The sequence below is a fragment of the Leucopleurus acutus genome (genome assembly GCF_964270905.1).
Source record: "Leucopleurus acutus genome assembly, chromosome: 4".
Taxonomy (NCBI): domain Eukaryota; kingdom Metazoa; phylum Chordata; class Mammalia; order Artiodactyla; family Delphinidae; genus Leucopleurus; species Leucopleurus acutus.
The window spans coordinates 19,865,010-19,937,098 of record NC_139146.1 but is presented as its reverse complement, the minus strand read 5'-3'; the positions used below and the strand labels follow the sequence as shown (position 1 = coordinate 19,937,098).

General features: G+C 40.6%; 1 protein-coding gene across 1 annotated transcript; it reads right to left on the bottom strand.

The window, feature by feature from the left end:
* Positions 1 to 14,702: 14,702 nt before the first annotated feature.
* On the bottom strand, positions 14,703 to 46,355 carry ANXA5 (annexin A5). The gene is made up of 13 exons (XM_082837922.1): positions 46,266 to 46,355; positions 46,033 to 46,080; positions 32,257 to 32,341; positions 30,860 to 30,954; positions 29,574 to 29,687; positions 27,497 to 27,587; positions 24,620 to 24,699; positions 24,125 to 24,181; positions 19,588 to 19,681; positions 18,586 to 18,681; positions 16,971 to 17,029; positions 16,641 to 16,763; positions 14,703 to 15,232 (listed from the first exon to the last, which is right to left on the bottom strand). Exons 2-13 carry the CDS (start codon positions 46,039 to 46,041, stop codon positions 15,173 to 15,175), a joined length of 963 nt encoding a protein of 320 aa, XP_082694048.1. The 5' UTR covers positions 46,042 to 46,080; positions 46,266 to 46,355; the 3' UTR covers positions 14,703 to 15,172.
* Between the last annotated feature and the right edge of the window lie 25,734 nt (positions 46,356 to 72,089).

Sequence of the window (72,089 nt, the reverse complement as noted above, 5' to 3'; positions counted from 1 at the left end):
ACATTGGAAAATATGGTAAATGGCTATTTCAGAAGGAGAGTGTTGTACACTAAAATGTTAAGAGTGGTTTGTTCTGGTTGTTATTATTTTGAAGGACTTTTTTCTTTGCTTCCCTTTCTTATTTTTCAAAATATGCTACCCTTAAAAGGTTTTTAAAAGCAGAAGACAAATGAAATGTTATTAGTATTATAATGTGCCATTATTCCATGGAATTCTAAAAATGCTAGCATAAACATTTAGCATAAATTCTAAAAATGCTTGCCTGGGACAAGGAGCTTCCCAGCCTGCCCTTTTCCTGCAGGGTTCTCAGTTACACGCCATTAACTGACTCACAGTAAAAGACTTGATAGTAAAGGCAACTCAACTGTAAACCACTTGGTGGCTGTGGGGACCACATCTTAGACAATTGGGGACCACTGATGGCTCTGCACAGAGTAAGGGCACAGTATTTTTGTTGAAAGAAATAATAAAGACCTCAAAAGCCTTACTCAGAATTTTCAGGAGATTGACATTCACCTGGACCCACCTTTATCAAAAATCACTTATGTATTCATTCTTTCCCCCCTAGTCTTTGACCCACCTCAATTAACTAGAACAGGCATCCAGTCCCCTGTAAGTTGCCCAGTTCCTTCGCCTACTTCCACTCTGCCAATGCCTCCTGTATATCTAGAGCTTCTCTATTCTGCCCAAGACTGACTATCAGAGAAGGCTCAGCCCTCTATCTCCAGTAAATGATTGGGGCCTGTCTCACTCACAGGGACTCCTCAAGCTTCTCCAAACGATAAACCTCTTCTCAAGTTCCAGAATGTAACCTCAACAACCTATAGATATAAATAATTACATAAGTACCGTGATGTCCTGTTCTGCTTCCTACCACACATAATTTTAGGATCAGGCTATTATAAAACATACGCATCTTCTAGAGAGACTAATAACATGGCACCCCTATAAAACTATATTTCACCAATATTTATTCAGCACGTTTTAGTGGTAGCAGGATTAATGCCAGCAAGGAATAATTTTTGTGAAGCTGCCATTTGTTTTCTTAATTTCTTCTTGAGGCAACTGCCTATGTCAATAGGAATAAGACTTAGCAGTATTCTGAAAATAATACCCATTTTTTTTTTTATAAAGTGATGAACATTTTGGCATCTTCTATAAGAAGTCAGATTTCAGGACCTCCATGGAAAAGGTACAGCTGGCATAAAGAAATAAGACCCTGAAATAAAATGGCAAGACAGGAAAGAAACCAGATAAGAGGGTTGCAGAGAAAGTAAATATTCAATAACACTTATAATTAACTTCGGGAGAAGAAAAGATCAGAATTCACATTATAAAAACTTGAGACCGTGAGGGAAAGGACAAATTTGAGACATGGTCTCAAAGCATAGAGAAAAATGATAAAGAAATGAAAACCAAGGAAAGGAGAGAAGAGAGATCTAACCAAAGAATTATATTTTTCTCTCAGGAAGCAACTAAAACAATTGGAAAAAATCAAACCTATAATTAAGCAATCCTCTAAATTTTAAAAAGAGTCTTGGGGTCTCAGATTAAAACAGTTCACCTCATTCCAGGGAAAGCCAACTAAAAGAAATTCATCATTAGACACAGCCTGGTAAAATTTTTAAACTAAAACAAGAAAGAAAAAAAAAAATCTTATAAACTTCCGGTCTGATGGAGGTAAAGGGAGAAGGAGAAGTAACACAGATTGGTCTCATTTTTAAAAATTTCTTCTACAGTGCTAAATGAAAAAAAGAAACATCTATAGCTTTTGAACAAGAACAAATTTTACAACCAACCAAGTTGCTTTTCATGCAGAAGACAACAAAATGACATTCACAGATATGCACAGATATTAAAAATATTTCACAAACATCCTTGCTCAAAAAACTCATAGAATATATACTGGCCAAGAATAAGTCAAAATAATAAACACTAATATCAGGAAATCATATATCGTAAGATTGATAAGTCCTTTCTGGAATTAAATTCCAAATTCAGGAATTTAGTTGGATTATCTGTACTCAGGAGGGTTCTGCCCTCTAGGGGTAAAGCTTGATGAGTCTCTCTCTGAGTTCCTCTTCATTCATTTATTCAACAAATAATCTGTAGGCACCTCCTTTGTGCCAGACACTGTGCTGGGCTCTAAGAATATAGCAGTAAATCAGATAGTTGTAATCACTTCCTTAAAAAAACCTGCAGTCTAGTGTTTCACTTCTGTTCCATTCTCAGTAGAAAAGATCATTCTTGGGTCACATTCTTCCTACTACATTAAGCAAGAATCTCTTCTCATATCTGCTGTCCACTTAAAATAAAAATAGGTGTTATCATGTTCCAGCAATGTTAGGATAGTTAAGCTATTTTATACTTGGGACACTGCCAGAAGAATTATTCTACGAAAGATCTTTGGTTTCCCCTCCGCAGAAGCAGAACTGCACAGAGCAAAACAACAGTCATTTTCATTGCCAGGAAATGCAAATAATGATTTCTCCCTCTTTAAAGATCATATTTAATGAACAGAGTCATTTGAACTTTTTAACTGGAAAAAAATGCAGATATTGTTTGTCACAAAACACATTTTCATATTGCCTTACATCCAAGAGTCAGGTTGGTTTTTGTGTTGACTATACCTTAAAATTAACTCTTATAGCAAGTAAGTACATGAAAATGTTCATGGAGTTTATAGAGGGCCTTAACTGACCTGGGTTTCATTACCCTCTCCTTTAGCAACCTTTCCCCCTATCAAACAAGAACTTAGTCCCAAAGCCTGGAATATTGTAATTCAGTGTTCTTTTTCTCTCCCAAGGTTACATTGCAGGTGGTACAGATCTAAACAAATGAAAAACAAATACCAGAATAGTACACAACAGAGCATTCCAATACTTACACAAAATTAATAATGCAGAAAGATAAAGCTTATTTTCAAAAATCTAATTCAATTTCACAAATCCCTCTTCTTTTTAGAATAATTAGACTGCCCAAATATTTTTTGTGCCAAAAATTCAGGTCTATAAATTATGTCTAACATACCCAATGTGAAATATTCTGCTGCCATTAAATAATATTTAATTAAATATTGATATTTATATTAAATATTATATTTACACAGAACCTGAAACAATATGAAACTTCAGGAAACTGATTAGCCTGATTGTGAGAACTGTAATAATCAGGTTTTGATCAGAGAAGCAGATCCACTGAGGAATATATGTAATAGGTATTTATTTGGGGGATTTATCCCTACACAATTGTGGGATCTGATTAAATGATCTATGTGAGTCTGTGTTTCTGTGTCTGGTGCCTGAAGTCCACAGAGCCGACAGTTAGGAAGGGAAGATGGAAACAGAATGCAAGAAGCAAGGACAAACCAGAACCTGCTGTCAGAGTCTAGGAGTTTAAACTACTAACAAGCTCCTAAGTCAGCCTTTTACTATTTACTCACAGTACAACAAGCAGCATGACCATGAGGTTTGTCTGGGGTCCCCTTGTCTCCCAAGTCCCATGGGGGCAATGCAGAGGGTCCCAGATGAATGCTGCACATACGGTGAATTTGCATCCCAGCTGAGACACTCTGAGTTTGGAAAATTCACCAAAATAAGTAAGTGTAGTAAGCAGTAAGCAAACGTGTTCTTATCTGTAAGTAAGATATTATCTCACCCTCAAGGTGGGCTTGCTGTAAACACAGCCCCGAGAAATGTCCAAGTAGGAGGAGACTTGCTCTCTTGGCTCTCCCAACAAGAACGTCAGTGGACACTCCTAGCCCATGGCGGATTGCCTCCCTCGCTCCTGGGAGGCTGAGCTTGAACCCATATGGATGGGCTGGAACCTGCCTCTGTCTCTCACCACCTCCAAGTCTCCAACTTTGATGATGGGTGTGTCCTGCAAGAGACCCAGTGCCCTTCACCTTAAAGCTAAACACACACCTAAGCCCAGGAGTTGGGGGTAGGGGGCGCCTGAAGGAGGATGAGGCAGGAGCTGCAGTTGATACAAGCCCAGCTGCTGTCCCATGCCAACCAGACGAGCCAGTGGATAAACGACAGCACTCACGATCTGTAACAGCGCCTCACTAAGCTTTAGAGAATAAAAAGCAAGCTGACTGCTGTTCCACTTCTGCCTTCTGAATCCTGTGCAAAATCTCTCTCATGACCTATGCTAACCCAGAACCATACCGGAAAGGGAATTCTGGAAAACACAGTTTCAGCTTAGCTAAATTAACCTAATACAATCCACCACAGGCCATGGACGTATGTCCTGCCCGTTACTTTCCTTCCAAAGCTATTAAGCCTCATTGTACATCTTTGGGCAACAAGACTCCTATCACTCTCGTTTCATGAAGGATTGGCTGAGAACCAAAGGGACAATGGAAACCACTAGTCATGTTATTGCAGGGGTTCCCAAGACCACCCCCTGGTTCCATCTTTCTCTAGAACTCACAGGTCTCAGCATATACTCATACTCACAGCTAAGATGTATTACGGTGAAAAGATACAAAGCAAAGTCAGCACAGGAAAAGCTGTATGCAGAGAAGTCTGGAAAAAACCAGGCACAAGCTTCCAAGAGCCCACTCCCAGTGGAGTCCCACAGGATGCACTCAATTATCCCAGCGGTAAGTTGTAACAAACACATGTGAAAAGTTGTGTGCCAGGGAAGCTCATCAGAGACTCACTGCCCGAAGTTTTCCTTGGGGGCTGGTCACGCAGGCATTCTCTGCCTAGCACATACCCAAATTCCAGACTCCCAGAAGGAAAGCAGGGGTTCAGCACAAGCCAAATCCAGTGAGCTGCTTTTATCAGTTGTAGCCATGATGAGAACCTTCTCAAAACCCAAGTTCCCAGATGCCAGCCAAAGGCCAACCATGCAAGCTGATAAGGGCAAAGTAGGAGAGCAGAGGCTGTGATTAGGAGGCTATGAACAGCAATCTGACTGGAGTGGATGATCTATGTAAGGAGAACATGGGATCCAGGACTGGAAAGATGGTTGGGGGCCAAATAGGAAGGGCTCTGAACTACAGAACACGATTCAGGCTTTATAGAGTTGCCACAGGAAGCTACTGAAGGCTTTTGGGCAAGTGGAGACATGATGAAAATGAGACCTAAAAAGTAAACTGGCAAAGATTATAGCAGCGTTCCTTAAGTTTTGTTTTATTATTGTCCCCTAACACACAAACAAGCAGCTTTCACAGGCATTTTTTTCCCCTAATCACCACTCCCTGTGATTTTTTTTTTTTTTTTTTTTTTTTGGCTGTGTTTGGTCTTTGCTGCTGTGCACTGGCTTTCTCTAGTTGTGGTGGGCGGGGGCTACTCTTTGTTGTGGTGGGCAGGGTTCTCATTGCGGTGCCTTCTCTTGTTGCGGAGCACGGGCTCTAGGCGTACAGGCTTCAGTAGTTGTGGCACGTGGGCTCAGTAGTTGTGGCACGCGGGCTCTAGAGCTCAGGCTCAGTAGTTGTGGCGCACGGGCTTAGTTGCTCTGCAGCATGTGGGATCGTCCCTGGCCAGGGCTCAAACCCATGTCCCTTGCATTGGCAGGCAGATTCTTAACCACCGTGCCACCAGGGAAGCCCTCATGAATTTTTAATACCACAGATACATTGCTTATCTGTTTACGTACTGTATGTATATATCTATGCTTTACACACAAAAAGAGTAAATTTTTTTCAGCCCCCAAGAACCAACTTTCACCCTCTTAGGGGTGATATTTCCCCCATTGAGAATATATAGACTGTAAGATGTGTAGGACTGGAGGGTGATATATCAACAGATGGGAGTACAAAGTATTTTTGTATTCCTTGTAGCAACCTAAGCAAGCAAGGAAAGGGAGAAGCTGGCGCCTAATGAGAGAAAACGTGTTAGGTCCGAGCGCTATCTGGCGGCAGAATGAGCTAACAGCAGGAAGGGCAACCAGGAGGACAAGGAAAGGTTCAAAGAGGTGCCACTTGAGGGCAGATGGGGCAGCAGCTTGCGGCTGGATTTCCAGAAGGCAAGAGGCCCAACGAGGCAGACGGAACATAGTACCAGGGCATCCGAAATGGTGACTGGGGCCTGCCAGCCACGATCGCCCTGGAGATGTGCTACACCGTGGCCAACTCACAAGACTGCCAACAGGCGAGAGAAGAGGCTGACACAAGACAAGGTTGCTAGAAAGAGGAATGAAGCAGAAGTGAAGTCCTGGGAGCCTGGGGCAGAAGAAGTGGTGTCTTCAGACAAATCTGGGACCCAGAGATCAGCAGTAGGAATCCCGACCAGCAGGACCATCCTCCGTGAGGGAGGTAGGGAAGTAGTTTAGATATCGTCTTCTTTACATCAACCTGATTGGCGCATTAGGAACAGGGTCAAGGCTTCTGCAAAGGAGATGCACTCCTGGTGCAAAGGGAAGTAGGAGAGCAAGGGCATGGGAAATTGGCAGGACTGGCAGAAGAGGCTCTAACCAGCACGGGCACTTACAAAGTCATTTCAAGACATGCAGTTCTAGGTGGCAGTCTGAGTGGTTATGAACCTTGGACTCTAAGAATGACTATCAAGGCGTTAAAAATCTCACAAAAGAAAGAATGTGGGGTGGGTGGGTGGGGAAGCCATCAGCGCAAGAGAAATGTCATCAAATTTCTGGGAAATGAAAGAAGGGAAGGACAAGTGTTGTCTGATGAAGCCCTAACCAAAAATACACAGAAAAGAGGCTGCACACAATGAGAAAGACAGACTGCCCCACGGCACCCCAGAAAAGATTGTGACTCACAAATATCAGTAGCATGGAGGTGAGAAAGGCATGCAGGGCCTAAAACAGAAGAATTAATTGAAAATCTGTATATGAAACAAGGCACATACACACACAATGCCCTGGAGCTCAGAACCCCTCTCACCACCTCCTTACCCCCACCCCCAGCCACAAAACAAGAAAGGAAGGAAAGAAGGAAAGGACGGAGGGAGGGAGGAAGGAAACAGAGAGGAGAGGAGAGGGGAGAGGAGGGGGGAAGGGAAGGGAGGCAGGGAGGGGAGGGGACGGAAGATCTTTTAAAAAGATTGCAGGGCATGTCTAAGGAGAACCAGGTCGAATAGTGAGTACGGCCACACTCAGAGCCAAGCCACGCACATGCCGAGATTTGGAGGTGCCCAGTATGCAGCAGGTCTAGAGAGAAATCAGTCCAATCAAAGGATGGGGGCTCCAGGAAAGAAATCCCAGGAGGAAAAATGTGGGGAAGGTGCCGTAGAGTTCTCACAATGCTTGGATATTACAGACACTTAAGAAACAATAAAGGCAGATATCATGAGGTTGGAAGATAAAAGTATACCAGGTGGTGTCAGTTTATTTATCTCTTGTAAAAATAAAATACAGTGTGTGTGTGTGTGTGAAAAAAAAGGTATACCAGGAGGGAAATAAAATCATAGAACACACCTAGGTTAGAGATTAGTCAATAATCTGAACTTTTGCATTTCAAATTGTAGAATCAATATACTGACAAAAGACTTAACTGGGATCATAGACCAGAGTGTTTATAGCATTAATCCTGACCATTTACAAAGCAAAATTACAGTTGACAAGAGTTGGAAGATGAAAAGGGGAGAGGAGAGGTGAAGTGTCTCTAATACCCTTACCTTCCAAATGAGGGTTCTAGAGATTCTTTGACAGTTGTGGGAACAAAAAATGAAAATGTAAATATATTGTTTAAAGGTACATAGGTAACCTGGGAGGAACAAAAAAGAGCAACATAAGAACACGGAGAGGAGGGAGAAGAGAAGATGAAAGGAAAGTGGAGTAGATGAGCTTGATCACCACCTACTATGGCACAGAACCAACAGAAAACCTTGAACTGAATAAATGAGGAAAGAGTAGTATAACAAGTATTACATACAAATATATATATTTGATGGATGAAACTTCCTGGAAAAATTTAAATGGAAAATGATAAAAACGTTTAAGGCTTTAAGGCTATTTAAGGCTTTTGACACCCACCCCAGTGGGGAATGGAATAGGCTGGGAAGTGAGAGGATAAGGACTTCTTCTTTTCCTTATACTTCCACATTTTTTGACTTTTTTACCTGGTGCATTTATTGCTTTGATAAAAAATAAAGAAATGTTTCTTTAATAAAAGGAAGTCATTTGTGTAGTAATAAGTTAGTTCTAGAAATAGGGGAGTAGCAGGAATGGAAAGGAGGGGGCAGATGTGATAGACATAATGAAGGAAGAATTATTGGGACTTGATTGATAATTAGTTTAACATGAAAGACACAGAAAGGGAGGATATAAAAATAGTCCCAAAGTTTTGAGACTGAATAATTAGAAGAATTTTAGAGCTACTACCAAAAACAGGGAATTTGGGAGGGCAAACTTGTCTGTGGGAATGTGTGATGAATACAGCTTTAGACATTTGTGTATGAAAAGACAACGGTTTAAAAAAGTGAATTTAAATTTTTAAAATATTCCTTCAAGTATCAAAACCCAGAAGACAAATTCATTCTGCAGAAGGGGATTTTTTCTCTCTATGTGCACCTCTGGCTGTATCTTTAAATGCTGTCAGGTTGAAAAATGAAGAGAAATATACATCATCCATAGAAAATATCCAAAGACTTTACAGGGAAGGCGACATGCTCCATGCTCCACCGCAGGGCTGGGAGCAGGAGAGAAGGTGGGACTTAACTACCAAACATCTCAGGGGGAAAAGACAAACCAGTGCTTCAGAAAACACTGGACATCCCAAACCAGGGAAAACAAGATGATTCTAAGCCACCAAGTGACAGATGAGTAACCAAGTAGGGAAGTAAATTTTAAATTCACTTTTTGTCTGAGTGTTGGGGTGAGGAAGATTGTGTAGGAATACCCTCTGCTGCTGGAAAATCAACAAGCTCAGTTAAGTAGAAGTGCAGTTTTACGTGATGCAAGTAAATGTGTGCCAACAGCACCACCCACTGTCACAAGATAGACTACCACAGACTTGGTGGGAGATTCTTCAAAGCGCATGTGTACATACATATGTTCAAGGCGGGAAAAACATTCTCAGAGGTTTTTGATCATTAAAATTAAGTATACATTCAAAATCCAGGAATAAAATGTTTTTCCCCATTTATGTCAGCTAAATTAACTAAGGGTATATATTATTTGGAAGTTTCACTTATACCTAGGATGTAGAGCATCATTCTTACCCTAATAAAGGGGAAATGCTCCGTATACCACAAAAACATTTTTTGGAAACCATCTGTGGTTGGCAGAAAAATGCCCCCACTCCCACTCAAAAAAAAAAAAAATCCATGTCTTAATCCCGGGAATCTGTGAGTACACGACTTCATATGGCAAAAAGGTATTTGCAGATGTGACTTTGAAATGGAAAGAGCATCTGGACTACCCAGGCAAGACCAGTGTAAACAGCAAAGGCCCTTAAAAAAGGGAAAAAGTCGGAGACAGAGAAGATGTGAGGTCAGAAAGCAGAAATTGCAGTGAATTAATTGTTGGCTTTGAAGAGGCTGGAAGGGCCCAAGAGCTAAGGAATCCAGGCATCCTCTAGAAGCTGGAATAGACAAGGAGCTGGATTCTCCTCTAGAGCCTCCAGAATGGAGCACAGTCCTGCCAACGCCTTTATTGTAGCCCAGTGAGAATGCTTTTGAATTTCCAACCTCTAGAACAGTTAGATAATAATTTGTGTTATTTTAAGCCACTGAGTTTGTGATAAATATGTGATGTCTATATATTAAAAATCAGATAGTGGCACTTCCCTGGCAGTCCAGTGGTTGAGACTCCACGATTCCAATGCAGGGGACACAGGTTCAATCTCCCTGGTTGGGGAACTAAGATCCCTCATGCCACACGGCATGGCTAAAAAAATAAAAATCAGATAGATAGATATTTGAATTTGTAGTTTAAAAGTTTCCAAAAAAAAAAAAAAAAAGCTCATGACAGGCTTCACTGGAAAATGTACCAAACATAAAAGGAAATTTTTCATACCAGTTCTACACAAACTTGCACAAGATAGAATAGAAATACTTCCCAACTCATTTTATGACAGTAGCGTTACTCTGATACCAAAACTAGACAAAAAAATATTTCAATAAAAGAAAACTGCAGACCAGTATCTCTCATGAACATAGAAACAAAAATTCTCAAAGATATATTAGCAAAACAAATCCAGCAACATAGAAAAGTGATAAAGCATTATGACAAAGTGCAGTTCATCCTGGGAATGCAAGACTGTTCAAGATTTGAAAATCAGTTGATGTAATTCACCTTATCAACAGAAAAAGAAGAAAAAACAAGAGTGGTTCAAGATGGCAACATAGGAGGATCTTGAATTCACCCTAAGAGACACACCAAATCTACAGCTACATAGGGAACAATTTCCTCTGTAGGGTTAAAAAAAAAAACACCTAGCTGAGTGACTCCTGCACATCAAACAAATGAGGAAAAACCCCACAGCGAAGCAGGTGGGAGAGGCTGAGACACAGTCTCACCATAAACCCCACCCCAGAGCGACACCCCACAATGCGGACAGAACTCAAAACCCCAAGCTTCTCCCTGAGGAGCTAAGGGTTTGAACCATACACCAGGCACCGCGATTTTTAACACCTACCCCTGACAAACCCTCAAAATATCTGGCTTTTGAAAACCAACAGGGCTTATACCCATGAGACCTACAAGACTACAGCAAAGGGAGAAACAGTTCTTCAAAGCCTGGCACAGATCACCCACCCGGGGCCCAGCACGGAGGCAGCTAACTGAAAAGTGCCCACACTTTCTGCGAAAGAGACTTGTGTGAATATCTTAAGGTGTCAGCCTGAGGGGCAGGCATCTAACTGAACACACCTTTAAAGGCCTCCTGAAATATTCTCCAAAGATAGAGGCCAGCAGGCACCGTATCTCACTCTCCCTGTGCCTCGCTCCAGGCCACTGGTATCTCCAGAAAAGAGCTTACACGCTCATCTGGTGCTCCAGGTGTTGCGGCTGCTGCCCAGATGTGTCCAAATCTAAATCGCCTGCTCTGGCGGCCAACGCAGCTCACATGCACAGGTCCCATGGAACTGTAACAAATGGTGAAAGGGCTCCTAACTGGCTACCCCCAGCGCACAGCAGAGATGCAAAAGACTGAGGCACCCAGTCTCTCTGTGAAAGAGGCCTATTATATCTTCCTGGCTGCATCCTGGGGGGCAGGTTTCTAACTGAACACAACAGCTTAGAGCTAACTGTAATTCTCTCCAGAGACCCTGGAGGGCAGGCACTATCTTCGTGCTCTCCCTCTGCCACGGTCCAGGTTACCGGTATCTCCCATAGGGGAGCTTGGGCACATATCTGGTGCCCCAGTTTTTAGTCTGGTGCCCTGGTTTTTGTGGATGCCGCCCAGGGGACACCCCTTGATCCCTTGGCTCTGGTGGTCAGCGCTGCTTGCCTTCCTGAGGCTGTAACAAATGTGGGGATAGTTCTTGGCAGACTGCCACTCTCAGGGCACTTCACAGAGAGCAGACAAAAACACACCCCCAGTCTTTCTGTGTAAGAGGCCTATCTGCTTATCTTGGAGCTTTGATAAGAGGGCAGGCTTCTGGTTTGGCACAATTATAGAGACCTGTAGAGGTGCTCTCTGGGGAAGGATGCCCGTGGGTGACATCTTTGCACACTCACTCTGCCTCGCTCCAGACTGCCAGTCTCTCCCAGGAAGGAGCTTGTGCACTTGTATGATGCAACAATTTTTGCAGCTACTGATCAGGAGACATCTCGTGGTTACCTGGCTCTGGTGGCCAGCGGGGCTTGCACTCATATGTCCCACAGGACTCTTACAAACAAATAATCCTTGACTGGTTACCCCTACTCAGGGCACAGCACACAGACAGCAGACTGAAAGGAAGAAGTACAACTGTCATTTTTTTGCAGATGACATGATACTAAAGAGAAAACCCTAAAGACTCCACTAAAAAACGGCTAGAATAAATGAATTCAGTAAAGTTACAGGATAAAAAATATATATACATAAACCTGTTACATTTCTATACACCTATAACAAACTATCAGGAAAAGAAATTAAGAAAACAATTCCATTTACTATTGCATCAAGAAGAATAAAATACTTAGGAATAAATTTAACCAAGGAGGTGAAAAACCTCTACACTGAAAACTACAAGACATTGATGAAAGAAATTCAGGACACAATAAATGGAAAGATATTCCATGTTCATAGATTAGAATAATTAATATTGTTAAAATGTCCCTATTACCCAAAGCAATCCTCAGATTCAATGCAATCCCTATCAAAATTTCAATGGTATTTTTCACAGAAATAGAACAAACAATCCTAAAATTTGTATGTAACCACAAAAGACGCCGAATGGCCAAAGCAATCTGGAGAAAGAAAAACAAAGTTGGAGGCAACATGCTTTCTGATTTCAAACTATATTACACAGTTACAGTAACCAAAACAGTCTGGTATTGGCATAAAAACAGACACACAGATCAACGCAACAGAATCGAGACCAGAAATAAACCTAGGGATATATGGTCAATTAATGTCTGACAAAGGAGCCAAGAATATACAATGGGAAAAGAACAGTCTCTCCAATAAACAGTGCTGGGAAATTTACAGCCACATGTAAAAAAATGAAACTGGACCACTAAACTACACCATACACAAAAATTAACTCAGAACGGATTAAAGATTTGAATGTAAGACCTGAAACCACAAAAACTCCTAGAAGAAAACATAGGTGGTCAGCTCCTTGACATCAGTCTTGGTGATGATTTTTTGGACACCAAAAGCAAAAGCAACAATAGCAAATATAAACATGTGGGATTATATCAATCTAAAAGCTTCTGCCTCGCAAAGGAAACCATCACCAAAATTAAAAGGCAACTTACAGAATGGGAGAAAATATTTGCAAATCATATGTCTGATAAGGGGTTAATATCCGAAATATATAAAGAATTCAAATAATAATAACAAAAAATAATCCAATGAAAAAATGGGCAGAGGATCTGAATAGACATTTTTCTATAAAAGACATACGGATGGCCAAAACAGGTACATGATACGGTGCTCAATGTCACTAATCAGGAAAATGTGAATCAAAACCACAATGAGATATCATCTTGCCCGTTAGAATGGCTATTATGAAAAAGACAAGAAATAACAAACGTCGACGAGAATGTGGAGAAAAGGGAACCCTTGTGTACTGTTGGTGGGAATGTAAATTTGTACAGCCCCCATGGAAAACAGCATGGAGGGTCCTCAAAAAATTAAAACTACCATATGATCCAGCAGTTCCACTTCTAGGTACTTATCCAAAGAAAATGAGAACATTAACTCAGAAGGATATATGCACCCCCATGTTCATTATTTACAGTAGTCAAGACATAGAGGCAACCTAAGTATCCATCAATGAATGAACAAAGAAAAAGTGATAGCTACACAAACACACACACACACACACACACACACACACACACACACGCGCGCGCGCGCACGCACACAGAGCAGAATATTCATCCGTAAAAATGAACCTCTTGCCATTTGGGACGACGTGGATGGATCTTGAGGGAATTATGCTCAGTGAAATAAGTCAGAGAGAGACAAATACTGCACGATCTCATTTATACGTACAATCTAAAAAGCAAACAAACAAACACTAATAGAAAAAGAGGTCAGATTTGTGGCTCTCAGAAGCAGGGGTGGGGAGTGGGGAATTGGAAGAAAGTGGACAAAAGGTACAAACTTCCAGTTATGAGATAAGTAAGTCCTGGGGATGTAACGTTCAACGTAACTATACTTACCACTGCTGTCTGGCCTTTTGGAACTTGTTAGGAGAGAACCCTAAGAGCTCTCACCACCAGGAGAAACGTTTTCTTCTTTCTATTTTTTAATCTACATGAGATGATAGATATTAGCTAAACTTACCGTGATAATCATTTTTCAACACACCTAAGTCACGCCGTTATGCTGTACGCCTTAAACCTGTCAGTGTTGTATGTCAATTATATCTCAGCATGCGGGGCTGGGGGCAGTAGAGGCAGTTGATTCTCAACTTGGCTCTGCATTAGAATTGCCTAAGGAGCTTTTGCAAAAAAAAAATAGCATGTCATATATACACACACATAATTTTCAAAGCTCTCACGGTTATTCTGATGACCAGCCAAGCTTGTGAAAAGAACAATATCACTAATTAAGAGTTTCCAGTAGGAGAGTAGTCCATTTATTAAAATGTCTTATTAATAGCAATCACTTGCTTTTAAAAACACATATTTATAAGGGAGTAAGTGAAAAAAGGAAGTTGACACCAATTCAAGAAGCAGTTTGAAAGCAGAAAACTGAAAGGTAAATATTAGAAGAAAGAAGCCACTTCTCTCTTTTTGCCTCTATATTGCCTGCTTTTTTATCTCAAAGAAGGTAGTAGATGAAAACAGGAAAAACAAGTTGATAACAGGAAAGTGAAAAGTAACACTCTGAAATTTTAGGTTAAGTTTTAAAATCAGCTTTTCTAGTAAGCAACTAACATAAGCATTGCTTTAATTGATGCCCACATAAACACACCACCAATAAATCAGAGACCCCCTTCAACTCTTCCCTCATTCCACACTGCACAGACAATTCATTTTGCATGTTGTATTTCAAGCTTTTCACCCAAAAGCCAACTATAAATTCAGTTGTCAACTGACAACACTGTCAACCGACTAGCTTGAAAAAACATATCATTGTTAAGTAGGTAAATTAAATAAGTTTTCTTTAGACATACACCCACACGTAATTCAGGAGGAAGGAAACGTTTATTATTCATTAACTCTTTGAATGCAACCTCCATAATGTTTCAGGTTTAATTTAGTAGCAAACTTGATTAATAACATTTCCAGGAGTTCACAATTTCAAGGCTAAGGTTCTGGTTAAGGTAATGCGGTTATCAATTTAATATAAATGAAGTTTTTAAAAAAGGCTGAAAGCAGTCTGACCTCTTAAAGGAAAATATAAATGATCTAGACTTTAGTCTTAGTAACATAAGTACACTTCAGGACTACGACAGTCAAAGAGAAGGATTTTAAGCGAAGATCAGAAAGGAGCACTACTATTTTCTTCTACAACATATATGTTTTGGTCATAGCATGCTGGCATGAATAAGGCAATGTGCCACACTCTGGCGTGCAAGAAGTGCAGTGAGATGCACTGCAGGAAGGCAGTGGTGACGGTGGCAGGCACGGTGCAGGGTCTCTCTCCAGGCGCACATCAGTCATCTTCTCCACAGAGCAGCAGGAGGGCTTTCTTATAGTCCCCAGATGTGTCCCCCTGAAACCCAAATGTACTCCGTTAACCCCCATGACTCACAGAAGCCAAAGAAAATAAAAAACTAAGACATATCTGGCAACAGGTTTTATTCACATGACGTTTCCCCCATGTGGGTAATCTCTCTGTGAGTGCCTTTCACAACAGGAATGCTTTACAGAGAATTTCCTACTGATGCAACTGATGTTTAACTTCCTAATTTTACCCCTTAAAAGCACAGTTCTACCTAAGACAGTGAAGTATGTTCTTCCCTCTAGTAACGCAGAGAACAGGGAAGCTTTTACAACCATGTTCAAGCCAAGGTTTCTAAACAAACTCTAAGTCTCTCATCACAGCAGTCCCTAACCTTTTTGGCACCAGGGACTGTTTTCATGGAAGACAATTTTTCCAAGGACCGGGGGGCAGGGGATGGTTTCGGGATGATTTGAGGGCATTACATTTACTGTGCACTTTATTTCTATTATTATTACAGCAGCTCCAACTCAGATCATCAGGCATTACATCCCGGGAGTTGGGGACCCCTGTCTTATCACATAGCATATGGCTGGCTATGGGGGGCAATGCTGGGACCGCCTGGCTGTTATGGTTTTGCCTCAAAGACAGAAGGGTAAGGCACATTTTGCCTCTGCTTGTGTCATGCACAGATGTGTGGGATAAGTTAACGTTTCAAGCTATGGGTCACTGGGAGAACTCTCTAGTACCCTTCAGCCCAGCACACGACGCACACACAAATTTCAATGCTTTCTCAACTGAGATGCTGCTTTGCACATAGCCCACATTCCCCTTTATCAAAGAGAAAGACCAAGACAGAGAGACAAAAAAAGACAGAAGGGCAGACAGAGGGAGGGAGGGAGAGAGGAAAAGAAAGAATGAGGAAGTCAAAAGGCTTTAAGCCAAATTTAATTATAGGCCACAGTGTCCCTTGCTCTTAAAAGGATAAAAATGACAGTAATACTTAAGCTCTTTACTTACTCCTGATATGACCTGGTTGGTTCTTTCCTGAACTATGAACCAATACCAGAGATAAGGTGATAACAGACAATAAAGAAAGAAAACACTGATATGAAAGAAAGGAGAAACTAATAAAGACAGCTGGAACTGATAAAAGGCAGGAAGAACCAACATATTATTACCGTGGACAAGACTGGGTTTAGTGAGTCATCTGTCACCACTACTAAATAATGCTTCTAAGCTCACCAGGAGCCTCGGCCTTCACCGAGAGCCAGTCTTTCACTCAGGAGCCACCACCCGTACTTCAGGGGACATGATGCCAAACTTTGTAACTCACAGCTCTAATCACATCCCTAAAACTCTAAACTTAACACAGGAATTAGGTTCCCCCACCCGTGTCTTGCAAGCTATGCACTGGTCTGCTGTGGATTTCTCGACATTTAAAGAAAGGTTCTACTACCTTAATCATGGAATAAAGAGAGGTGGCGAAATTCTTCCTAAACTCCTTCCTAATGTTAAACAGATCGATCTCACTTCTGGAAACCATAACTCTGATGAGGGTATGATCATCTGTCCCAGCTCCCTTTAAAAAAGAACAAAAGAGAGGCGCATGTTTAAAAATGTCAATTATAGCATCAAACGCCCCTGAGTTGGGGTGAGTCAATAAAGTAAAACAATTTAGTAGAATTGAACTACCTGTTTTAAGGAGGAAAAAAGCCTCAAAGTCTATCATCTAAAACATACTAGAGAGATAAATTAATTAGATAGAAGACTCAAGGCATGCACTTACCTTCATAGCATAGTAGAGGGTTTCTGCAAGGTAGGCAGGTATACTGCGAATGGATTTCACTGCAAAAATAAGTAATATAATGGTCACATGCTATTCTGATGTGAAAAGGATAAAGTAATTAAAATCAAAGCTGCCTGACGCTTATAGCTCTACTTAAATACAGTATGAAAGTAACACAGGCTCAAGAGCTGCTCATTTGCAAGCTGCTCTGATCTGACTACAGAGAATCTCCATAGATACAGGCTTGAGTTTTCCTTAGAGTTCTGAGTTCTACACAGAAAGGCACGTAGGACAGGGGCTGCAAGTTTTTCAGTGCCCCTTTCTTCTATAAGCACCTTTTTGCTGTAACAGTTTTGGCAGCCTGGGCTGTTATGCCACAACCTTCTTCATCCCCAGTAAATTATACAAACCTCCTGGGAGTTTTCATTCCAATATATTCAAGCAAATAATGTAAGATTACTACCCCATCTAATCTGACAAACCTTAGACTATCTGTCTGTAATCTTAATATAGGTATTCTATGGATATAACGTCCATGATTCACACAGAGCAGCACGAGACTCACCCATTTTGGTAGAAACATCCAGATAAACTGGTAACAGAAAAGAGTATCTTCCCCGAACACGCACATATCTATTGTATGTTAGGGCTCCTCAGAACTCAGTCTGCTTAGCTTCAGAAACTATAAAAAAACTATAAAAATTCCCTAATATACAAAAATAACAAATCCTTGATTGGGGGCAGTGTGTTCTTCTCCAATGCTTAAGAAAACAGCCACCAGTAACTAAATCTGTCATAACTTTTATGTGTATTCTATTATGAAGGGGTCATCTAAAAGATTTCTGTTAAAATTCATTAACTGTGGACTCAAATGAAAGGTTACTGTTAGTGCTGGTACATGCACACATGTAGCTTATTCTCCAGAAGACAGAGAGCACAGAAGCTTCAGCTCAACACCAGATACTCAGAACAAACAGCAGACAGAGATTCACTCCAAACCCATATGAAAACTGGGACCACAGGGAACTCACAAACTAGATTCTCCCTGGAATTTGGTGAGTACGTAATACGACAATAAACTGCACAAACTCGTTTCTCCAATTTTTCCAGGTTATTCTGAATATTTAGCTAAAATAAAATTCTAAACTATTTACTCAGAAAAATAACCACTATCACACATCTTCCATTATGTCAAAGATACTTATTCTAAATCAGATTCCAATTTCTCAGTCTGCTTCAAAACTGTGAGGATGGTATTCTAAAGAAAAATAAAATTCCACAGATATCAGAAGTAACATTTACAAGCCTGAGATTACAATGCCCACATTTCAGGTTCACGATGAAACAGTAATACTTTTAATGCAGCTTCAAAATGAGTTTTAAACAATTCTCTTAATGTTTCCATAAGATTAAATGAAATAACCAGATATTTCACGTATTTCCAACATCAAGACAGATTTTGAATTGGAAATTTAGGAGTTTGCTTCACCCAAATATCATGATAAGCTCTTTTTTAATAAAGAAATAGATGGTTATTTTCAGATACAGCTTCAACTGAATAAAATACTTTACCTCTTAACACCATGAATATTATATACATTATAAAATTACCTACCGACAGCAAGGAGCAGTTGTTCCAAATTACCAGAAGTCTCTCGGTCAATGGTTTCTTCAATTTGAAATCCTGATATAGTCATGTATTTGTCAAACACTAGAAAACAGGACAACAATTTATGAATCACATAAGAATCACTCTTTCCAGAAAGATACTTCCTCTAACCAGGCACTGTCCTACCAAACACAAATCTCCCCTTTCTCCTTGCTGACAGACCTTGATTTTGTTCAGAGCCTCAACGTGCCAAGCCCGAAACAATGGATTCTAAGTGTTCTTTGTTCACTCATTTCCCAGCCCCTCCTTACTGGTTATAACCAATGAGATCTAAAGGGAAATCTGTGGGAGAGGATTCTGAAAAATCTTTCTCTTTCCCAATTAAAAGTAATAGACAGATATGGTGAGTTTATCCCTTTCTTTTCTTCTTGCTGTGAAAATGGTTGGTACGTTTGGAGCAACAGCAGTCATCGTGTGACAATGAGGTACCGAAGATGAGAAAGAGAACCAAAGCGCTAAGGACAGTGGAGAAGGAAAACAGAAAGAGCCTACGTCCTGCCAAATCAGCCAAGGAATCTTACCTACAGAAAGCCCAATATTAAAGCCACTATTAGTAGGGTTTTCTGTCACTTGCCAGTGAACTTATTCCCACTTGACACCACAAGTACTGATGAATACCCAGAAGTGAGCTCTTAGGTACCACTATCTAAGAGGAAGTACTTGTAGTGAGCTACAGCTCAGTGATTTGTCACTATGAGTAACAATCTAGAGGCCTATCTCCCTCATCACCCTGATAGCAAAGAGTGGACTAAGGATCTCTAAGTTTTGTAAAAGCTACAAGAGAAGCAGAGAACTATGAGATTTCTCAAGGTCACCAAAAGGAAGGAATTTAAAAACTGATCCATTCAGCAAGAGCCTGTTATGCAGCAGGTATTCTGGCATACTGACTCCTGTACTTTCAAAATTAATCGAAGTACCATACGTATCATACACATTTTTATCACTCACCCCTTCTCAAATGAGACACGCTTCGTGTTCCAAAGATAGTAATAAACTTTTCTTCATCTGTTCCCCATTTAAGTTCTCCAGCCTGGAACAAAGCCTGTGAAAATTTCAACCTCAATTAATAAATTGTTCTCCCATCTCATGTCCAGGTTCTTAATCACACTTGGGTTTTACTCCCTGAATATGAATTTGCCTGATTCATCATCTTATGTTTTTCAGTTCTGATGTTTCCTACTCTGAAACTCAGCTCGCTAAGTCTGGGGCTACTTGGGAGCTTGCCACTAAACTGTGGCAAAGCAATAAAGCAGAGCGATGGTGCCAGGTTAAATGTCCCCAAAATGTCTACCACGACTTCCAGGAGCAATGATATGGTTGGTGGAAAGTTCTGATTACCTACCTCGCTGCTGATACATCCGTTTACAGACTGGGAAAGTTGAACTAGGAGCTAAGGGGTCTGCGTTTTCTGTTTTGCTTGCTCTGTAGCTGTTCAGTAATACATGATAAAACCCCATATTCTCTCTTTACAACTGAAATTTAACCAATGCTAGCTACAAAAAGTTTTTCCATTTGTAAGAGATCACAACGAATTTTTAAAACATTGTGAGTATAGCACAGTGCCTGACATGCAGCAGGCACTTAACATATACTTGTTGAATAGTTTGAGTGTCTACATTTACCTTTTTACATGGAAAAGAATACATGCTTTCCAATGTCCATATCATTGCTGAAAAAATTATATACAAACATCATCATTAAATCTGAGTCCACTTATTGGGTTGTAGGTTATTTATTAAAACCCAAAGCATCAATCTTTAAAATGTCTATACTACCCTTTTAATCATTTCAAGGTAAGTATACCTATTAAAGTAAGCCAAATGCAATTTGCTGAGACTACTCCTCCGAGCTGCCTTTACGGCCACAAGTGGCAAAACGAATGATACGAGGTGATCAAAGCACGTGTTTGGATGTAGGAATTTTGACCACAGTATGTTTAAGAATATAGACTACGCTACTACAGATCTATTTTGTATTACACTTCCAGAGAATCATCTCTACGCTCAATATTGAAATTAATTTATTTTAATGATAAAAATACACAACATCAATCCTGGTCACGTGAGCATGCTCTTCAAAACTAAAAAGAGTGTTACTACGAAAGTCACGCAAGTAGCTAAACCTTAGAACTATATCAGGGTGCTGTACGCCTCTCTTAAGATAACTTTTTTAATCTAATTACAAAAATTACACATGTTCATTGATAAATTTTATAAAACAGAGAAAAAACATAAATAAGGAAATTTAAATTACCAAGAATATCAACATCCCAAAGATACTGGCTACTACCTCTAGTATGTTTTCCACACACAGATGAGATATACGTATACATTAATGCCTAAAAGTGGTGAAGGGCTCATCCTGTACAATACTGCAAGCGCTGCTGAAGCCTCCTTTCTTACCAATTGTTCTATATTTCCAGGGATGTTCTCTAGTAGCTGTAGCAGTTGTATGGAAAAACCTGGTGAGATGGCTACTTTTAACTATAATCTCTTAATTTTCTTGGAAGAATTACGTTTGGGATCATTACCTAGTCTAAAACTACTATTAACTGAATCATATGCAATAATAATGACGGTATCATCATATACAGCAATATTTAAAAGTCTTTTGTTTTGTCTTGTCTTAATGTAAGGGTTAAATGAGGCTGCCCCAATATCCACGGAGCTCTTCTGGATGAGGGACCCTCACACCTCCTCACCCTCCCCCTTCCCTCAGAGGGGGCTTTACAGTTTAGCCCAAGCAGTTTGATAACCTCTGGTTCAGTGCAAAGTACAGAGGTTTTGGAATCAAAACAGAACTGGTCCTGTCCTATCTGTGAGTCTTAGCTGAGTTACTTAATCTCTTCTTGAGCCTCAGTGTCTTCACCTACACAGTAGGAATAATATTTCTATAGAGTTATTAATGGAGATTATATAACTCACATAATGAATGCACTGAACAGTGGCAGGCAATCAACAGCAGGTACTCAATAAGCACTGACTCCCTTCTCCCTCCTTCCTTTAAGAGTTCAACTTTCTCTCCAGAGAAAGCATAAAACAAGGATTTGGTAGGGGAGAAAGTAAAATCAGTTCAACGCATTAAAAATGTTAAAAAGTTAAGTGAATTAACTACAAAATGTTCAATTCCCAGGTGAATGACTCATTGAGGCTTATCAAATCCCTGAAATAACAGGAATCCTCTTAGTGCCAGGTATCAGTAGGGAAAAAAATTCAAATGCTTATAAAAGGGCCCCTTAGTTGGATGACTCTCAATTAAGAAACCTGAAATTCCCATCAGTGATAACAGCCCAGGTACCCTTGCTACAAGGTATAAATGGGTGTGTTCCTTTTTTATAATGCTGAAAGGGTAATTGTTTTCAACAGGCTGAATTAATTAATAAGATTTTTATGAATCAAAGATCAACAGCCAGCCTGTATTCTGTGTTGTCCCTGGTCACTGAAAAGGTAAAGAAAGCCTGGATACTATTTCAGGGGTATGTTAAAGTAACTTCGTAAGTCAGTTTTCAGATGTACAAAGTTTCCCCTTCAGGGTTCTGAATGGTCATATCCCCTGCAGCAGAGGTTAAGTGATGCCTATATAGCCTCAGTACTCAAAGTGTGGCCCCAGGACCAGCACGGGCATCACCTGAGGGCTTGTTGGAAATGCAGATCCCAGGCCCCACCCAGACCTACTGAGTCAGAATCTGCACTTTAAGGAGATCTCCAAAGGATTTATAGGCACATTAAAGTCTGAGAAGCACTGCTCTACAGTGAGTGCTCCAAGCAGAGAAATCAATGAAAATGAGGTACAAATGTACTGTTCCCGTTCAGTAGCCTCACACTGCAGCAGTGCTCTCGTCACACCACCAGCTGTGCTGGGAAATCTGCCCACCGCCCGCTAATGCAGGCCTCACTGCAGTCGTCTGAGACTATTAAGCTGCTCCTTTCACCGTGACCATGACCGCTGAAAAGCATCCAGAGGTCCCAGTCCTGAGAGCAGGAGTGTGAGAACCAGCACATCTACAGACCCACAGACAGTGCAAGCCTGGAAAGCAACAGACTCGTCTCAGCAATGACCAAAGCCCCTAACAGCTTGGGAGGACGGGTTTGTAAGCAGGCAGGGTTAAGTGAGATCTTTCCTTCCAATCTATACTTACTAAGCCTGTTTTACCGTAGCGGAAAGGAGAGAAAGGAGCTAACAGGTAAGAACGCCAAGACTGTTGTCTAGTGAAAGAGGAAGGGCTTTGGGGTCAGATGGGCCCAGGTGGAAATTCCAGCTCCATTCCCACTCAGTGGGGGCCATGGGCTTGTTTCTCGAACCCCTGAGCTTCAGTTTCCTTATCTAGAAAACAGAAATGATCCCGTCTATGTTAGAGTTATGCACTGGGTCACTCGTCAGCCACTCATAGTTACTAAGTGCTAACCATATGCTAGGGACAAAGAATACAGATTGAACTGACAGCTCAGAGTGCCCTGGGTGGTCAGTCAAGTAAATAGGCAGCTTCCATATTAGGTGGCAAGAACTGTGGCAGGAAGCTTGAGATGCTATAGTCTCCCCTGTAAGGAGCACCTGACACACACCTGGGGGTCAGGCAGGGAGACCTGAAAAGCAGCTAATTTGAGGACTGACCCCTGAAGAGGAATTATTTAAGGGATGTACACTGTTTTTTAGATATAATGCTATTGCACAGTTACTGAAGTATAGTGTAAACATAACTTCTATAGGCACTGGGAAACCAAAGTAATTCATGTAACTTGCTTTACTGTGATAGTCACTTTAGTGTGGTGGTCTAGAACCAAACCCACAATATCTCCAAGGTACGCCTATATTTGAAACATGTGACCAGAGAGACAGGACTACGATATGTGATTCTAGGAACCCAAGTAATTCCTTTATTACCATTTTCCAGTTTTCAGGTCTCATGTTTCAAATTTCCTAACACTTATTTCCTACATTTGACTACTTTATAAACCATACTGAGACAATAATGGAATTTAAAAGCCACTTAAGTATAAAATTTCATTAGGGAGTGACTAAAGAGCAACTGACAAAAGAACAATCCTGTTTAGAAGTCTATCAAAGGAAAGGTGGAGGAATTTTCAAATTCTACAATAACGTGTCATCTATTATGTAATAAAACACCATTTACCACTAAAGTATTTTTTCTTCTTTATCCTTTTCTACGAAGAGACTGCCACATTGGCAGTACCATCCATAACACCTGGTTTTCTTGGAAAATTCTCTATTTTGAGAATGTCCCATAATCTAAAGGAAAATAACATATCCAGGCGGAACTCATTATTTACATGTAATTTATTTTATTTCATTTCAGCCTTGGGATAAAACATTTTGTTGGCCATCTACTTACATGGGTCTTATGATCTGTAAACGACCCGTGAGACTATTTTTAGATGCTATTACAACACATTATGATTTGCCGTTAGCATGGATTCTTTTTTCATTTATGTCATAATAAAGTCATCACAGATTAAGTCTCACTCACCTGAGCATCTTGTTCAACCTGTGCTTCATCAATTCCAGCATCAGGGTCTCTATTAGCCTAGAAGAGATAATATGTCATGTTATTGCATTACATGAGTATTTTTGTTCTAAAGAAAAAACAGTTCCACCTAATGGTTATGCACATAAAGCTTTTTCTCTTAGGAATAATATGCATTAATTAAGATCTTATCAATCCTACAATATTTTTACATGATCACACAAACACTGTCCAAAACCAACCTGACCCTCTTGATTTTAAAATCTATGAATAAAAGAGGACAGTGATATCCAAAAAAAAAACAAAACAAAAAACTATGAGTTAGCTATTACGAGTTCAGGTCAGATGTTCTGAAACACAAACACACACTGGCACCACACAGCCAGAATCAAGCAAGTACCAGAAATAGATAAAAGAATTTTAAGTGACTTGACTTAACTAGATTCAGACCAGTCCGGCTTCAGATTTTTTAAACCTCAAAGAGCCTCCACCCAATACCTGAAGGAGGACCACCAACATCCTCTGGTAGTACCCTGAAGTGTCCCCCACCACATCATCTTCCAGGCTCGAGCCATATTCTGCAACAGAATAATTTCACACTTATTTACAGCTTCTTTCAACTAGAAAAGGATATCTTGCCCCGTTAATCAAATGGAAGAGACATAAAGGAAGAAATATTTGATTAGCATAATAGTTCACGCTTCTCTGAGCACTCTGAAGACTGAAGGCAAATGTTTTAAGTGTGAGTGGCTGGAAGAAAAGAAATTAAAGTCTCCCAAAAGCACTCAGTTCAAACCTAAATCATGACTCGGCCATTTAGAAATGCTCTCAACCAATGTAGTTATTAATCTGTTATTAATCAGATACATGATGGTACTGGAAAGTCTCTAAAATACAATCAATCTTAATTTTAAACTTTGTTTCCCTTTCTTTCAAATGTTTTACATGATTCATCTCGAAAGGTCTTCCACTCTCAAATATTCTGAGTTTTTTTTCCTTTGGGGCATGGCCATTCCTTCTCCTAATAAGATATTTTTCCTCTGCAACAAATAAAGTTAACTCTGAGAGACAGCAGTGATATTTTAAAATATGCCCTTCTCCCCTCCATTTCCAGCTATTCGACAGACATAAAGCCACAGCAAAGGGGAAAACCAGGATGTACAAGAGTCTACAGGCACTTTTCACCGTCTCACAACCAGCTGCCATTGAAGGAAAGGAGGTATTACTCTAAGGCATTTAAACATTTCATCATTATTTGAAAGGAGACAAAGTTTAAAAGTTTGACACTTCTAAAGATACAAAAGAGATACATATCTACTTCAATCAGTTGCTCAAATACAAAACCATGAAGGAATTTTTTATTCCTTCCTCTACTCCAACACCTATATATAATCAACCATCAAATCCATTTATATTTCTCCTCTCTCTGATTTGCCTCATACCTCCCACCAGCCTAGGCTGAGCCATAACTGCCCAGCTTACCTCTCCCAACACAGCTACCTAATCAGCCTCTTAATTCAAACCACCTTCCTGACCTCAATTGTCCCTTTAATACTCTACTATCCATTCAGGAGCTTACAGTGCTTTTGAACCAAGTCCAAACTTCTAATCCAGTCATACAAAACCATCTGTAACAGAGCCTAACTGCACTTACTCAGTTTATCTCCACAATGGACACGTACATTCCCTCCACTACAGTCACATTCTCTTTGTTCCCTCAGTATACTTTTCTCAAACTGGTCTCCATGCCATGGCAGACAGTGGGTGGACCTTGACCAAAAATGCCTTCTTCACCCACTCGAAACCTATCTAGTCTTGAAACCCTGGCTCAGTGTCTGACTGCACTGTGAAGAAGCCTCTCCTGACATCCAAAGCCAAAATGACCTCTCTTCTCTGAATGAATTCTTTCATTAAACATGTTCGATGTTTGAACTTTACTATCCTGTAACTCTTGCAGTTTTTTCGAAGTCATGTCATCCCTAAATAGATTGCAAACTCCTTGAGGACAGGAGCTTTGTTATGTGCATCTTCTGCATCATTCATGACAGCCAGTACGCTGCTGGACACATAGCTAGTGCACAATAGCACGGCTGACTGGATGGACCACACACAGATACTATACCTCTTGTGGCACCCCATCTGTCACCCGGCAGCACAAAGGCTCATTCATCAATGTCAACAACCCCAGAAGGAGATATGTGAATATTATATCAGGTAAAAACTCAAAGTGATCACCTGCAGCTAAGATACATGTATCACCTCTGCCTTAGTGGTTGGGTCCTATCCAACTACAAAAAGAGGAGCAGGAAAGAAAGATTCCAGCGCTTCAAAAGGTAATTGTTGGGCTTCCCTGGTGGCGCAGTGGTTGAGAGTCCGCCTGCTGATGCAGGGGACACGGGTTCGTGCCCCGGTCCGGAAAGATCCCACATGCCGTGGAGCAGGCTGGGCCTGTGAGCCATGGCCACTGGGCCTGCGCGTCCGGAGCCTGCGCTCCGCAACGGGAGAGGCCACAACAGTGAGAGGCCCGGGTACCGCAAAAAAAAAAAAAAAAAAAAAGGTAATTGTTTAGTAGCCATAAATTTCACACCATTCTAACTTGCTGGGTTACAGGGTCATTTCTAAGATTAACCAACTAATGCCAAGATAGGGACCCATTTTCCTAGCTGCAGGCACTAGGCTTGGAGGTCTGCTGACTGAGCTGACAATCTGGACAGTCTGATCCTCCTAAGTCACGCAGAGGGCAGAGGCTTTTACAGAAAATCTGATGAGAAAAGAACTCCCTACTTTTACTTTTTATTACATTTTCTTGGTTCCATTAACAGGATATGCTTCAGATTGAAATATAGGTTTTTTTTCACACACAAAAAATTTTTAAATGCAAAAGAAAAGACACCGAAAAAAAAGTCAAAATGCAGAGTAGTCAAGCACTCCCCTTAGCTAGAATGACATACATTTACTCAGACATTATCGACTCTGATTTGGACAAGGTTTCTTTTCCTTTTTAGTAATTCTTAACTTCTACCAACATAAAACTGGAATTTTTAAGGAAGAAAAACCACTTACATCTTAAATGTAATGTGAAAGAGACAACCTGTATATCCCAACACTGACTGTAAATCCTATATGAAAATAAGTCCCATCCTCAACAGAAGTTTCTTACAAATACTAAAGTAGTTATAGGTATAGAAAAAGGCAGTCTCTTCCCTACTGAAAGAGAAACTAGCTTGAATGGTTGCTTATTTGTTTACTCATTCCTTCACTCATCCAGAAATCACGTATGGCCTGCCCTCCTATAACTCCAAAGAACTCCATTCCCTTTAGAGAAATGACAAAGTGACAGCGGAAGTGAAGAGAGATGTAATTCGAAACAGTTACCTTCTTCATAAACTTGCTTTATGGCTCTCAGTTCTTCAGGTGTCCTTGAAGCAATAATTTCTGTCAGGACTTTTTCATTTGTCCCAGCTCCCTGTTTGGAGATTTATTTTTAAAAGAAAAAAACATGTTAATAAGATTAAAAAGAAAGTGATTTTCCCAGAACAGATGTTACCCCAACTGCATAAATATATATATATTACCCAACGTAACGTTCACTTTCTATATGAGTTCTATTAGTTATAGAAATACGAAATTTCAAATTAGTTTTCTTTCCAAAGACAATTTTATCCTTTTTTGCCTAATGAAAAAAATGTTTATTGTATGAATGTGTCTACATATATGACATATAACAGATTACATAAATTTGTAATTTTATCAGTTTAATTCTAAATAGCTTTAAAGGGAAACATTTTAATGAAACAGGAAATAATAAAAAGGCTGAAATAGTAAAAATGAAAACTTCACATAAATTTACATGGAAGAACACTGATACTTAAACAATATATACCTCAAAACATAAACAACCCTGCCCTCAAATTAAGTTCTCTATGGATCACAGGGAAATTCTGCAACACAGGTAGAAATAAATATAGCATGGCTTGGTTATTAGGAATCAGTTATTGGATCAGCATAAAGGAATTGGGACTTGCTTTCTGGATTTTTAAAGAATAATTGTAGTTGGTTTTCCTTTTTCTGATTATAAGTCATATCTACACTACTAAATTAGAAGATACAAGCAATGACATAGCTGAACTTAATTTTAAAAGATAGCATATTTAAGCCTTAATTTCCTTATATTTCTGTTGCTTTACCAAAAAATCAAACACTGAAAGAACTAGGTTTATGCTCGGGCAGAATTTTAGCCACTGCTAATATTTCAGAAGGCTGCAAAAATGCCCATTTCCAATAACCTAAGATTTATTTATTCCAAAGAATCATTGTAGGAAAATGAAGAAGCACAGAAAGGTTCCTAACTTGACAAACCCTCTCCTCCCTCCACCTGAGCTACATCATCTCCTTGTTGTTAATTTCAGTTTGTCCATTCAAAACCTAACTACTAGTGACCGAGTTATTCCCTGTCCCATAAGTCTAAACAAATGATTCAATGTAATCACATTTATACAACATTGCAAACACCAGGCAAGGGAATATACATTTAGTTACTTGCTACAATGAAATTATATCAAGTTTACCAGCTGCTTCATTTTAGTATTTAGAAGTACAGGAAAGAAGGAAAGGGTATTAGAAAATCTTTCTTATCTCAAAATTCTCTCCAAAGCTTCATCTTTTATGCTTAAACGATTAACAATATTATTGTTCCCTAATCAGGCAACTTTCTAAACTAAAAGATACAATACCTAATCTGTAACATTTTAAAAACATATCTCAGGGCTTCCCTGGTGGCGCAGTGGTTGAGAGTCCGCCTGCCGATGCAGGGGACTCGGGTTCGTGCCCCGGTCCAGGAAGATTCCACATGCCACAGAGCGGCTGGGCCCGTGAGCCATGGCCGCTGAGCCTGCGCATCCGGAGCCTGTGCTCCGCAACAGGAGAGGCCACAACAGTGAGAGGCCCGTGTACCGCCAAAAAAAAAAAAACAAAAAAAAAACACAAACAAAAAAAACATATCTCAAAATTAGAAAACAAGCATGAAAATAAAGTACAAAATGCTGTAAAATACACTAAAATTTTAAAAACCCACTACTACTGAGTTAACTATACAAAAAGACTAAATGACACACTTGTCATTTTCTCTCTCCTTTTCTTATTGCCTCCTACGCAGTTTTGTCCTTCAAGAAACCCTCAGTGAAATAATTCAATTTGTTTTAATATAAAAATACCATAACCTGCTGTATAAAAAAAATTAAATAAAATTAAAAAAAAGAAATAGCTGTTAGAACAGCTAATTGTCATGTATAATGACTATAATAGACTGATGTGATGATTTATATGTTCCAAAAAGAATAAAAAATAAAATAAATAAAATAAAAATAAATAAATAAAAATACCATAAAGTAATTACCAACACAAAATAATATTATACACATGACAGGAATATTCCTCGCACTCATCCTTTCACCTTAAGAGCATGCTTCAGTTCATAGGCATCGTAAAGCCGAGAGGGTTTCATCAGAGCCACAATTAATTTTTCAAATTTTCCAGTCAGTTCTGATTTCAGGTCATCCAGAAGGTCCTAACTCACAGAAAATATAAATTGGTTAACCATGCAGAAATTTTAAGGAGGTTCTTCTTAAATATGAACGATAGCCCTTTGCGATAATGAATTCTTTACATTGCTATCTCCAAGTAGAAGACACATGAGCTAAACAACACCCTGTGGCTTTTAATAATGTACTTTTGACATCTGACCTTAAGCTAAAGCAAAGCCACTCATGTGTCAAGGTACTTGTTTTTAAGATGTTTTTCTTAATGTCAGAGTTTTTAAAAAATGAATGCTTTTTATAAAAAATATTTATCTTAAAATATTTTAAAATAAGCCTAAAATATTTTAAAAATACTCTTCCGAGAAACATGTCTATCTCAAAAAAATAATTTCCCCAAAATATCATAATGCATTTTTACAAAGGACAAAATTTGGCCTATCATACCTAAACAAAACAATGTTTTCTTTTCTCTCCATATCTAGTAATATTCTAATACATACATAATAGATTATGTTCATTACTATGCCCCTGACTACTGCAGGACAGCTGCTATTATGGGGAACTTGCATAATTATAAAGATAAAAGCAGTATTTCTCATCCATTTCAGTTTCAGCACACAGGCAACTAGAATTTGTGTTTAAAATACATGCTTTTTTTTTCTTTGCATTTGTTTCTTGAAATAATGAACAAAAATTTTCAGAATAAAACTACATTTAAGTTTTTCATGTCTGTACTAAATTCATTTAGTGACAAATTTAATTTTTACTTTGAATTGTTAATCAAATAAGAACATTTAAATCAATGAATTAAAAACTCATTTATTAAAATATCACTCCAAAAGGAAGCAAGTGTGACTGTGTCAGAGCAAAACATATTGCAATACAGGTTTACACCTGGAAAATAATACAACAATCCTGAGTGGGAAACACAGAAGGAAAGAAGGGCAGTTATCCCCATTGGGATCTTTCAGCACCTATACAGTGTCAAGTGAGGAAAAACAATCATATGAGGATAAGTTGAGTGAGCATTTTAACCAACAGCTGATAACTAAGAAACAAACTAGAAAAGAAAAAAGGAGGAATAGGAAAGTCAGAATCATAAGATTAATGATATTTACAAAAGAATATTAGTAGATTTCAAACTAGTCTTAAAAGAGAAAGCTGCTCTCACATTCCACCTTGGGATGAAGTACAGTCTTACCCTGCCAAATAGAGTTTTGAAAGCCATAGCGATCTCCTGGCGCTGAGCATTACTGCGGGATGTCAGCAGAGTCAGGATGCTCTCCTCATCGGTGCCTGCAATTATGTTCCAACCATTACATCCAGGCTCCCACATGCCCACTCTCTCAATAACCTTTGTAACCAGCTCCCCAGTCACTTTAATTCCTTCCCTCATAAAATATATTTTATTAAATAATTTATTAAACTATAAAATTTACAATATCAAAATGTTATTGTTTCCAACAATACGTACTACCCCTACACATTGTGAAGGAGACGCAAAAATTCTCCTGACTTTTAAAAAACTGAGTGCACCTAGCTTTTCTTGCAACAAATAATTACTCAAATAACAGCTCTTCACAAGGCTTGATGTGTTGGGTGTTCCAGGGGGTTGAGAAAGGAGAAAAGATATAGACCCTGGTTTCAAGTTATGAACAATTTAGGGTAAAAAATACAAATTTTTTTTTGTGAGGTAAGGCAGAATGTGACAAGGGCCTCAGGAGAGGTCCAGGTGTTAAATGGGGCTCAGAGGAGGTTCTCGTAGCTGAAAGGCAGCGGAAGACAGTTTTGGGAAAAGCTTCATGGAGAAGGTGACACCCACCCAAAACAGTCTTGAAGGATGAAGATTTTGACAGGCAGTGATGTAAGGAAGAAAGACAGGCTTTCAGAATCCAGGAAAAGCTCAACAGTAGGAAAATACAGAGCTTTCCTGAGTAGCAGATCACCTGGCATGGATGGATCAGAGGACACATCAGGCAGTAATGTGCGCTGAGACCGACAAGGTGGGCTGGAATACCAGGGAAGGCCTTACAAGGCCAGAAAGCCTGCACCTGATCCTGCTACAACAGGAAATCTCACAAGATGTTCAGAATGGAGAGTGATGGGGTCAGAGCCAAGTTTGAGGAAGATGAATCCCTTCACATGGACACTGTTACAGAAGGAGCCTGAGGACAGGAGGATTACTTATATGTGGAAGTCCTCAAGAAGAGAGAGGTTTTTAAACTGCAAAAAAGGAAAGCTGAGAAAGTGAAGACAGTGGGATGTAAGAAACTTATAGAACTGGATATCTGATTGGACACTGAGAGCAAAAGGCTGTACAGCTGATCACCTTCAGGAATGTCTGTTTATCTACTCAGTCAGCTACCATATGGGTAAAGCTGAAAAGCTAAAAAACAAAGAGGCTGAATTTAACCCCTGTTTGGTTCTAGAGACTAAATACTAGGCGTGGTCAGTCACTTTTTGTTCCTTTAATGTTTCTCTCTATATATGTTCAGCTCAAAATATTCTAAAGTTAATCTTACTGTAAAACAATGACTTTTTTGTTCAGAAAAACAAATGTCACATTTTTTTTTAGAACAAAAAGAAGGCTGAATTTACCCAGGCCTTTCATGGCCTTCCGAAGAGTTTCTGCATCGGCCCGCTCATCAAATCCAGGGAAGTCAGTCACAGTGCCTCTGAGCGCCTGACACAGGAAAAACAGCAATATTATTCACAGCATGACTACTACGATAAACATAAACAGTAAGCTGCTTGCTCTGTTTCATGTTCAGACTTTACATAAACTTATCATTTGATAAGATATATCAATATAACCCCATTTGAAATGGGAAACAGACCATTACAATGTGGATTAGCAGTGCACCAATTCAGTGCGCGAGCTCTCCTGGCCCACCTGCGATACCATTAGCAGGAAGGCTGGCTTCCAAGGCCCTCTTCCTTCAGGCATTGCCCCAGTGATCAAGCTCCACCAGCACCTCCTGGTTCACGGAGGGCACTTCCTTGCAGGCTTCATTCCCGTTAAGCCTCTCGCCACTTTGATCTGGGAGCATACTGAGCCTGCATTAAAACTTGAGGCCTTTTGTGGCACATATATACAATGGAATATTACTCAGCCGTAAAAAGAAACAAAATTGAGTTATTTGTAGTGAGGTGGATGGACCTAGAGTCTGTCATACAGTGTGAAGTAAGTCAGAAAGAGAAAAACAAATACAGTATGCTAACACATATATATGGAATCTTAAAAAAAAAAAAAAAAAGTGGTCATGAAGAACCAAGGGGCAAGATGGGAATAAAGACACAGACCTACTAGAGAATGGACTTCAGGATACAGAGAGGGGGAAGGGTAAGCTGGGACAAAGTGAGAGAGTGGCATGGACATATATACACTACCAAACATAAAATGGATAGCTAGTGGGAAGCAGCCGCATAGCACAGGGAGATCAGCTCGGTGCTTTGTGACCACCTACAGGGGTGGGATAGGGAGGGTGGGAGGGAGGGAGACGCAAGAGGGAGGAGATATGGGGATATATGTATATGTATAGCTGACTCACTTTGTTATAAAGCAGAAACTAACACACCATTGTAAAGCAATTATGCTCCAATAAAGATGTTAAAAAAAAAAAAACAACTTGAGGCCTTACCCTAGGCACTGAACTCTAAGCAATGCTCTTAATAAATCTAGTCCTGTTTCCTTATACTTATTTAGGGATTTTAAGATAACCTGGCAAAACCTGAAAAGATTTTCAGTAGTTCATGTGCCAGAAGAATACAAATTTCTGAATTTAGAACTTTTAAAGATATATTAGAAGATACTGTTTGTAAGAGTTCTTATTTTATGTTATCATATCTAGTACTTTTAATCATCCAAATATTTTAATACCTCCAAAAACTGTTTGTAATATCAATAGATCTTTAGAATCAGAAAGCTTTATTAATACTGAGCCATAAATTTTTATCTTATGATAAAGGGAGGCTCCCAGGATTTATTTTTACCAATAAATGTTCCTGAAGTACCTCACAACTCCTGTCAAGGTTCCATCCAAAACTGAGAAATAAACAGCTATAAGGGTTGGGGACTGAGAAGACATGTCTGGTTTACGATCACTTCTGTTTTATTATGAATGCATGGAAGCACGATCACCTACAAGGAAAAAAATTTCTCTTCCACCTTAACATCCAACTGCTGCATTTGCCTACAGTATCTTAACACCAACCACATTAAAAAAAAAAAAAAAAAAAAGACAACAGAGAGACATATCCATGGGGAAGAACTTGCATGGGACAAAGCACCAGAGGTCAGCTGAGACCTCTCTTCAGTGGCACTGCATTCCGCCTCCTGAAAAAGTAGCACTCAGGGCTCCAGGAGACAGACTCTCTCCTTGACCAAACTTCAGACAGGCTCCTCAGAGCACACTTTTTGACTAGGACTGGTCTCTAGCCTGCCAAGCCCAGTTGTAGCACGAATCCTGCTAAAGTCAGTTTACAGAGAATCCCGCAAACCTTAATATCTGTTCAAGTTCCTCATCCTCCATCTTTGATGTATAAATCCATGGGCTGCCTTAAGCAAGAATCCTATTAGGCCAGTTCAGCAAGAATCCCTCTACCCTTAATGTCTCCTCTTAGTAACTTTCCATCCACTGACCCCCTTCATCCTGCTCACTGGTTGTAAGTTCCCAGCTGCCTTTGCTATACTTGGACTTGAACCCAATCTCTTCTCTTCCATTGCAATAGGCATGACCTTTACTGCAGTAGTTTTGAAAGTCTTCTTTACCATTTAACAAGTACGAGAATAATTTTTTCTTTAACAATAGTCTCCTCTTGTTCAAGGAAAAAAGAAAGACTCTTCTTTCCTCTGAACAGAGTCAGCCTTGAGAGAACCTACAGGAAAACCTTAGTGTTGTAATTATGTGGCCAAAAGCATACAATCCAAGAAAAGAGGTGTTTTTTCCCAGTTTCATCTCCCAGCCCCAGAGTGTTGACTGGTAGCAGCTTTCATCCCCTCAAGCCACCCCCCCTCCCCCAACGCACAGCCAAACAAAAGATTGTGGCCAAGTAGGAAAAGGAGGGGCAGGGAAGCCTCACTTATCTCATGGGGAGGTCATGAAACTAAGCCAGAGCTCTTCATTCTACTAAGTGGGAAAATGCGATACTGTGATTTATAATAAGAAACATATATATTTGGTCTTTGTCCCCATTTCCTGCACAGACCTCCTAAAACCCTTGGAATTCCCAGATGATAAGTGATAAATTTCATAATGATAAGAGCTTGCTATTCATAGCAAACCCCCTTCAATCACACCTGACTTTGTTAATGAGGTGACTTTTGGGAAGCATCTAAGGATGGGGGTTTGGGGGCTGCTTGCCCGCGGAAACAACCATGTGATTAGAGGGTTGGAACTTTCAGTCCCACACCCACAGCCCCACCTCAGGGAAGAGAGAGGGGCTGGAGATCGAGTTCAATCACCAATGGCCAATGATTTAATCAATCATACCTATGTAATGAAGCCTCCATAAAATCCAAAAGGACACGGTTTGGAGAGCTTCCAGGCTGGTGAACACGTGGCGTTGTAGGGACAGCGGCTCACTCGGAGTGGGCCCCGAAGCTCCCTGCCCCTTCCCACACACCTTGCCCTACGCATCTCTTCCACCTGGCTGATCCTGAGTTGTGTCCTTTTATAATAAACCAGTGATCTAGTAAGTAAAATGTTTCTCTGAGTTCTGTGAGCCAATGATGGGGTCACTGGAAACTCCGATCTATAGCCAGTCAGTCAGAATCAGAGGTGACAATCTGGCCTTGCAACTGGCGTCTGAAATGGGGGTAATGGGGGTGGGAGTATGAAGGGGGTGGTCTTGCAGAACTGAGCCCTCAACCTGTGGGCTGAGCTGATGCTATCTGCAGCAGACAATGGCAGAACTGAGTTGAATAGCAAGACACCCATCTGGTACAGGAGAACTGCTTGTTGGTGTGTGGAAACCACACCCCACATTAGAAGTGGGTTCAGAACCCTTTGAGAAATCCACCCAAAGCCAGGCTAGTCTCCATTTCCACCCTATCTAAAAAGCACAGATGCAATAAGGGCCAATAAACTCCCTGCCATTTGTTCTATAGCTTGACCATATGAAAGTGAATGGTTGAACACCGGCAGCTTCAAATGGCTCAACATAATTAAAAGGAGCAATAGGTTGGGAGAGAAACTGGTAAGATTGGAGGAGATGGCCCTTCAAAAGTGGTATGGGTTAGGAATGTTATTTCTCTCAAGGCAAACTGCAGTTCCTCTCTGTTTAGTAAGACCACTTCAGATTGATGAGGAAGACACCATCAGTATCATCATAAACATGAACAAATACCATGGGTTCTCTCACTGTGAGAACTTGAATGACTTAGCTCACCTGTCTGCTTATCTATTCACTCAACAGCCATTTTCTGAATGCCTTCCACTGCCAAGTATTGTACTAATCACTAGGAAAAAGTCAAGATCTCTTAAGTCAAGAGAAAATGATAGGCATGTAAGTAATCAAGTGCAGTAGAGTATATACACACAGAGGTTTCCTCAGGGTAATATGAGCACATAAAGGAGGGACTGAGACAGGAGGAGTGGAAAGAAAAGAAATCAGAGAAACTTCCCCAAAATGTCTTGAAAGTTGCCTGTAATTTTGCCAGGCTGGCTCAGCAAAGTAGAAAAGGGCAGGCAGCGATTTCAGTACGTATTAAAAACATGGAAGAAGGAAACAATGTGGTGCTTTGGACAAAGGGTTAAGTATTTCAACAGACTAGAGCAAGCAGTAAGATTGGATAGAAAAACAAGGGAAAGGTCACAGTGGGGAGCGAGGACAGCTGGAAGCCAGGCTGAGAAGAGCAGCCTTCACCCCGCTGGCAAAGGAAGCCCTTGGAGGGCGTTTAAGCAAGCAGGCAAGGAACAAGGTCGACTCTGCACAGTAATATCACTAGGGCAGCAGTGGAGACAAAAGGACAGAACTGTGCACGTGTGGAGACAGAAAGACTGTTTTAAAAACTACTAAACATAAGAAGGATAAAAAGGACCTGATCTAAGTCAGGAGCAGTGGAAATGGAAAGGAAAAGGCAGACAGGAACAGGGCCAAGGCAGAAGGAAACCACTGAGGATGATTCATTTTTTGGATAAGGAACAGGGTGGCTGGTTTTGCACTTCTCCACATACTGAAAGAGAAGCAGGCTTGTCAGTTACTGGGGCACATAAGTGGTAACTAGAGCTGTGGGAGGAGGCTTCACGAAAGGCAATATTAATGGAATGGAAAGAAGAGCTGGAGGAGGGAAGGTCACCTACAATCGGAATGGCAGCTAATATCAGCAAAGGGCGGCAATGAGCTCAGAGCTTCACATGGACCATCTCAGTGAAACCCCATTTTCCAGATAAAGAAACACACTGGCTTAGAAAGGTTTGGCGAATCACCCAGGTGACCAGCAAGCAAGCAAGTAGCAGAGCCGGCACTTGAACACAGGCCATGGGACTGTGGGCTCTTAACTGTGGGCTCTACACAGCCTCCCAAAGGCAAAAAGAAAATCCAAAGAAGGTGATGGAATGGAAGACAAAGGAGAAAAATGTTCCAAGGAAAGGAAGAACAGGCAGTGCCCGAACCATAGGGCAATCACGTAAGCGGGAAGATGGAAAAGGGTCCACTGGATTTGGCAACTAAGAGGTCTCTGGTGGCGTTAAAAGCCTGATTGGAGGACACTAAAGAGTGAACTGAGAGGCAGAGCATCTCTGTGAACTCCCATTTTACAAACAGGCTTTTTTTTTTTTAATACGTAAAAAAAACTACACACTTTAAAAGTACTTTTTCCAGCTTATAGGCTCTGAAGAAGTTTCTAGTAGATAGAGAAACAGCGAAAAGGTTAAGAACAGAGGAGACAGGAGGAATTTGCCTTAAAGAGAAGAGACATCTGACCCCGGAGCCTGAAGGAAATGAGGTGAACAATGGAAAGAAGAGAAGTATCCTTGAGTCACAGTTACTGTGAAGAAGACATAACTGCTGATTGTATTTTTGAGAGCTTTCTAAAGATTGGGAAACATTCTTGCTACATTTCCATTTGATCAGTCATTGTGAACGCTAGCAAAGCCATGTAGCGGTAGTAAGGGAGCAGATGTGAATCACAGGACATGACTCACACAGAGAGAACCCTTGTTTGGACATCCTGTCCAAGCTCCATCCCCACCCACTCAAAACCATCTACACTGGGCAAATGGGACTCTACATGACTCACAGAGAGGGCTTCCCCTGCTTCCCATCTTTGCCACTGGCCTCAAGGTGTTCAACAAGTACACCTTCCCCAGATGAATTCCAACCGTAAGTAGCTACTGTTCCCTTCACCCATCCTCAGTTCACCCTCATTTACCTCAATCCTCTGCCACCAGAGCCGTACCAAGGGAATTATTATATATGCTCAGACAGTACATGGCCAAAACATATAATTCGGTCTGTTAACTCTCAACTTCAAAATTATCCATTCTTTTTGGCTCTATAATTTTGTTGGCTTTTTTCACTTGTTTGCTTTAAATGAAAAAGTTCTTTGCCTGCAAAGACTAGTTATGCCAAAATAAAACGAATAAAATTAAACCAAAACACAAGTGAAGAGCTGCTTTTCTAGACACAGAATTTAAATGCACAGGAAAATAATACAGAAATAACACTTCAAATTTAAAGATGAGAAAACATCACCTGGTCTGGAACATTTTAAGAGGAGAACTAAACCCTCTTTAAATTTGTCATCCAGTTCAATAAAATCAACACCTAAACAGCTACCCACCATTCCACATACTACTAACTAAGAGCCAGAAATCATTAAGAAAACACTACAGCTGAGCAGCTGTACAATGGTTTGTTTTTTCTTAATATTAACATGTAAAGCGTTTATTATTGTTATTTTTTTTACATCTTTATTGGAGTATAATTGCTTCACAATGGTGTGTTAGTTTCTGCTTTATAACAAAGTGAATCAGTTATACATATACATATATCCCCATATCTCCTCCCTCTTGCGTCTCCCTCCCTCCCACCCTCCCTGTCACACCCCTGTAGGTGGTCACAAAGCACCAAGCTAATCTCCCTGTGCTATGCGGCTGCTTCCCACTAGCTATCTATTTTATGTTTGGTAGTGTATATATGTCCATGCCACTCTCTCACTTTGTCCCAGCTTACCCTTCCCCCTCTCTGTATCCTGAAATCCTTTCTCTAGTAGGTCTGTGTCTTTATTCCCGTCTTACCCCTAGGTACTTCATGACATTTTTTTCTTAGATTCCATATATATGTGTAAGCATACTGTATTTGTCTTTCTCTTTCTGACTTACTTCACTCTGTATGACAGACTCTAGGTCCATCCACCTCACTACAACTAACTCAATTTCGTTTCTTTTTATGGCTGAGTAATATTCCATTGTATATATGTGCCACATCTTCTTTATCCATTCATCTGATGATGGACACTTAGGTTGCTTCCATCTCCTGGCTATTGTAAATAGAGCTGCAATGAACATTGTGGTACATGACTCTTTTTGAATTATGGTTTTCTCAGGGTATATGCCCAGTACTGGGATTTCTGGGTCATATGGTAGTTCTATTTGTAATTTTTTACGGAACCTCCATACTGTTCTCCATAGTGGCTGTACCAATTCACATTCCCACCAGCAGTGCAAGAGGGTTCCCTTTTCTCCACACCGTCTCCAGCATTTATTGTTTCTAGATTTTTTGATGATGGCCATTGTACAACGGTTTTTACCTACGGTTCTTCTGAGGCTCAGGTTTCGCAAAAAGCCTTTCCCCCCCTCCCCCAAGAAAGGGCTGGGTGGGGAGGCCAAGGGCAGAGCTCTGCCTTCCTTCTCCAGTCAGAGCAGTTCAGGTCTTATCTGACGGACACAATACAGAACAGGCCCATTAATATTTCCTTTGATGATGGGTCCCACTGATCAGCAAAGAAAAAAAAAATTGAAAATCACTGTACTAGGAAAGAAATGAGACGAGCAAGAAAGGAGGAAAAAGCCAGGGAAACACGATTGTGATTTGAGATGCAAAGTAAATTAAACATCAGAAAAACTAGAACCTCCAAGAGGGCCGAGGGGCACAAACACACACCATGAGGCGCCAGAAATAAGATCTCAAGTCCTAATCTTCACTGTTGCTCAATCCCATCAAAAGAGGTGAAAATTACAGTTCAAAGCCTCAAATCCAAACTGGTCTATAACTTTTGCTAACTTTCACATAACTTCCTTTCCCTTTCATCCTCCTTATTTTTGCTTCTTTCCATTTTGTCTAATCATCCAACTACCTCTGACCTCTCAAAGTCAGATGTAAGGAAAGAAAGCATCACTATAAAATAGTTTACATTATGTGCACAGTGGTAGAAAAGTTTTTAGTAACTTAATAAAGGTTTTGTCAACATTATTTAGATTTTTGTTGTGTTTCTTTAATGCTCCTATGGCTACCTCCCTGCTAGTATAAGAACGCCTTCCCTCGGCAAATACTAATAAAGTGGAAAGTTTAACTGTCCGTGAATAATGGTGATACCTTTGAGTCGGTAAAGCGGGCAAATGTATTAACCTCCAAAGAAGGGGCTATTTTACCTAGTTGTTGAATTGGCCATTTTGCACATAGCACGTGAAAAGCTATTTCACTAACCAATTCATTCACATCGATGCTTCAGAAAACAATCAAGTTTACAGATTTCCCATATTAGAGAAGAGTGTGCATCGATTCACAACTTTACTTCCTTTTGCATCTAAACGAGAGACAGAAATCTAATGAACTTGGCTGGTCCTAGACAAAGGGAAGAAATAAGTTAGCTTCAAATCTTTAGTTGTAGGAAGAGATAGATAATACATAATCAAATGGATGACCTATAGAGATGAAAATAGATTTAAAGACCACATACACCCTGCTGTGTACTAGATAGCACCACCTAAATGTTTTATAAAGAACTCAAATTCAACAAATCTACTAACTCTGCTTTTCTCCCACCTCCAACCTGCATTCCTTTCTCAAACCACTCCATCAAGGAAGCCGCTCATCTTTACCTTAACCTGGCCCTTCACCAACTCCCACTCACTCGTGCATCCAATTTGCCCACTCTCTCCTACAGTCCCCTCCTATCTAAAGTCCCAGCTACTGCCTAGTTTAAGCCCTTAAGATTCACCGGGATTACAGCAACAGATGCCCAAGTAAGTAGTCTTCCAATGTCCCGCTCCCCTCTCCCCTCTTCAACTCCCACACCACCATCCCGCCTCTGCAGCCCCCAGAAGCACAGTATCACATTGGCCCCGGGGCTATCTTTGTTATACACAAATCTGACCATGGCATACCCCAACTAATGACTCTCTGGTAGCTCTCCATTACCTACAAAATGGCTCAAATTCTTTAGCTCCGGCTCCCCTTTCCGAGGCAGGGCTCCATCTCCCCAACTGCCTGCAGCTTCACACCAGCAAGACCAGACTGCCTGCAGCTCCTGGCCCTGCCAAACTCCTTTACACCCCCGAGCGTGTAGTTTTGCTCCTGTTGCCTCTACATATCATGCCTTTCCTCCTTTGTCCCATATGACTAACATCGGCTAAGTTACCTCAATTTCCTCTTCTGTGAAACCTAAATAGTAATGTTTATTTCCAAAACTGTATTATGAGCACTAAATAATGCATAAAAAGGACTTGGCAATGCACCTGTTGTATCAATAAATCTTAGCTCCATTTCCCTTTTTATTTCCCATGTCTAATAATACCTGACACATAGTAGGAACTCAAAAGCTTCAAACATTCATGAATGTATGCATGAATGACAAAGTAAAGAGAACAGTTAGGAACTGGAGTCCAAAGAAAATGATACCAACCGGAATATGTATTCCTTTCAATTAATCAATTGCTTACAGATGTACATATTATACAAACCAATAAACTGAAAGATGGGTCCATAAAACACAAAGAAAAGGTCTTAGGAGCACTAATGTGGTAAACAAACAAACAAAATCAACTGATATATTTGTGAAGTTTTAGAATAGTATACAGGTTATACGAATAAAATTTATTTCAGAACTGGACCTCAGACTAACTTGCCAACTGTGTCCAAGGGGCACTAGCTCAAGATAAGAGAATTAAGGTTTACTAAACACCAATGAATTGCTCAGTGGCTTGCAAAGCAGCCAAGCAGCTTGTGATGTAGTTCTTTCTCAGCATCCAAACTGAAGACCATAGTCAAGGAATCAGGAACTGAGAAAGACTAACCCAAAGCAGCACAGGCCGTGGGTAAACAGGTAACCTGATCTAAGAACCCCCAAGGGAATCACTACAGAGAGATTTGGCCTGAAAGTGAATGGCATGAAAAGATGCACTCAACATCCAGTCAACTCCTCTGGAATGAACCTCATCTCAAATTTCCGTAGTTATATTGATCCTGCTTGCTCAGGGCCCTTGTAAATGATCATAGTGCAATGATTTCAAGCCAACCAAAAAAATTTCTCTTCAAATTTTGTACAGTTTAAATATGTATCAGGCTGATAGCTATGATGTTCATGAAGTTTCTAGTCAAAAATTATGTACCCTGCTTTTGCTTCATGACATTCCTGATGCCCTGAATACATTAACTCTTTGTAAACAACACTATAAATTAAACGAAGTTCAGACTGCCCAAAATGTAATTTTTTAAAGTTTCATTATCCTAAAGAAAATTAAAAACATAAAACCCTTAAATTGAATTAAAATGTATTAAATGGATCATTTGTCTATGAAATATAGCCAACTCTTGATTTTTCCAAACCAAAGAACACAGAACTACACAATGTACTTTCAAATACTTAAATAAATTAGAATATCTATGAAATAATTTGGCTGTAGCTAAATACTTAGATTTAAAAAAAAACAAACCTGTGTAAGCAAGTAAAGCTATAGGAGAGAAATAGGTCAGAAGCCTATTTAAGAAATCCAACCCAAAATACTGTAAGTCAGATTAAAGAAATGACCCTAAAACCTAATGAAAAATTCACACTTACATAAACAGAAGTTGATGGTTGAGAGAAAAAAGATGAAGGGATTCAAAAATATTTACTATATATAGATAACTCAGGCAATTTTAACAGCTCTGTGGCTATTCCTTAGTAAATATATTCAACTAGCTTGTACCCAAATTTAACATAGTAGATTTTGTTACTGATCCAATAATCATAATAATTTATTACTCATTTAGCCTTTTATGCTAAAATAACATGGATGCTGTGGTTTCAAACCAGATAAATATAAAACCATTCAAATGAATAGTTTCAAACCTATAAAAAAAAGTACTGTCCAGGGACTGTTTACATGCAGGTATATCTGTAATTTATATTCTTGTATGTCATGGAGAAGATAGAGTTAACCAGTGTGCTCTCTTTGAGAAAAACTCAGAAGCCTCAGGTTAGACTATTTCTCTCCAAATAACCGTTAACTGGTTGAATTCCACATATTTCAATACTAATGGATAAGAATTAGGACCAGAAGAAGGGCAGAGCTCAAGTAGTGGTACCCAACAAATGCCTCCAACTCTGAATGTATTTACCTAACATGATAAGTCACTTTTTATGTTGTTCCCAATATTTGCCCAGTATTGCCAGGCAGGTTAAGAATCTGCCTGCCAATGCAGAGGACACAGTTCGATCCCTGGTCCGGGAAGATCCCACATGCCGCAGAGCAACTAAGTTCGTGCGCCACAACTACTGAGCCTGTGCTCTAGAGCCCGCGAGCCACAACTACTGAGCCCACATGCCACAACTACTGAAGCCCGCATGCCTAGAGCCCACGCACCGCAATGAAGAGTAGCCCCCGCTCGCTGCAACTAAAGAAAGTGCTGCGCAGCAACGAAGACCCAACGCAGCCAAAAAATAAATTTTTTTTTTTTTTTTAAAGATGATCTCATTATCCCTCATGCTCCAAACTTGACCCCTGAACTCATAAGATTACTCAGACTACAACTTATAATTTCAGGAAATGCTGTTAGGGACCATTTGCCTTTTTTTTTTGGCGGTACGCGGGTCTCTCACTGTTGTAGCCTCTCCGGCCGCGGAGCACAGGCACGAACCCGCGTCCCCTGCATCGGCAGGCGGACTCGCAACCACTGCGCCACCAGGGAAGCCCCCCAAAAAATAAATTTTAAAAAATTTTAAAAAAGAGCAGCATTGACATGAAGTACATTCATTACAATATAATGTATAATTTACTTATATATTAATATAAATATTCATAAGAGTGTAAAATATACCTAATAATATTTGTTTACATAAAAAAAGAAACTCCAATGTATCTGTCAAAGATCAATCAAATTTGTAATAAGACAGTTGTGCCCGTGATCTACATATGCGATAATTGATTCCTGGATATCTGCAAAGTGTTATCTGCAGGGTGGTCCCAATGTTAAGTAAGAAGAGAAAACCACTGGTATGGAAGATGTAGCTCATAAACATGAAGAATCACTGTTGTGGGAGGCTATATTTTCACTTTTCATTAAATAAAAGACATTAATATTTAACAACATATTTTAAATTGCCAGAATGTGCACCTCTAAGAGTCAGCCATGATGCCATTACTCTACAGATGGCCAGAGAGTGGAAGCCCATACCGCACGTCAACAAAAGGTACTACCATGGAAACTGTCTGAAACCCAACACTGAAGTACTTCAGCTTACACTGGGGTCCAAAGGAAATTTTAGACAGTAAAAGTGCAATTCCATAATGTAGGCATTCTGCACACCATCAAATGTAAGTATAAAGCCAACAAAACTTCACCTTAATATTAAATATTTAACAAAATGTTTTACTTCCATGGTTTCCAAGGATAACTAATAACAAAGCTAGTGTAAAATTCAACACTATCTTTCTTAATATTACTTGTAACTTTTATGATAACTAAAAACTGTGGCTTGGATAGAAAACAGTCCTGGTTATATTGTAATAGAGGTCATGTACAAAATTCTATATTACAAGCCACCATTCTCCCAGGTTTTGTATATATAAGGGCTTTTACACTATTTTCATCCTTTGAAATTATCAATGTCCACATTTGGGGAAATGTGTTCACTTATGCTATCTTGGGTAGAGTCTACATAATTAAAGGAACTGACTGAAAAACTTCAGAAATCACTGGGTAAATTTACAAAAGAGAAACAGCCAAAAGAGCTAGGATAAAGAGAATTATTCTTTAATGCTTGCGAAATCATCATTTACATCACCACACCAGCATATCAAGATTGGAAAAATAATGCTCAGCAAAGTTAATTCCATATAAAAGTATCCTTTATATGTTGAAGAATCTAAACCGAAGTTTCCACTTGAAGTAATATGAGACCTGGTTTTTTGTAACACTTCTTAAGTGCAAAAGAGGAAGTAAGAATGGAAGTACTGTATAAATTTAATAAAATTACCAACTCCTCTTAATCCTCCCATCTTGTCTTGGAAAGGATCATGAAACCTTATTCAATTTTGATAAGTCAATCTGATTTTTTTTTAAGTGAACTATACATGAAAGAGGGCATTGTTTGAGTTGAACCACTTGTTTAAAAAAAGTTTCTGGACTCTGACAAGCCAGTTAGATCGATGAGATCTTGTAAAATTAGTTTCGGGGTGGAGCTGTCGTAAGCACCGATATTTTATTCACAAAAGATTGTACAACACGGTCAATTTTTAAAGAGTGCTATATAAATTAAATGATTTTCTCTTCCCTACATTTTTGATAAATGTTAAGAACAGCAAAGAAAGCCGTTATTAGGTAATCAAATTTTGAAACAGTCCCAAGGCAGATTCAATTCATAACTCGTTCCGCGAGTTCGTTACTGAGGAAAAGCAGCTCTTCGGTTTAATCTTTTTGTTTGGGGGGGAAAAAAAAATCTGTGCCAACGACGAAATGTTCCTTTTAGTTAAATTGGGTTGAGCGACTGGAAAAAGCTCCACTACAACTCTACTGGAAAAAGCCAACGCCCACTCATAGTATTCAAATACAGGAAACTTGGCGAAATAAATAAATAAAGCCAAGAAAAGAAAAAAAGAAATGCGTTCGCTTCACATGACCACAAGGAGTTGTACTTGCTCTGGTTCTAATTTCAGCCACTCTCTGGATTTTTAGGAAGGCTCCCTTTTACACATTCACTCACGAAGAGGGAGCGCCCCCCAAATCCGGCCACGTCACCGGCGGCTGCGCTGCAGCGCCAGGTGGGAGCAGGTTCGGGCGGGCGCTCCCTAGGAAGGGGAACAAAGGGGAAACAGAAAGTGTAAGAAATTCCCGAAGACAGATTCAGTTTACTCCTAAACTCTTCTGGCTTTCCAACAAATTCTAGAACTCCTGAACAGTTTACAAAGTTGGTAAATCCGAGCGCTGCGCGGGGGCGCACGGTCTTACCTGTGCCATGGCGACTGCCCAGGTCAGGAGAAGGTGACTGATGCAGGACTGCAAGAGAAGAGAGAGATGGCGGGTTCAGCGAGCGGGACTTCGCCGCCGCGGCGTCCAGACAGCCCCCCGGGCGCCGCCGCAGACCCGCCCTCTCCGCAGCTCCTGGGACAGCCCTCCGCCGAGCGTCCGCTCCACCCCGGCGCCCCCGCTGCCCTCGGCGGGCTAGGCGCGCTCTCACTCACCCAGACCTGAACCTCCGGGAGAGCGACGGCGCAGAGACGCGGGCAGAGAACGCTCCAGGCAGCTGCTTTCTGGGGATTCCAAGCAACGGAAACGGCATCGGCCCCGCCCCGCCCCCGCCGGCCCATCCCTGCGCGCCTCCTACACGCCCATGCCCGGGCTTCAGTGCGCCTGCGTGCAGCCCGGCCGGTCCGAGTTCTCGCAGCCTGGGAGGGGCGCGGCTCCCTGAGGGCCCCGGGGACAGCCTGGCCTTCGCGCAGCGGGAGGGCGTGGGGAGTTGTCCAGGACCCCGTGTTTGGGATCGCTGGGGCCTCCCTCCCCTCTGTGGCCGCAGGAACGCGGGCCTCACCCGGTGCTCGGCCTTAACGGTGTAGGGGCGTGAAGACCAGACAGTCTCTGCGGGCAAGGACAGCGCGTCTTTGACCACGGTTTAGAATTCCCAAGTTTATTTTTAAGTTTGTTTAAAAAGAAAAGTGTCAATCGTTGCTTCCTAGATGGCCTTCTCTTAAATGTATATATCTCGATGGTGACTTACTTGGGAAATTTAAAAACCTCCGCCTGGGGTCGGTTCCTATTTTCAGAACCAGCCTAGAACTTTCAAATAACTTAAATTTGAGCCATTCCCTATTATTAGTTAAACGTAAAATACATGAGTATGAGAGAGAGAAAGACAGACGGAGACAGACACTACAGGAGATTGTACTAGGCTGGTGCAGAGAACGCAAAGACAGAAAGACAGTGCCCTCCTCAGACTTACTAGCGTGGCGAGAGGGGCGGCACCGGGCGGGCGCCGGGAAGCAAGAGGACGGAAGCCGGCAACCCTAGACGCAGTAAGATATTCTAGGATGAGAAGCGCAAAGTGCTGTGGAGATTCAAGGTAAGAGATAAGAATCTAGTCTGCTTTGGGGAATAAAGAAGAGCTTTTGTCATAAATTAAATGTAGAACGAATGTGTTCTTTGTATAGATAGAACTTCTCATTTGCTTTCACATATGAGCCACACGCTTAATCAGGCCTTGACAAAGTCACAGCAGAGTGATTGTTTGCTGGAGAGAGAGGCAAAATTGCAAAGCATGTGGAGCTCGCCACACACACACACACACACACACACACACACACACACACACACACACACACACACACTCCCCTTTCATCTTGCCTTTCCTCTTCCCTGGAAGCCTCTTCCCAAGCAGCCAGCATTTCTACGTGGCCTCAGGCTCCCTAGTTTGAGCACATCTCCTCTCTACTTTGAGCACCTCTCCCAGAGCACTGTTGACAGGCAAAAGAGTCTGAAGGCAGCCCTTTCCTCTGCATCTTTTTCTCCTCACTTCTGCTTATCATTTTCTCTCTGACCTTCACCAAGAGTAGCTCCTTCAGTGTGGCCTGGAGCATTCTTTTCCCCTCACACATCCACTTACTTGAAGTCCTTTACTTCATCATCTCTCTCAGTTTCTACTCTCAGAGTAATGGAATGACACCAGAGCTCAGCAATCCTATGTTTAACGATGTTGTTGATTTTATAGGAAAATGATGCCCATCACAGGTTAATGACTTGCTGTGTCCTGCAGGTAAATAGTGATAGAATTAATGAATTATTAGACTCAGTGTTTTGATATACATACCCCAGTTGGTATTTCTTTCACTTCCAGTTACATGGATTTATTCAGTTCCTACTGTGGACCGGGTGCAGTTCTAGGCACTGGGGATAGGGTAATGCAGTAAATGAAACAAAGTCCCTGCCCTCATAAGTCATACATTCTGGGGGAGGGGACAGACAATAAAAAATACCTATTATGTCCAGTATGAAGTCCTCTATAAAAAAAATTAAATGGAGCTGGGGAATCAGGCTGAGGGGAACACTGTTTTGCAAAGGTGGTCTGAAGCTGTGGAGAACGCCTACACAAGAGTCTACTCCCATTAACATTACAGATAGAGCATGAATACAAATACTACAATGGGAGACAAACTGTAAATCATAAACGAGATGCATAAAATGTAATCAAAATGCAATGGGTTTCAGAAGAGAGACAGCTAATATTTTGTCAAGGGATTTAAAAAATTGATGGATGTGTCATTTGAATTAGGCTTCGAGGGAGGATATTTTGTCAGGAAATGAAGAGGAGAAAGGGTGATCTGGTTAAGTGAACAGCAAAACCAAAAGAAGGAAAGTGCCTTTGTGTGTGTGTGAATTGAATTTCTAAAATGGCTGGAGTGCAAAGTGCATAAAAACTACCACCTAAAGACTCTGCTTTGAATGGTATATTTAATTGATGGATTTTGAATGAGTGGTGTTTTTTAACTACTGGGTGTTATAAATGATGGGCACTCAGAAAATCTCCTTTATTATGTCTTAAAAACAGTGTCTGTCATCTAGCCCAAAAGTCCCTACTCAGTGTCCAAAGGGCATCCTCAGACTCTCCACCAGATTCTTCAGTTAACTCTTTCAACCTCCTAATTAAACTTTCTCTTTCTTGAATTTAAAATTAAAGTCTTCTTAGTGCGTTGTCTTTATGTTGCATTAATTTCAAGTATTTTGTGACAATTTTGGTTTGTTTGCTGTGCAATTCTTGTGTACAAATAATGGATTTCAGCTATTTTCTGATGAGATAATCAGGTGTCAGGTTACAGCCATACCTAAAATTTTCTTTTCATTGGGGAAATGTACCAAACCTCAGATAACTAATTTACAAACCCATTTTTGTTTTTGTTTTTTTTTGGCCAAGGCACGCAGCTTGTGGGATCTTAGTTCCCCGACCAGGAATAGAACCCACGTACCCTGCAGTGCAAGCACAGAGTCCTAACCCCTGAACTACCAGGGGAAGTCCCCAAACACATTTTTGAACCTCAATTTATTTGTAAACTGGAGACTTTCCTGATTTCCCTCTTTACCTCAATTATTTGGATCATTCAGGAACTAGCCAATTTATTCTAAACAGGTCTAGCTTCCTTGTGTTGTAATTTCTACATGTCTCAAATCTAATATTTTCATCATATATTCATTGACCTACTGCTTCCCTTAATTATACTGATGCATAAAGAGAAAAAAAATGAGTATTAGGCTTTGTATAAGTAAAACAATTTTCCCTAATTCTACAAGAGTTAGTCTTGTTCTTTAGAATATAAAATTCTCAATTAGTCTTCTTTTTAAATTAATTTCATTGAATAAATATAGTTGTTACAAATTATGATTACTTAAAGAAGAAGAAACGCAGACAAGATAGTGAATTGCAAGAAATTAAGGATTAAATGAGCTAATTTGTAAAAATGCCTAGCAATTATAAGAGGATTGGTTTCATTCCTCCACAGTTCTTCCTCCTTTGAAAAACCCTCACTACCATTCTCGGCTCCTAACCTGATGATTCAGCCCCTACTGTCACATTTAAAACAAATTACTCTCTGATGGTCCCACTGCCCCGTGCAACAGGACCTGTCCTATCACCAGCCAATCCCTCAGGCCTGGCAGGCCCCAACTCTCCAGGGCCAAGCTGATGCTTCCTGGTTCCCTCCTATCCTTCCTCTACTAGAGTCTCCCATCAGTGGCCCCTATCAAGTACAGCAAAATGAGACTCCCACCCTCTATACTCCTCTCCATATGCAGGCTCCCACGGTCCCCATCTGATGTGGCCAAAGACTCCAGAAGCACCATTTGGAATTTAATTCAAGCCGTCTACGTGGCCTCATCTCATCCATCCCTGAACCTCCCAGGGTGAGAAGGTGAGGCCTGATTCTTCTGCAGATTCTGCCCTGTCCATTTTCACCATCACTTCTACCTCCCAGAAGTAATACTGGAACGTAGCCAGCATTCTAGTGCCCCCCCCCCCAAACCTTGCCCTTTAGACTTAAAGTGGTTGTAATGTCCTTTGGAGAAATAGGTCCAGATTTACTTTCAGAAACTCATCCTGAGCCAACAGTGTGAAATTATGAGGAGACTCTTTAATAATCTCCCCTTATTGAGATCCACGTGCTCACCAGAAATTAAAAGCAGAGACTCCTCAGGAGATTTTTATCTTTAGAAGGCCTTCCACTGTTTTTATGCAAAACAATATTTGTGTTTATCCAGTAACATGTAAGTCAGCTTCCCTAGCAGGAGACTGGAATATAGGTCTTGGGTAAATAATTAGGTAAAAAAAGTTTCTGATAGGAATCTTTCAGGAAGGATTTTTAAGCTTGATTAAGATCTTCAGAGCAATTAGTAAAAAGAAACCCCAAACTACTCAGCCTGTTTATAAAAGGACAAGCATCCTGTCTCTCTTGTTCATTGCTGAGTCCCCAACACCTAGCACAGTGCCCTTAGGAACACTTAGTACCTGCTCATAGCAGCGCAGTGAATGTTTTGAATGGATGTGTGAATGGCTGAATGAATCCATTGTGGTGTGGGTTATTAACTGCAAACCATTGATACTCAAAATGACTAGGAAGATATAAAAAAAGTTAAAAGGAAACCTTGTAAGAGAGAATTTTGCCAGTGGAATAGATGTAGTCCCAGACAGGGATTCTGAATTCTGAGGAGGACTCATCCCCGGGTGGGTAAAGTTTTGCTTTATGATCTTAGTAGTGTGTGACCTTGGACAATGATTTGATTTTTCCTAATTTGGGGTGGTGGCTAGGATTAGATGAGCTCACTTGTTTAATGCCTAAAAATAACAGGAAGACTGGTTTCAATTTCTCATCCCTATTTCTCCTTCCAAAAAACTCTCACCACGAAACCCCACCCTCATCTCTTCCATGCTGATGATTCAGTCCCCACCCATCCCGCTTAAAAACCCAAAGTAGGTCCCTCTGCATCCACTGCAGCAGACTTTACCCATCAACAGCCAGCTTCTCAGCACTGGTCCCCTACCCCCAGCCCACTCCCATTTCTGGGGCCAGTTTATGGTACTCTCAGCATTGGTTTCTTTATCTGAAGTTTATCTTCATTCATTCAACAACTTTATTGTGTGTCACACCCTGTCATAGGCACTCAGGATACAGTGATTCAAAAAAAAAAGAAAAGATAGAATCTGTCTAATTACAGTGCTCGGTCTAGCAGATTAAATGAGATGACACAGCAGAATTCTGTTAACCTTAGGGTAGGAGGTAAGAGTAGGAAGTAGGCTTAAACAAGGAAAGCCTTTGCTGCCGGGTGGGTGTGTATGTGCAGCGTGGAGGGCTGGGAGAAGGAGGGCGGGAGGGTGGTGTCCTTCCCAGAAGTCAGCCTAACGGGGATATCAAGGCACGTGATGGATGGAAGTAGTGTTATTTTTTTCCCCTTTATGCAACCTTATTATTTGGATGAGAGGGAATGAGGGTTTGCTCTCTCACACCCTGAACACTGCCATTCTCTACACGGTTCCTCCTCTAAAACCTTACTAATTCCCACCCCCAGAAGTTCCCTCCTTTCCTCCATGTTCTCCTGGCATTCCAGCCACATCTGCTAGTACTCTCAGACTTCACCCACCCCTAGCCTCTCTTCCCACCCAGACTACCACCCATCCTTTCTCCTGCTTCGTTTCCTGTCTATCCTACCTATGGCCTATAGAGTAAGTCATTTCCCCACAGTCTTGTCACTTTCCTCCAGTCTACTCTCTTCACACATCCAAGTAACTGCTACCCCACCATCATCTGCCCCTACATGCAGGCTGCTGAGGACAGTTGGACACAACAAAATCATACCATAGAGTGGCCATGAAACAGATTTGGAGTCATCCGTCTCAACTGGGCCCTTGGCGTTTCTTAGTGACCCTTTAATATGTCCCTGCTCAGCTCTTTTTCCATCCCTCATCATATTTATTTTAATCTTCACTGCTCTCTTAAGATTCTAGCCCTCATCCTTTCTCCCAGCAGATGAGATTAATTCCTACTCAGCCAGTCTCCTTGCCCTGAATTCTCACCCTACACCTACAAACTCATCTTCACCCATGCCCATTCTTACCTCCTTCTTTCTTACTCAGAAGGTGAGAGGACCCTCTTCCTACCCAAGGTTTAAGGTTCATCCTCCAGGATAATGATCTTATTCTCATCTGTATTTAAATCTTTTCCTTTCACTAGCTTCTTCTCAGGCTAAATTAACAAAGCTGTTTAAGTCAGGACTTTCTTAGTTTCAAGTGACAGAAACGCAGCTCAAGCTAGTTTTGGTAAAAAGAGAGCTAAGAGCATGTCATCAGTCATACTTCAAGGTCTTGGGAAGTGAGTGCTAACTTCAACTTTATGGAAGCAGGATCCTTCCTTCCCACATTAATTTCATAGAAGTTAAAAAAGAAAAACAGAAACAGAAATGCCAATAAAGTGAAAGTATGACTGATCACACACTCTTAGCTCTCTCTGTCTCATTTTCCTCTCTCAGAGACCAGCTTTCTTCTTGTGGCAAAAACATGGCTACAAGAAATAATAGTTCAGCATGAAATAGAGTCCTAGGTCCTCCTCCAGGGATACACATAACAATCTTATATGTATATTTGAGTTCTGCAGGAAATAAAGCACCCACCCAGGCGGAGGATGGAATGATGATGTTGACGTTCTCTGACTTCAGTCAAGTAAAGCTTGGGCTCCGTCAACCTTTGCCCCAATTCTACACTGAATTCTCCTCTGCTCAAGCCCCTTCATTAATTTGCATGTACCCTTAGCTTAAAACTTCCCCAATTTTGCTGTCCTGGGAGATATCCCAGGATATCCCAGGACCTTTGGGAAAGATCCCCGGTGTTCTCCTCACTTGCTGCAAGTAATAATAAATCTTTCTTTCTCCTGCTCTTTGGCTGATTGTGTCTTTTGGCTCAATACCCACCAAGAGGCAAATCCAGTTTTCTGGTAACAGCCTCTCCACCCTCTACCCACTGTCAGTAGTACCCCGCCCCCCCCCCGCCCCTGTTGTGAGAAATAAAAATGTCTCCCAACATTGGCAAAAGTCCCCTGCAGGGCAAAATTGTCCCCAGCTGAGAACCACTAACCTATATAAGGGGTTCCTTGCTGAGCCACAGCTCCATGTTCATTCGTTACCGTGTCACCCAGCCTCCAGCAGGCCCAGCCACAACAAAGGACACTTCCAAATCCTCATCTTCAGCTCAGACCTCTCTCCTGCACTCTAGGCTCACATGCTCCCTGCCTGCTTCTCATGTCTCAGCCAGGATGGGCCACAGGTAACTCACAAGCAACATGCCCAAACCGAACTTACCATTTTTCCTTCAAGGCCAGCTTCTTCCACATTCCCTGTCCTGGTTAAAGCCATCACTGTTAAGCAGTCACTGATGCAGAATCCCGGCAATACTTCTGGATCCTTCACTTTCCCTCGCCAGCCCCTCGCACCACCACATCTAAGGCGGTAGATTCTAATAACACCCTTCCTTGTCTTGTTCCGGCTCCCTTCTACCCATTTGCTTTGCAATCATTTTCTACTGGCCTCTTAATTTTCCCTCTCTCTAATTTGTCTTCTAAATGCTCATCTGATTGTTACTTCATGCTTAAAATCAACAGATTTTTTGCAGATCCAAATTGCTTGCGGGAAATATTCAGAATTCTTTAGCAAGATGTTACTGTGGCCTTCCTGAGTTTTTCCTCCAACTTTACTGCACTCTCTACTTTCTTGCTAATGAACCACATAAAAATTCCTATTTTGGGCTTCCCTGGTGGCACAGTGGTTGAGAGTCCACCTGCCGATGCAGGGGACACGGGTTCGTGCCCCAGTCCGGGAAGATCCTACATGCCGCAGAGTGGCTGGGCCCGTGAGCCATGGTCGCTGAGCCTGCGCGTCCGGAGCCTGCGCTCCGCAACGGGAGAGGCCACAGCAGTGAAAGGCCCGCGTACCACAAAAAAAAAAAAAGTTTCTTATTTTGCATTTACCTCCTCTGCCTGCCTCAAACACATTCTTTCTTTCAGTTTCCCTGGTGAGCTGCTGTTCCTCCTTTAAGGCCCATCACTAAGCATCTTCTTCTCAATTTTCTCTTAAGGCTTCTCTCTGGCCACGTGTGCCGACACCTTGACAGCAATCTCACAACAGACCCTGAGCTCATCCACCCGGCTAAGCTCCTCCTGAACTTCAGACCCACACAAATGATGAAATAAAAAGTGTTTACTGTTTTCAGTCACCAAGTTAGTTTTGGGGTACTTTGTGACAGAGCAATAGAAAACCAGTTCAAACAGTTTACCTGCAAAGGTCAGCATGAACAAAATTCCAGACCCAAGTTTCAAGTGTGGGGTGCTCAGTCCTCCTAACTCAAGCCTCCAGGGGGTCTTTAAACAATACCCAGGAACTGTCTTTTATTCCTCCAGTTTCTTTTTGAAACACGGTAAAACTAATTATATTTTTAGTGGATTAACTACTCAATGTTCATACAGTAATATGCAGAGTAACAGGTCAAAATTCTATTATTATTATTTAGTATGGCCTTAAAGACTCAGGATGGGAGTTGAGGAAACATCAAGACTTTTCTTTTTCTTTTTTTCTTGGCCGTGCCTCATGGCTTGCAGGATCTTCGTTCCCCAACCAGGGATTAACCCCGGGCCCTTGGCAGTGAGAGCGTGGAGTCCTAACCACTGGACCGCCAGGGAACTCCCAGAAGCCAGCTGACTCAGGAAACTGGGGAGTAGGGCCGCAAGGATCTTGACATTCAAGCTTCTATTTTTCCAATAATAGAAGAGTCTGTAAGATACAGAGACTCTAAGTCCAGTATGTTAGATAATCAGCTAGGGATGTAATTTTTTTTAAATTGAAGTATAGGTGCTGTACAGTATTATATAAGTTACAGGTGTACAATATAGTGATTCACAATTTTTAAAGGTTATACTCCATTTATAGTTATTATAAAATATTGGCTATATTCCACGTGTTGTACAATATAACTTTGTAGGTTATTTTATTTTTTTTATTTTTTTATTTTTTTGCGGTACGCGGGCCTCTCACTCTTGTGGCCTCTCCCGTTGCGGCCACGGGCTCCGGACGCGCAGGCTTAGCGGCCATGGCTCACGGGCCCAGCCGCTCCGCGGCATGTGGGATCTTCCCGGACCGGGGCACGAACCCACGTCCCCTGCATCGGCAGGCAGACTCTCAACCACTGCGCCACCAGGGAAGCCTGGTTATTTTATTTTATACCTAATAGTTTGTACCTCTTAATCCCCTACCCTTTTGCTCCTCCCACTTTCCTCACTTGTAACTACTAGTTACAAGTAATTTTGATGTAATTTTGATTTTATAAAGAACACTCTCCACTATAAAGAAAAGTTCTACGTCTTTCTACACAGTTAGTTTACGCTAGTGTATAGGAACAGCTGAAATGTCTATCACAATGAGAATAGATAAATGAATTGCGGTATATTCATATAATGGGATGGTATTCAGCAGTAAAAAAAGAACACAACAGGAATAATCTCAAAAACGTGTTGAACAAAAGAGAAAGAAGCAAGACACAAGAAGGACAGATTCTATCTGATCCCATTTTTATGAAGTTCAGGAACATGAAAACTACGCTAAGCTGAGAGAAATCAAGAGTAGTTTGCTGTAGGAGTGAAGTTAACAAAAAGGGCAGCAAAAGAATTTCCTGGGAAGGATGGAAAGCTTCTCTATCTTGATTGGATTATAACTACATGGGTGTAGATATTGATCAAAAATCACAATTTACTTATATTCATTTTACTATGTGTAAATTTTACCTCAATCTAAAAAAGACAACATAAAAAAAAAAAAAGTAGTGCGTAACACCAAAACCAAATCATGTTTCCCCTTTGGATGGATAACCTCTCTTTTAGAAGGTGTAAACAGGGAATTCAGAACACCAAATAGAAAGAGCTTTCACATCACACAAGTGAAAGAAAGTAAATATTTCCAAATATTTTCCCAAAATTACCTTTGAGAAAAGTAAACCCCAGCCCCTGAGCCATGACAAATACCCTCTGATTCATAGCACAAGCCCTGCCTTGTCTCTCAAGCTGGCTTGGACAGGAAAATCAACGTCTACCTCTGCTCACTTGGGACACTGCTCTGCTCAAGCACGCGTTGCAGGAAGGGGACCTGCCATGCAGCAGAAAGGCCGGCAGGCAGAGAAAAGGAGTCAGGGCAGTGGGCAGGAATTAGAGGGCTCCGCGGGCGACTCACAAGGACAGAGGAGGAAGGGTTTGGGCTTAGAAAGGAGACTAAGAAAGAAAAAACATATTGACAAGGCCTTCACAGTTGCAAACTGGGGCTGCCTGAGAGACAGGTGGGATCGGCTGATGGAACAGGAAGGGAGCATTGGGCACGCTTAGCGGAGACTTTAGAAGGCCAGGGGCTGCGACACAAGGGGAAAGCAATTAGGAACAAGGGCTCCTCCCTCCTCTCTGCCGTGGGGAAGGGGAAAAGGCAAAAACACTATAGCCCGCTGAGACAGGAAGGCATTATGTTAGGGGAAAACCCCTTTGTAAAGAATTTGAGCTCCTGCCAATTACATACTGACACCAGGTTCCTCACTCACTAGGTCTCCAGGGACCTTCCCTGGCCCTGATGCTCAGCCCTCTTTATGCTTCACCTTTTCCTGGGGATGAGATCCAGACTCACAGAACTTGGTTTTATAGGATCTTCACTATTTCCCCCAACACACATACCACAAATGCCCCTAACTTTCTTAGGGAAACACAGCTCCACTACTCCTGGTGCCCCCCCTCCCGCCCCCGCTTCCCCCCCTCCAGCACTGCCAGTGTTTCCCTTGGGTTGTAGACTGCATGCCATCACTCCCTCCCAACTCTTCCCTAGCCACCCAGCAATCTGCCTTTCTATGGGTTCCCCAACACCAAGTACCTTCCTCTATGGTAAGCCTTGCCTCAGGGTATTGTGGCTGCCTATTTATCTTCTTTTAACTATGAAATATCTCAAATTATAGAAAAGTAAAAAGGGATACTTTGTTCCCAATTAAACCTTGTTACAATTCATACCTTAATTAAACAGATTTTAAAATAAAGAAATAAAATATTGTAGACACAGAATAGTATTACTATTGTTATTATCCCTTACATATTCATGTATCTAATGAAAAACAATGTGTAGTATTTCTTGATATGTTTCCATTTCAATGTAATTAGTAACATACTACACGTGCTTTTTAGCAATTGTTTCACTCTACTTTGTTTTGACATTACATTAACAAAGAAATTAAGACCACAAATAACAGATCATAAGAGGAAAACTAATGCATTTGACTACATTAAAATTTAAAACACTGTTGTCTGCTCATATTTAAAAATAAAGCAATTTCTAAAAACTGCCTGGAATAGACTGGTATACATCCCTGTAGGTGATCTGACTAGGTTTTTGTTTCTTTGTTTTTGGTTTTTTTTAATTTTTTAATTTAATTTAATTTTTTTTTTTTTTATACAGCAGGTCTGACTAGGTTTTACATTGTTTCTTGTTTGTTTCTTTGCTTTTGTTTTTAGCTAGCTTCCCACAGATGACTCAACCACACTCTCACCAGGAAAGTATAAAAGAAGTTTGGCTGCCAGTTCATTTCTTTTACAGACCAGCAATGAATCCTCCCATTGCCAGCAACACTTGCACCCCTACTCTAATATCTCTAAATATTTCTGAGATCCTGTAGTTCAAATCAGCCTTCTTCTTAGCTTTCCTTACTGCCAGCTTTGGTTTCAATTATTAATCAGTTTTACCACTAGTCCACCTCTTTCTAGTTTCCAACATTCCATTGCTGCCATATACTCTACTTACAAGTATTTCATTTTTTGTCTTTATATGTTCATGGTTTCTTAAAAAACTCTTTACTGTTACTTTTATGTAATTTTGGGAGGGAGGGTGAGTAAACACGTTTACTCTGCCATATTTTAACCAGAAGTCTTGAAATTGCCTCTTTCTTGTCTGTGTTCCGTCTGGTGGTAGCTGAGCTGAGGACTGTGTCTCATTTATCATGATAGTCTGGTGTCTTGCATATTGCCTGGCGTAGATGAGGTGCTCAGTAAGAAAGTAAGGGTTTATGGAATGAAAACACACGTAGCACGGTAATTTTTTTGAAATAGCAACCAATGTTTTGCTTTGTTTTTCTCTCCAGTATTTCATTTTCCCTTTTTCAGCTAGACTAATCTGTTATTATGGCTTCAGGGAATGCATGGGACAACAGAAAGCAAACTCTGCCAGGATTTTGAGTTTCAAATGTTTCGGTTGTTAGGAAAATTCAAAGGGCTTTCGGCATGAACAAAATATTGGAGCAAAGCATTGTGAAGCATTCCTCTATCTCTCCCATAAATCTGGAAGATTGATCCAAAAGAGAGTCAGAGCTCAGCTCCAGGGAGGCATCAAAGTCCTATAGAAAAAATAGATAGTGTGTCTAGACAGGTGGGATCATTTCATCCCACTGGAATGGTTCAGGAGCCCTGGGAAGTTTCCTTTGCATTCATGGATGAAAACAAGGTAAACAGAGAGAGCCAGTGGATCTAAAGGAGCCTCATAGATAAGAATGAAGGTCAAGAAATGCCAGACTAGACCACTGAGTGGGGAGACAGGATGGTGCCATGTCAGTGAATACATCATGAACAGATGATGCCCGTGTGGCAGATACATCATGGACAGATGACACTGAGATCCCTCCCATCCCTGATGCTTTGACACTATGTAAGTCCCTCATTATTTAAACACAGTCCTAGGGAAATCCCCACATTGACTGAGATTAGTTTCTGCCAACCAAGTAAAATGAAGCTCAAGATTGAAAGTAATTTGAGTTACAAAAAAATAAAATTATCAGAAACTAACACAAAATTGTAAATCTACTATACTTCAGTTTAAAAAAATTATATTTCCCCAATATTTCTATTGGTCAGTTGAAATTCATGTATAGTACACAAATATGGTGATTATTGACCACCAGATATTCATTTATAAATTCATGAAAAAATTCGTAAGTATTTACACAACAGATGATCAAATATGTTAATAATATAGCAACATCCTAAATTAAAGTACAGATTTATACTTGTGAATGACAAATCATCCATAAAATCAAGCATGTAGGTAGATTGCTTGGCTAAACTGTTTCTATTATTTGTCAATCTTAACAGAATAAATGAGAAAATATAGAAGCATCTGTCAGGAATGTATGTCAAGACTTTTGCTTTCGGCTGAGATGAAAGCCAGTGCTTTCACTGAGAATGACTAGAAAAGCTGGACAAAATACCCAGAACAGTACCTGTCTGAAGGCATTGAAGAACTGCTGGGGAAACTCAGACTTGAGCAATAAGATTCTGGAGAAAGACGAAACTTGGACAAGAGTGCTGGCATTCTGCAGTTGAGTTTTCTTTGGGGGCACTTGCCAGTTCTGAGTACCTGGCAAGGGGCCAGGAATCTAAGCCAGAGATTTGGGCAGGAGATCACCAAGAGGCAGAGAAGGCAGCAGAATTGTCGGCAGTTTGGGGGGCTGGAGAGAAAAATCAGAATCTTGTAAGGCTGGGATGCCAGTGAGAAGGGTGTCTGGAAAACCGAGTCTGACACTTGACCTGTTTTCCCAGATTCTGACACTACATGGATCAAGATGTTAAGAAACTAAATAGAAAGTCTCTATAAAGTAGAACAGAGATTTTGCAAACTTAAAAGACTCACAGGAGGACAGGGATACAATGAGCACCCCAAGTCCTCAGGTGGAACTCCAGGAGGGTGTTTTAGTTGGGTCGGGTTGTGTGACTTAAACAGCAAACATTTATTTCTCACAGTTCTGGAGGTTGGAAAGTTCAAGATCAAGACTCTGGAAGACACCACAATGAGAAGCCCACACACCACAATAAGGAGTAGCCCCCGCTCACCGCAACTAGAGAAAACCCGTGCGCAGCAACGAAGACCCAACACGGCCAAAAATATAAATAAATAAATAAATAAATAAAAGACTCTGGCAGATTCAGTGTCTGGCCAGAGCCAACTTCCTTGTTCATAGATGACCATCTTTTTGCTGTGTCCTCCCTTGTCAGAAGGGATGAGGGAGTTCTGCAGGGTCTCTTTTATAAGGGCACTAATCACATTCATGAGGGCTCCACCATCATGACCAAATCACCTCTCAAGGCTGCACCTCCTATTGCCATCACATTAGGGGGTTAGGGTTTCAACATATGAATTTGGGGGGGACATAAACATTCAGTCTATAGCAGAGGGCTACTCTCTAGGAACAGGGACAGATCAGAGATGTAAAGGAGTCTCACAAAAACTGTAATGCACTATATGTCATTCTGGAAAAGGCAAAACTATGAAGACAATAGAAAGATCAGTAGTTGCCAGGAGTTAGGGGTATGGAGAGATGAATAAGTGGAACACAAGGGATTTTTTAGGGCAGTGAAACTACTCTGTATGACACTATAATGATGGATACATGTCATTATACATTTGTCAAGGCCTGTAGAATGTACAACACCAAGAGTTAACCCTAACATAAACTCTGGACTTTGGGTGATAATAATGTGTCAATGTAGAATCATCCCTAGTAAAAAAAAAAAAAAGTACCATTCTAGGACAAAAAGGATGTGGTACATATATACAATGGAATGCTACTCAGCCATAAAAAAGAATGAAATAATGCCACTGACAGCAGCATGGATGGACCTAGAGTTTATCATACTAAATGAAGTAAGTCAGAAGGAGAAAGAAAAATACCATATGATATCACTTATCTGTGGAATCTAAAATATGGCACAAATGAACTTATCTACAAAACAGACTCACAGACATAGAGAACAGACTTGTGGTTGCCCAGGGGGTGGAGGTGGGGGAGGGGTGGACAGGAAGTTTGGGATGAGCAGATGCAAACTATTATATGTAGAATGGGTAACAACAAGCTCCTACTGTGTAGCATAGGGAACTATATACAATACCCTGTGATAAACCACAGTGGAAAAGAATATGAAAAAGTATATATATATATATATATATATATATATACACGTGTTTATATATATATGTTTGTGTATATATAACTGAATCACTTTTCTGTACGGTAGAAAGTAATGCAACATTGTAAGTCAACTGTACTTCGATAAAATAAATTAAAAAAAATGTATCACTCTGGTGAGGGACGTTGATAATGAAGGAGGCTATGCAAGGGTGCGGGCAAGAGGCAAATGGGAACTCAGTACTTTCTGCTCAGTTTTTCTGTGAACTTAAAACTGCTCTAAAAAATAAAGTCTAAAAATAAAAATCTGTAATGCAGCCTGCAGTTGGTTCTACCTCTGATTGGATTAAAGTGATCAGCTCCCTAGTAGAAGGAGTAAAGCCTCTCTGGAGGAAGATTTTACCCTAAAACCCTCTAATTTTTAAAATACTATGTCTGGATCAAATTGGATCAAAATTTCCCAGGCATTCCAGGACACAGAAACAAGTACTAAAAACCATAAAGAGAAAGATAGTAATAGAACTCTACTTAATGCTCTGTGGTGACCTAACTGGGAAGGAAATCCAAAAAAAGAGGGGATATATTTATACATATAGCTGATTCACTGTGCTGTACAGTAGAAACTAACACAACATTGTAAAGCAACTATACTTCAATAAAAATTAATTTTAAAATTTGCTGCAGCCACTGTGGAAAACAGTATAGAGGTTCCTCAAAAAACTGAAAATGGAGTTGCCATATGATCCAGAAATCTCACTCACTTCAAAACTATAATTTGAAAGGTTCCATACACTCCTATGTTCATAGCAGCACTATTTACAATAGCCAAGACATGGAAACAACCTAAATGTCCATTGACAGATGAATGGATAAAGCAGATGTGGGACATATATACAATGGTGTACTACTCAGCCATAAAAAAGAATGAAATAATGCCATTTGCAGCAACATAGATGGACCTAGAGATTATCATACTAAGTGAAGTAAGTCCGAAAAAGATAAATACCATATATTACTTACATGTGGAATCCAAAATATGACACAAATGAACTTATCTATGAAACAGAAACAGACATAGAGAACAAACTTCTGGTTGCCAAGAGGGGTGGAGGGGAATAGGTTGGAAGTTTGGGATTAGTAGATGCTAACTATTATACATAGAATGGATAAACAACAAGGTCTTACTGTATAGCACAGTATTCAATATCCTGTGATAAACCACAGTGGAAAAGAATATGAAAAAGAATGTATACATATGTATAACTGAGTCACTTTGCTTTACAGCAGAAATTAACACAACATTGTAAATCAAAAAACAAGCAAAAGATAGAGATATTAATCCAGATATTTTGCTTATCAAGAAACAGTTAAATTAAGTATGATTAACATGCTTAAGAAAAATAGATGAAAAGAATGTATATTATTAGTTAAAACTATAGATATGAACTGTGGAGTGCAACACTGTGCAGCTTGCAGGATTTTAGTTCCCCGACCAGGGATTGAACCCCAGGCTACTGCAGTGAAAGTGCCGAGTCCTAACCACTAGACAGCCAGGGAATTCCCATTATTCATGTCTGTATTTTCTATATCTCTCCTTAATATATATAATCTCCATGAGGACCGGAGTTTGCTTTCTTCATTGCTGAATTCCCAGTGCCTAATAAAATGCCTGAACATAGTAGATGCTCAATAAATAGTTGTTGAATTAAAGAAAAAACTATAGCTGGAATTTACCAAACTCTTTTTATGTGTGTGTGTATGTGACCAAACCAAGAACATTCTATAAGGCAAAGATTTTTATAACTCCACAACTTGCCTTCATAACTATGAGCCCTATTGTCACTTTCATCACGATCACTTTTTCCTGTTGTTAATAATTTGTCTCATCTTTTCCAAAATTACGTGGCTACAAACGTGAATGATTATTTTGTACCAAGCATTGTTCTAAGTGATTCTTTGATTTCTCACAGCAATCCTGTGAAAAAAGTACTATTATTGCTCTCACTTTACAAATGAGGAAACTGAGGTACAAGGTAGTTAAACAAATGTTTATGGTCCATGACTAGTAAATGGCAGAGCTAGAATTTGAACTCAGATAGTCCGACTCCAGAGCCCTCACTTTTAATCTATATAGGGTATGCGTCTTGTACAACTACAGTAGCCATAGATAGTATATGTTTTGGTTAAAATGATGTAGAATCCCGACAGGTCAAATTATTTAGGTCACCAAAATGTTCTTCTGTTTTCTCATAGCCCCAAACCATAAGAATGTGAGAGTTCCAATTTAGCCTAAACTGAATAGAGATGTATTTTTGAATCCACGCTGCCCAATAATGTCTGTCTAAAGTACAAAAGACCAAGAAGAAATGTGTCTAATTTTAAGTGGAAGAAAAATAGAAAATAAAAACAAATATGTATATTTGACCAAAAACAGTACCCAATACTAACCATCACCTAAGTTATTTTTGTAAACCTTGGCCTGGACATGCTCTAATTATTATAATTGCAACCTGTGAATTCTTAGCTGCAGAACTACAGTTAATTCACTTATCCCACCTGTGGGTAGATAACCTTGACAGAACATCCCACCACATACATAGGTCTCTACTCTTTCCAGCAGTACTCCCTGAAGAAGCCAAGTCTTCATTCTCTAATACACGCTGTTCTTATTGATAGACACACATACCTGGTTTTCCATCTTACCAGGTAAACATTTAAGAAGTGTATTTGAAAGGAAGGTATGAAATCCTTCCCTGTCTCCTGCACTCCCTTTCCCAACAATGTCTTTTCACTGACATAAAAATCTACCATTAGATTTGATTTCTCCAAATCTTCTATACAGATAAACATCTGTCATCATTTTCATAGTAGTATGAATTAATGAAATGACTCAATCTCGCGGGCAGCTAGCTGTGATCAGGGACATAAAGAAGTTAGAGTTTTGACTGGGACGCAGTAAGCACAAGTCATGACAATTTTGAACATAAACTACAGGGTTGTTGTCGTTTTCTTAATCACTCAAAATGAAAACAATGATGTAATGCACCTCATAGAACTGAAGTGAAGACTGCATGCGACTAATGAGCATAAATGTGCTTAAGATAATATTACGCACACAGCAGGGGGTTTAGAAATGATGACTTTTATAATTAATCATAATGATTTTGGAGATCATGGAGAAATGTTTTAAAGTCAAATATATTTTAAAAGAATTGGCAAGATGGTTAGGGCAGTAGATCTGAATAAAGTTTAATGAAAGAATAAAATTAACCCCTCCATTCACTGTCCAAGATCATTTTTGCTGCTTTGGATGATGTATGAAAGACTAGGAAGCATCTTGTGATCTAACTGTTTAGCATACAGACCTAACTATTCATAGCTTCACAAATCTATTTAATATATTTAAGAAATTCTGTGGAATCAAAATGTCAAGTTTCTCCTTCCATTTATTGAGTGGTTCATCATCTCTCCATATGTCTATTTGCTTGTGAACAAAATACTCACCTAACATAATGCCCACCCACACAAGGTTAGGTGCACTATTGTTTTTCTCATGTGAAAATTATCCTCCTAACAGTATCCACAGGATGTGCCCGTTGAGCTATTGAGCTATATTTCCCAATAATAGTAGTGGATTGCACATATAAAATCCAGCATTTTCTCATTGAGTTCCTTTTGTGACCAGAAACTTAAGAGATTTTATAGGTGCCATTTGGATGCAGATCAAAAATAAGCTGTCTTCCGGGGTGCAAGAACTCAGGAGTTGCCTCGTTAGTGCTTTGCGCTAACCAACCTTCTCAGGGTGATTTCCCCTGGGCTAGTTTTCTGGTTAGCCTTGTGGAGGATTTGTTTACTCAGTCACCTGAGAAGTATGTATATTTATGAATTAGTATGACTGGAGAAAATGATCTGAAGAGACAGAAGCCTCTGTTCAAATTAGGAGACCATGCGGGGTGACAGTCCTGGCTGGAGTCCTCGATGAATCATTGATCATTGGTTAGTGGTGCTACCACTTGCCAGCTGTTTGATCTTAAGTCATTCACAGGCATCTTCCCTTTTCTCAAAAGATAAACAATACCGGGACAGTGGAGGTTTTCTAAAATTCCTTTCTATTAATCTTACCTACGGAAGAGAAAATTGAAGATTTTTTGTTTCTTATTAAGAGAAGCCACTTGCAAAGGCTGAGATGACAGTTACCTGTGTGGAGATAAAAGATTTTAATAAAATGAAATTACACAGACTAGTGGAAATAAAATCAAAGTCAACTAATTTTCTCAAGAATCACTCTCAAGTGTACCTTCAATGTCAAATGAATTGCCCACACAAATATAGTCAACTGATTTTTACAAAGGCACAAAGGCAATTCAAAGGATAGTTTTTAAACAGTGCTGTAACGATTGGACATCCATATGCAAAAATAAATAAAACTAGACAAAGACCTTATACATTTCACAAAAATTAACTCCAAATGGATCATAGGAGGCGGAGCATAACTCCTTATTCCTTATGTGTGGGCTACAAATAGCAACTTCTTTCCAAAGAGTACAGTATGGAAAGGGGGGAAAAAGAATAACTTTATGGTGGAAAAACTTGATAAATACTACCTCAGCTAAGTGATCCAGATTAACAACAGCTATGTCATGTGGATAGCATATACTCCTGATACAATTGCTGAGAACTGCGCTTTGCCTCTTAGATCATCTTCCATAAAACCCATAATCCCACTCTAATCATAAGGAAAAATCAGACAAGTCCCAATTGAGAGACCCAGAAAATACTTGGCCGGTGGGAGTTCCCTGGTGGCCTCATGGTTAGGATTCCTGGCTTTTCCTGGCTTTCACTGCCATGGCCCAGGTTCAATCCCTGGTCAGGGAACTGAGATCCTGCAAGCCACGCCACGTGGCCAAAAAAACCACAAAAGTTGGAAAAAAAAAAAACACCTGGCCAATACTTCTCACAATTGTCACCAAAAACAAGGAAAGTCTAAGAAACTGTCATAGCCAAGACACGATGACTAAATGTAATGTTATATCCTGGGTGGAACCCTGGAACAGAAAAAGAACATTAGATAAAAACAAAGGAAATCTGAATAAAGAAAGGACTTTTGTTAATAATAATAATGCATCAATATTAGTTCATAATTGTGTTACATGTATCATACTAATGTAAAATGTTAATAATAGGAGAAATTGGGTGTGGGGTATATGGAACTCTCTGTACTATCCTTGCAATTTTTTGTAAATCTTAAACTATTCTAAATTAAAAGTTCATTTAAAAGAATTATATGAACTTTTTGTGTATTTTCAGCAAAATGTTCACACCAATTATACTGTTTTGAATTTTTTTCCTCTCTCCTTCCTTCATAGGGAATGATACACCTGCTACGTAATACAATCCCACACTTTACTATTATTTGGTCCTTTGAGGATCTTTCAATTTTGGAAATAAGTTGCATCCATAGAGCTACGTCTTTGAAGATAAAATACCACCAACCGAAAACAAGGGGAAGAACAACTCACTTTGTGTGAGTATTTTACCCACAAAACAGTAACAACCACAAACTATCAGGTTAATAGTAAGAAAAAAGCATCCTTAGGAGCCCCACTGGTTTCGGGAGGATCTTATCTTGTAAAAGTAAATTATATGGAGTGTGCCAAAAGAGGCAAAAACTACAGCAGGCTGGATTCTTTATCGCGCTGTTAGTTAATCCCGCCTTAAACTTTGATTTGCTGCCTGTTAAAATGTTTCCCGGGAATGTGGTCTGGCACATGCCCTGCTATGCTGAGGGTTCAGAAATTTGCATGTTGGTCCTAATTTACCCACCAACAACTGAACCTCCATTTTTTTCCACGTATCGATGTGGAGTTGGGTTGAGCTGACCTCTAAGGCCTCTTCCTGTTTTGCGATTGTAGACATAAGAGTAACTTATTACCACTGACTGACACAGTATCATGGATTTGTTTTTCAGGTTACCTGGCCTCACCTGGCACATAGCAGGGTCCTGAGGGATGAGAGTGTAGGATGGGTAAGAAAAAAAAAAATAGCAGAACTTTCATGTAGAAAAGGAGTCTTAGAAGGGATCTGACTCCTGGTATTTGAAGAACGGTCATGTAGGAAGGGATAGCAGGTGTGTTTGGCGGAATTCCAGAGAACTTAGGGCCAGCAGATATGGAGGAGTGGCCTACGTATGACCCAGTGTAACCCTTGAGGGATGGTGGCCTCAGTCACAGCAGTCCCAAAGGAGAGCGGCTCCCTGGAGCAGTAATGACTCCTGGGAGGCTCAGTAGGCAAGTTCCCGCTCACCTGGCTGGGTTGTTTTTAGAACCGCCTTGCTTCCCTTCCCCACCTCATCCCTTTCCTCCCAATGCGCCCACCTCCACCCCGGTTCTGATACCCAGCCCTGCAATGATTTCTACTACAAATATTTTGTGTCTGTGAAGTGTTTGGTGCAGAGAAAAAAGAGGAGCGGCACTGGTCCAGATCATTTAAAAGCCCCTTGCCGGGCTTCCCTGGTGGCGCAGTGGTTGAGAGTCCGCCTGCCGATGCAGGGGACACGGGTTCGTGCCCCGGTCTGGGAAGATCCCACATGCCGCGGAGCGGCTGGGCCCGTGAGCCATGGCCGCTGAGCCTGCGCGTCCGGAGCCTGTGCTCTGCAACGGGAGAGGCCACGGCAGTGAAAGGCCCGCGTACCGCAAAAAAAAAAAAAAAAAAAAAAGAAAGCCCCTTGACATGCTGAGTCTGTAGCTACAACAGAAAGCATCAGCTCTGCATGGCTTCCCCCCTCAGCAATCCTCCTGTTCCCTCAGCAGCCCCTCTTCTTTCCAAGTCACCATCACATCCCTGTGTAATATCTCCCTTCACAACACAAGACATTGTTTCATAATGAAGGCAATTTCACCATGCTTGGAATTAGCTCTTATTGGTGTTTTTAAATGCTTAAAATTCCTCCACATTTTAACCCAGCTACCAAGGAGATCTATGTAAGAAGTCTCCCTTAAATTCACAACTTTTTTTTTTTTTTTTTTGCAGGGAAAGGCCTGTATTGCCAAACTGCAACACTGGAATCCAGAGAAGCTCATTTCTCTGCTCATTTGGAAACCCCGAGGCACTGAGGACGCATACGGATTTTCCATCCCTTAAGTGATGTATTGGTTGAAAGCCACAATGCATTATAGACGGGCGTTCCTGGAACAATGGCTTTTTCTCCAAGGCCACAGTTCTCTTCCAGGACATCACTGAAAATGAGAAGAGCACAAACATATGCTCGGTGGGGCAGCCTTCCTGAGGAGTCTTGCCATTTCACATTTTCCCTAACAACTCAGAAAACAAGCACTCGCAGAGGAAGGACATAATCTGAAACATTTCTTTCTAATTCCCTCCTGCTCAGAACAAACCTTGAGATCACCATTTTGCAGCCTACCACGGAAAACACAGTCTCATCATAGAACGTACACGTCAAAGTACAGCACTTTTTTATTTCTATAGAACAAGCTGAGTACCTGCTTCACAGTTTATCAGTTCCATTGATAATGAGAACAATATAAGCAACTGCCTAGCTTCTGAGTCACATGATATTTGATTATTGTTCTTTTCCCAGACAAAGATACCAAGTAGTAAAATTATGGGCCCAGTGACTAATGACAAGCTACATTATCTCTAAGTAGGTTTCAGACTAAGTTTATCAGGGGTTACCTGTGTCTGACCAGCCACCCCAGCTGCCAAGTACTCATTGCTGTGGCAGGCTGTTCCTCTATTTAATCCACTCCAGGGGCCCTTTCTCAGGAGGGTATAACCCAGAGAACCCACCACTGCCACTAGGGTGCTTCCCCTGTATGTAACATCGACCTCTGTTGTTCCTATCCCATTTCATGGAAATCAACTGTTCACATATCTGTCCTGCACACTAGATTGTGAACTCTTTAAGGACTTATGTCTTATTTATCTCCAGAGTTTCAGTGCCTAGAGCAAAATAACTGTTCAATGTGTGTTTGTTGAGCCAGTGAACAAAACAATGAACGGCCATCAATTAGGCCCAGTGGTTAAAAAGATGCACTCTGGTGGCAGATGTCTGTGGTTTTCAGGTCTGGCTGCCCCACTTTTCAACTGTGAGACATGGCACAATTAACCCATCTGTGCCTCAGTTAATCTGTTAAGTGGGGTTAAGAATAGAACTTCCTGCATAGGTTTGTTGAGTAGTGTGTATGAAGCATGTAGAAAAATGTAGGCACACTAATGTTTAATACCTGTTCACTGTGGTTGATATTGTCATTAATATGATTATTATTACTAGGCAATAATAATACCGCTACTAATACTGGAATAATTCCTGACATGGGTTCAAGTTCTTTATACCAGAGCCTTTGACAGTAAGGAGGCAAGCCAGATATATTCCACATGGTGGACAGACAGCTGAGTGATGTTTGAAATGCACTATGTCATCTGTGAACAAAATGTAGCTGATATTGGGCAAGTACTTCCTATGAGCCAGGCATGTATTAGATGTTTTATATATGTGACCTCTTTTTTTTTCAACAGAGTTTAATTTTTAGAAGTTTTAGGTTCACAACAAAACTGAGGGGAAGGTACAGAGATTTCCAATTTACCCCCTGCTCCCACACATGCGTAGCCTCCACAGTTATCAACATCCCCAACTAGAGTGGGACATTTGTTACAACTGATGAACCTGCACTGACACATCACAATCACCTCAAGACTATAGCTTATACTTGGGTTCACTCTTGGTGTTGTACATTCTGTGGGTTTGGACAAATGTATAATGACACGTCTCCATCATTATAGTATCATACACAGTAGTTTCACTGTGCCAAAAATCCATTGTATGTGACCTCTTTTCATTTTCAAAACAACTATGAGAACAATTATTCTTCATCCCATTTTTCAAAGATGAGAAAAATGAGGCTTGGAGAGGTTAAACAATTTACTAAAGATTATACATTAACAAGTGGATTATCTGGCCCCAGAGTCCATGAGCTTTCTGTTCCTGGTTGTTTTCCAATGGAACAAGCAGAGAGCAGATGAATCACAGGAGTATGATTAATGTTCCCTAGAGCAGAACCCAATTTATGAGGACATAAGCCAGTGTCACCAGGCCTCTTCAGCCTGGGGTGCTAATGAGGTCCCATGAATGGTAACATACAAATAATGGTGGTTCTTAGGCCTCCTTCCAGCACTGAATGAAGCCCCTTGGATATATTTATGGGAGTTGAAGTACACAATTCTTTGAAAAAATATTTTAATGAAAATCACTATTAAATTATTACACAGTCATAATCAAGTAATAACACACATTTCCCCAAGGTGTCTGAACTACACTCTGCCCAGCTACAAAACTCGAAGGAGGGACTTCATATATTCTAACCCATGGTCAGCCACAGCTCATTTCTCAAAGAGGCATTGATGTAACTGGGTGTTTTTAAATCACAACAGTGTTTTGAAATCACTAAAACCATCAAGTTGTAAATATTATTATCTTCATCTTACGGGTTGAGAAACGGCATTTTTGAGAGTTAAATGCCTTGTCTAAAGTCCTATAGTTAATAAGGAGCGGAGTAGGATTGAAACTCAGATTTGCATCTTCCACACTGACTCTCTGACAACCAGCTGTGGAAAAGCCTTGTGACAGGCACTGTACCAAGGGCTAGAGGTGGAAAAGTGAGTAAGACATAGTTCCTACCCTTGTTGGGGAGACAGACCTATGAATAATTATAATAATATGTAAATATGGTGGTAGAAGATATACATAAAATACCACTGGAACACATGGAATTCTTTAAAAGGATGTGACATTTGAGCTGGGTGTTGGAGGGTGAGTAGGAGTTTGCCCAGAAAGGGAAGTACGTTGTAAGCAGAAGGCAAGGCTTGTGCGTGGAGTGTGAGGGAATCAGGTTGAGTGATTTCTTGATTCACGCTGCATTTTAAAAGGTGAGACATTTTAAATTATGTTATTCATGACACAATACTAATAAACCTTGCAAAAGTGTCCTTTAAACATGTCTACTCAGTAAGTCCTAAAATATATGTAACTAATTAAAGTCACTTAAGACTGGTGTATTTTAGGACTATTATCTTGCCTTTTTGTCCTTAATTTAGCTCAGTGATTCTTGGTTGGGGCCATTTTGAACCCAGGGGCCATTTGGTAATGTCTGAAAACTGTTTTGGATGTTACAGCTGGGTGGAGGAGGGAGATGCGACTGGAATCTAGTGAACAGAGGCCAAAGATGTTGCTGAACATCCTGCAATGCACAGGCTAACCCCTACAGCAAAGAATTATCCTGCCCCAAGTGTCAGTTGTGCTGAGGTTGAGAATCCCTGCTTAACTGCTTGGGAAGCCATGATTCTGTCTCAGACTACCAGCCAAGTCCAGGGCAAGAGCCCCCCTGAACCAAACCACAGAGATTGCAATTTCAGAGGAATCAGCACCAGAGCTCATGAGCCCGCTCTTGCTTCACAACCTGGTGGAAAGCCTGCTCTGCATTATCTGGGTAAAGAGAGTACACAGAGAAGACATACAAAAGTGGGGGGGTCAGGGGTCCTGAGAATCCATGGTATCACTTAAAAATCAATTCACTAGGGCTTCCCTGGTGGCGCAGTGGTTGAGAGTCCGCCTGCCGATGCAGGGGACACGGGTTCGTGCCCCGGTCCGGGAAGATCCCACATGCCGCGGAGCGGCTGGGCCCGTGAGCCATGGCCGCTGAGCCTGCGCGTCCGGAGCCTGTGCTCCGCAACAGGAGAGGCCACAACAGTGAGAGGCCCGCGTACCGCAAAAAAAAAAAAAAAAAAAAAAAAAAAAAAAAGAAAGAAAGAAAAGAAAATCAATTCACTAATGGTTACTTAATAAACAGAACCACCAAGCTAAGTGCTAAAGGCCCTGGCTCTTCTTGTGAAGTGACACAAGAGCCAACAATTTTTTTTCTGTGTTGTTCTGTCTTTACTCTGTTTACTTAATAATGGCCACAGTCCACATTACTGAGCACTTACCAGGTACCCAGCACTGTGCCAA

What these genes read in the sequence shown, in the direction of transcription:
- ANXA5 (XM_082837922.1), bottom strand. An exon ending in TCAAAACTCTATTTGGCAGG is followed by an intron (nt 29,688 to 30,859) that starts GTAAGACTGTAC and finishes TCTGTGAGTTAG; the next exon opens with GACCTTCTGGATGACCTGAA. An exon ending in AGGTTGAACAAGATGCTCAG is followed by an intron (nt 19,682 to 24,124) that starts GTGAGTGAGACT and finishes AAATTTTCACAG; the next exon opens with GCTTTGTTCCAGGCTGGAGA.